Source organism: Neoarius graeffei, chromosome 19 (assembly GCF_027579695.1).
Source record: "Neoarius graeffei isolate fNeoGra1 chromosome 19, fNeoGra1.pri, whole genome shotgun sequence".
Lineage (NCBI taxonomy): Eukaryota > Metazoa > Chordata > Actinopteri > Siluriformes > Ariidae > Neoarius > Neoarius graeffei.
Genome location: NC_083587.1, coordinates 68,135,873 through 68,200,566, shown reverse-complemented (window position 1 = coordinate 68,200,566; position 64,694 = coordinate 68,135,873). Strand labels below are relative to the sequence as shown.

Here is a 64,694-nt window from a genome sequence, read left to right as displayed (position 1 = left end):
CCACTGACTGGACCTGGCTAGGAGTGTCATCTCAGGGAAATAAGGGAGGCTGGTAGCCAAGTATGCACTGAAATGGGGTTAGCTGTGTAGCAGAGTGTCTCAGGGAGTTTTGTGCATATTCGGCCCATGGGAGATAATGTACCCAATCTCCCTGGTTGCACATGCAAAAAATTCTGAGGAAGCAGCCGATTTCTTGGTTAGCCCTCTCAACTTGCCCATTGGACTGGGGGTGGTAGCCGGAGGTAAGGCTTACTGATACCCTGAGTCTATCCATGAAACTTGTCCAGAAACAAGAAATGAATTGGGAGCCCCGGTCACTGACAATGTCTTCTGGAATACCGTAGTATCTAAACACATGCTGGAAGAGGAGCTCAGCTGTTTGTGATGCAGTGGGGATGCCTGGTAGAGGGATGAGCTTGAGACCTTTTGAGAAATGGTCTATGGTTACCATGATGGTTGTATTGCCTTCAGACAAGGGGAGGTCAGTGATGAAGTCAATGGTGATATGTGACCATGGTCTTTGAAGTGTGGGAAGAGGACATAACTTGCCAGCGGGAGGAGTTCTGGGAACTTTGGCCTGAGCACATGTGGAACAAGAGGCGATGTACTGGTTAATGTCAGTCAGCATATTTTCCCACCAATACTTGTTTCTGAGCATTAGGTGTGTACACTGGCTGCCCAGATGACCCGTGGCAGGAGATGAGTGAGTCCATGTAATGGGACGACCTTGAAATGGTTTTGGAACATAGAGCAGGCTGGGTGGTAGATTGTCAGGGAATGTAGATGGTTGAGAATGTCTTATCTCTCTGTCTAGGTCACATGTGATGCACTGTACAAAGCATTGGGATGGAAGAACAGGGTGACTGATGGACTCTTGGTGTGTGGAACTGAAACTTCGAGAAAGTGCATCAGCCTTAGTGTTCTTGGAATCAGGGTGAAATGAAATGGTGAACTTAAATCTGGTGAAAAATAGGGCCCACCTAGCTTGGTGAGGGTTCAGCCTCTTGACTGACTTGAGGTACTCGAGATTTTTGTGATTAGTGAGGATAATGAAGGGGTGAGTGTCTCTAGCCAGTATCTCCATTCTTCTAGGGCTAATTTTATGGCCAGCAGTTCTCTGTTGCCAACATCATAATTCTTCTCAGCAGAGGAGAGCTTCTTGGAGAAGAAAGCTATGGGATGGAGCTTTTGTTTCTCACCAAAGCGTTGGGATAGGATCATCCCTACTCCAGTGTCCAACACATCCACTTCTACAGTGAAAGATTTTGTAGGGTCTGGATGCTGTAGGACTGGAGCAATGGTAAAGGACTTCTTGAGACACTGGAATGCCTCTTCTGCCTGGGGATTCAACTGGAGGCATCTGGGTCCTTTCTTAAGTAACGTGGTTAGGGGAGTTGCAATGGCAGTGAAGCCCCTAATGAAATGACAGTAGAAATTGGTGAAACTGAGGAAGCACTGAAGTTCCCTGATGGAGGTAAGAGTTGGCCAGGAGGTTATTGCGGATACCTTAGAGGAGTCCATGCTGACTCCTTTGGTGCTAATGATGTACCCCAAGAAGGAGATGCGATTCTGATGGAACTCACATTTCTTGGCCTTGACATAGAGGTGATTTTCAAGAAGATGTTGTAGTATTGCTCTGACATGCTCTTGGTGATTCTTCTCATCAGGAGAGTAGATTAGGGTGTCATCAATGTATGCGATGGCCTACTTACCCAGCATGTCCCATAGAACGTCATTAATAAGACATTGGAACACACTGGGCACTGAAGAAAGACCATATGGCATTACCCGGTATTCAAAATGGCCAGCAGTAGTGCTAAAGGCAGTCTTCCACCCATCACCTTCTTTGATCCGGATCAGGTTGTAAGCACTTTGCAGATCAAGTTTTGAGAAGATTTTGGCCAATCTCAACTGTTCTAGGGCCGCAGGAACCAGAGGAAGAGGATATGGATACTTAACAGAAACTTGGTTTAGACCACGATAATAGATACAAGGCTGAAGTCCACCTCCTCTCTTCTCAACGAAGAAGAAGCCCGCAGAAACTGGAGACTTAGACAGTCGGATGTAACCCTGCTTAAGCAGCTCCTGAATGTATTCCTCCATGGCAGCATGTGCCTTCTGGGACAAGGGATATATGTGTCCACGAGGTGGTGACATACCCGGCAGTAGATCTATGGCGCAGCCATATGGTCGATGTGGTGGTAATCCACACGCCTTTCCCTTGCTGAAGACCTCCAGTAGGTCCATGTAAAACTCTGGAACTTTGTCCAGGGAGTCTGGTTGAGGGCTCTCTATGTGGAGGCGAGATTGATTTGTGGGCATGAAATGCAGTTTTGAAAGCAGGTGGAAGACCATTGGAGGATTTCTTTGTTTTGCCATGATATCAGTGGGTTGTGAAGTTGAAGCCAGAGGTAGCCAAGGATGAGATCGTGATTGGCTGTGGTGGTGACATAAAGTGAGATGTGCTCTGAATGCAGAATTCCCACCTGAATGTGAATAGGTGCAGTCTGTGTGGTGACTAGGCCATCTCCTATAGGTCCTCCATCAATGGTCCTGATGTTGAGCACGCTTTGCAGAAGGGTTGTTGGCAGGTTGAATTTCTGCACAACCGCGAGGCTGATAAAGTTTCCTTCTGCCCCTGAATCAATGAAAGCACAGAAGGTGTGCGTGGCATCTGTGAGCCTTAATAATACAGGAACCTTAAAGGATTTAGAGTTAAATTTTCTCACCGGACTCGCTGTGCATGTAGACTCCTCTGCTGGCACCTTACGAGGAGGATGAACGGGACAGTTATTCAGTCACTGTTCTGAATTTCCACAGTAAAAACATAATCTCTCCCCTCTTCTCCTCTCATGCTCAGAACAAGAGAGCCTGGTATGTGAAACCTCCATGGGCGTGCTGTCATCTGAAGTAGGGTGAGGTTTTGTGCTTTCCCGAACAGAGGGTCTGTGAGTCAGCAGATGATCCAGTCAAATAACTAGATCGATCAGCGAGTTCAAAGTGAGCTGTTGATCATGACAGGCGAGTTCATTCAGAACTGCGGGGCATAGACCTTGGCGAAAAAAGCTTTCAAGGCAGGTTCGTTCCATCTACTAACTGCCACTATTGTTCTGAAATCGAGAGCATATTCTACACTACAGGAACCTTGCAAAATGGTTATCAGACTCTCTGATTTCAATTCCTTCTGGTTCGTGGTTATAATGGTGCTTGAAAGTTTGTGAACCCTTTAGAATTTTCTATATTTCTGCATAAATATGACCTAAAACATCATCAGATTTTCACACAAGTCCTAAAAGTAGATAAAGAGAACCCAGTTAAACAAATGAGACAAAAATATTATACTTGGTCATTTATTTATTGAGGAAAATCATCCAATATTACATATCTGTGAGTGGCAAAAGTATCCTTTTTTTAACTTTTTTTCTACAAATAAATTTCCAGTATCCTCTTCATTTTTATTGTACTGTCGCTTTCATTTTTGTACTTTTCACTTTCACTTTCCTTTTTCCGTTTTTTTCCCCCGGTTTTTTCTCTTTCTTTTCTCGGAAGAACGCCGAGACCGGAAGCTTTCTTTTTCTCTCCTCCTGTGTAAAGTCCACAAGCGGAGGCCATCTGATCTGCTTTAATATCAACAGATCTTCATTTAAGGTACGTGAATCTTTTCATCATGGCACACCTTCAGCCTGTTCAGTGTGCTGAGTGCAGGATGTTTAGTCATTCTTCCTCCGTCACTAGCGATAGCTCTATTAGCTTTACTTGTGATAAGTGCAGATTAGTTAGCTCTCTGACGGAGAAGATTGCGGTGCTAGAAGTGCGTGTCCAGGCTGTAGAGCAGGTTAGTGAGCGTGAGAACAGTGTAGTTTCTGTTAGGGAAAGTCTGGACGCCCTAGGTGGAGTTAGTAATCCCCTAACTCCGGCATTAGAGCCCTTACAGCAGGGCGAATGGGTGACGGCTCGGCGGCATAAGCGTAGAGCCAAAGCTACCGCTGAGGCTCGCCCACGGGAGCACCACTCCTCTCCGCGTCACGTGTCAAACAGGTTTGCTCTCCTTAGTGATGCACCCACTGAGAAACCTGAAAGAGCTCTGGTTATAGGGGACTCTATCATACGGCACGTGAAATTAGCTCAGCCTTTAGGGGCACCAGCGGCTTTAGTCAGGTGTATACCGGGAGCCAGGGCGCCGGACATAGCAGGTAATCTTAGGGTCCTAGGCAAGCACAGGTTCTCAAAGATAGTTATCCATGTAGGAGCTAATGATATACGCCTTCGTCAGTCTGAGGTTACTAAGAGTAACTTTGTAGAGGTGTTTAAATTAGCGAAGGCGATGTCCGATGCTGTAGTATGCTCTGGCTCCATCCCAATGCGGCGTGGCGATGTAGCTTACAGCAGGTTATGGTCGCTGAACTGCTGGCTGTCCAGGTGGTGCTCTGAAAACAGTGTGGGCTTTATAGATAATTGGGCTAATTTTGAGGGCACTGCTGGCCTGTTAGGGCGGGACGGTATCCATCCCACTCGGGAAGGTGCTGCTCTCATTTCCTGCAGCATAGGTCATAGTCTCAAAACAGGCCTAGTTAATTTCTTACAATCCAGAGCCAAGGCCAGGGAGCAGACGAACAGGCTAAACCGACTGTCTGCTAGCTGCACAGAGTCGTCACTCAAGGCCCACTACATCGAGACTGTGTCTGTTCCCCGAGCTCAACAAAAAGGTAGAAATTTTCAGAGAGTTTGTTCTAGTAACCTAATCAAGATAAAATTAGATCATACTGACTGTACAGCTGCTGCCAGCACCTTTGATCTAAAGGTGGGGCTATTAAATATTAGATCTCTTACATCTAAAGCGCTAATGGTTAATGAACTCATTACTGATCAGGAGTTTAATGTACTGTGTTTAACAGAAACATGGATTAAGCCAAATGAATATATAGCATTAAATGAAGCGAGTCCTCCTAGATACAGTTATATACACCAGCCTCGTCTAACTGGCAGAGGAGGAGGCGTCGCGGTTATTTATAATGATTATCTGGGTGTAACACACAAACCTGGTTATAAATTTAATACATTTGAAGTTCTTCATACTCATATAATGTATGTAGCCTCGAAAAATAAGTCTACCCAGTTAATTCCATTGCTTATTATTTACAGGCCCCCGGGGCCATATTCTGAGTTTCTTTCTGAATTTGCAGATTTTATCTCAGATCTGGTTATTTCCTTAGACAAAGCTTTAGTTGTCGGAGATTTTAATATTCATTTCGATAACCCAGAAGACCCTTTAAAAACAGCGTTTGTGTCCATCTTAGATTCAGTCGGGATTAAGCAGAATGTCATAGGACCGACCCATAATGGTGGTCACACCCTTGATCTAATACTAACATTCAGATTAAACGTAGACAATACAGTCATACTTCCACAGTCTGAAGTTATCTCAGATCATTGTCTCATCTCATTCAAAATATGTCTGAGTAATAATATATGCACCTCACCACGCTACTGTATTAAACGTACTTTCACGTCAACTACTGCACAGAGCTTTATAAATGATCTCCCAGAGCTGTCAACTTTGATTGGGTCACTGTCAGACCCTGCAGAACTTGATCAGGCAACTGAATGCTTAGAGTCAACATTCCGCCATACTTTAGATAATGTAGCTCCTCTAAAAAGGAAAATGGTCAGAGACAAAAAATTAGCACCCTGGTATAATGATGACACTCGCACATTAAAACAGACCACTCGAAAATTGGAACGTAAATAGCGTCAAACAAAATTGGTAGTGTTCAAATTAGCTTGGAAGGAGAGCTTCCTGAAGTATAGAAAAGCTCTTAGTGCTGCGAGATCAACATATTTCTCCTCCCTAATAGAAGATAACAAAAATAATCCTAGATTCCTATTTAATACTGTAGCAAAATTAACCAGGAATAAGTCCACTATAGACACATGCACACCTGCAGTATGTAGTAGCAACGACTTCATGAATTTTTTTAATGACAAAATTGAGAATATCCGACAAAAAATTCAAACTACTAATTTAAGGTTAGACAATGAAAGTGACCTTGTAGTTAACAATATAACTGTATCAGATCATCAGTTAGAATGTTTTACTCCCCTAAAAGAAACTGAATTACTTTCATTAATCTCTACATCAAAAGCCTCAACTTGCGTACTAGATCCCTTACCGACACATCTATTCAAACAGATAATGCCTGGAGTAATTGAACCGCTTCTAAAAATAATAAATTCTTCTCTTATGATTGGCTATGTACCCAAATCCTTTAAACTAGCAGTTATCAAACCCCTGATTAAAAAACCTGACCTTGATCCCTGTCAGCTGTCCAATTATCGGCCAATATCAAACCTCCCCTTTATCTCCAAGATCCTTGAAAAAGCTGTGGCGCAGCAGTTATGCTCATATTTACATAGGAATAACATCCATGAAATGCATCAGTCAGGATTTAGACCTCATCATAGCACAGAGACAGCACTGGTTAAAGTAGTAAACGACCTACTGTTGGCGTCTGATCAGGGCTGTGTCTCGCTACTTGTGTTGCTTGACCTTAGTGCAGCATTTGATACCACTGATCATTCCATTCTTCTGGATAGACTAGAAAATGTTGTGGGAGTTAAGGGAATGGCCCTCTCCTGGCTCAGGTCTTATCTAACTGATCGTTATCAGTATGTTGATATAAATGGTGATATTTCTAGATGTACCGAGGTAAAGTTTGGTGTTCCACAAGGTTCTGTCTTGGGTCCACTGCTTTTTTCTCTCTATATGTTACCTCTGGGCGATATTATTCGTAAACATTGTATTAGTTTCCACTGTTATGCTGATGACACACAGTTGTATGTCTGTGCAAAACCTGATGAGAGACACCAGCTTAATAGAATTGAGGAATGTGTTAAGGACATTAGACACGGGCGGCACGGTGGTGTAGTGGTTAGCGCTGTCGCCTCACAGCAAGAAGGGCCTGGGTTCGAGCCCCGGGGCCGGCGAGGGCCTTTCTGTGCGGAGTTTGCATGTTCTCCCCGTGTCCGCGTGGGTTTCCTCCGGGTGCTCCGGTTTCCCCCACAGTCCAAAGACATGCAGGTTAGGTTAACTGGTGACTCTAAATTGACCGTAGGTGTGAATGTGAGTGTGAATGGTTGTCTGTGTCTATGTGTTGGCCCTGTGATGACCTGGCGACTTGTCCAGGGTGTACCCCGCCTTTCGCCCATAGTCAGCTGGGATAGGCTCCAGCTTGCCTGCAACCCTGTAGAAGGATAAAGCGGCTAGAGATGATGAGATGAGACATTAGACACTGGATGCTTATTAATTTCCTTCTGCTTAACTCTGACAAGACTGAAGTACTTGTGCTAGGACCACATACAGCTAGAAGTAAGTTTTCTGATTACACAGTAACTCTGGATGGCCTTTCTGTTTCTTCACGTGCAGCAGTAAAAGACCTCGGAGTGATTATTGACCCCAGTCTTTCATTCGAAACTCACATTGATAACATCACCCGGATAGCTTTCTTTCATCTCAGAAATATTGCAAAGATAAGAAATTTAATGTCATTGCATGATGCAGAAAAATTAGTCCATGCTTTCGTTACCTCCAGGTTGGATTATTGTAATGCCTTACTGTCTGGATGTTCCAATAAGTGCATAAACAAGCTCCAGTTAGTTCAAAATGCAGCAGCAAGAGTCCTTACTAGAACTAGAAAATATGACCACATCACGCCTGTCTTATCCACACTGCATTGGCTCCCAATCAAATTTCGTATTGATTATAAAATACTACTATTGACCTTTAAAGCACTAAATGGTCTCGCACCACAGTACCTGAGTGAACTTCTGCTCCTCTATGACCCGCCATGCCTACTTAGATCAAAAGGTGCAGGCTATCTGCTGGTACCTCGTATAGTGAAGGCTACATCAGGGGGCAGAGCCTTTTCTTACAAAGCCCCACAGTTATGGAACAGCCTTCCAAGTAATGTTCGGGAATCAGACACAGTCTCAGCATTTAAGTCTAGGCTGAAAACATATCTGTTTAGTCAAGCCTTTTGTTAATGGTGTTTATGAGGTAAAGGAGTAGATCTGGAGGGTCCTCAGACATAGAGTGTTTTGGTAAACTGGGATGTATGGATGCTGTCAGTCCCCACTCTCTTGCTCACTCGAGTTTGTTGACGGTGTAGTGGCTGCTGCTTTATGTCCCGGGGCTCCCTCATGCCTGTGTTACCTTCTGGCTCTCTCCTTTTAGTTATGCTGTCATAGTTAGTTGCCGGAGTCCCTGCTTGTACTCGGTGCAATATGTATACTGTTCCTACTTATTCAGGTGACATTGGGCATACCTAACCACCTGTGTTTTCTTTCCCTCCCCCCCCCCAAATCTGTCCCTCTGAGTTACATGGAGTCAACAGGAAATCTTTTGGTGGAGACGGTGGTGACCTCGACTGGCTATCGTAGCCTGCAGGGAATCGGCCGTCAGACATTCTGTCGCATGTCCCAGACCCGGTGAAATGTAACTGAATTGTCTTGGCCAGCCCTAAGGGTCCCATCTGCATCTCATCATTGCTGAGGAGTGTGCTCCAATTACCCAATCAAGTATCCAGCCAGAGCAGGTCATGATATATTTTACCATATTAACATGCCATTGTGTGTTATGCCTGATGTAAAGACTCTCGTCTCTGCGAGCCTACCACACAGATTTAATACTTGTCATTTTTAGGGCATACCTAACAACGTGTTTTCTTTCTCTCTCTCTTCCCCCCCCCATCTGTCCCTCTGAGTTACATGTTGATCCTGGGATTGAGATGCTGGCCTCTTCTGCCCCTCGGACCTGCTTGATCCATCCTGGTGCCCTGTGTCGGGTCGGAGTTTTATCGCCCCACTCCTGTGAAGGACGGCCCCATGAGGACAGTTGAGGGTTATACCTGTTAAAACTGTTAATATTATAGTCAGGCTGTCTGTTGTTGCCCAAATGAGGATGGGTTCCCTTTTGAGTCTGGTTCCTCTCGAGGTTTCTTCCTCATGTCGTCTGAGGGAGTTTTTCCTTGCCACCGTCGCCACAGGCTTGCTCATTGGCGATAGATTAGGGATAAAATTAGCTCATGTTTTAAGTCGTTCAAATTCTGTAAAGCTGCTTTGCGACAATGTTTATTGTTAAAAGTGCTGTACAAATAAACTTGATTGATTGATTGATTGATTGAAAAGTATGTGAACCTTTGCTTTCAGTATCTGGTGTGACCCCCTTGTACAGCAATAACTGCAACTAAACGTTTCCGGTAACTGTTGATCAGTCCTGCACACCGGCTTGGAGGAATTTTAGCCCATTCCTCCGTACAGAACAGCTTCAACTCTGGGATGTTGGTGGGTTTCCTCACATGAACTGCTCGCTTCAGGTCCTTCCACAACATTTCAATTGGATTAAGGTCAGGACGTTGACTTAGCCATTCCAAAACATTAACTTTATTCTTCTTTATCCATTTTTGGGAGAACGACTTGTGTGTTTAAGGTCGTTGTCTTACTGCATGACACACTTTCTCTTGAGATTCAGTTCATGGACAGATGTCCTGACATTTTCCTTTAGAATTTGCTGGTATAATTCAGAATTCATTGTTCCATCAATGATGGCAAGCCATCCTGGCCCAGGTGCTGCAAAACAGGCCCAAACCATGATACTACCACCACCATGTTTCACAGATGGGATAAGGTTCTTATGCTGGAATGCAGTGTTTTCCTTTCTCCAAACATAACGCTTCTCATTTAAACCAAAAAGTTCTATTTTGGTCTCATCCATCCACAAAACATTTTTCCAATAACCTTCTGGCTTGTTCATGTGATCATTAGCAAACTGCAGACAAGCAGCAATATTCTTTTTGGAGAACAGTGGCTTTCTCCTTGCAACCCTGCCATGCACACCATTGTTGTTCAGTGTTCTCTTGATGATGGACTCATGAACATTAACATTAACCAATGTGAGAGAGGCCTTCAGTTGCTTAGAAGTTACCCTGGGGTCCTTTGTGACCTCGCCGACTATTACATGCCTTGCTCTTGGAGTGATCCTTGTTGGTCGACCACTCCTGGGGAGGGTAACAGTGGTCTTGAATTTCCTCCATTTGTACACAATCTGTCTGGCTGTGGATTGGTGGAGTCCAAACTCTTTAGAGATGGTTTTGTAACCTTTTCCAGCCTGATGAGCATCAACAACGCTTTTTCTGAGGTCCTCAGAAATCTCCTTTGTTCATGCCATGATACACTTCCACAAACATGTGTTGTGAAGATCAGACTTTGATAGATCCCTGTTCTTTAAATAAAAAGGGTGCCCACTCACACCTGATTGTCATCCCATTGATTGGAAACACCTGACTCTAATTTCACCTTCAAATTAACTGCTAATCCTAGAGGTTCACATACTTTTGCCACTCACAGATATGTAATATTGGATGATTTTCCTCAATAAATAAATGACCAAGTATAATATTTTTGTCTCATTTGTTTAACTGGGTTCTCTTTATCTACTTTTAGGACTTGTGTGAAAATCTGATGATGTTTTAGGTCATATTTATGCAGAAATATAGAAAATTCTAAAGGGTTCACAAACTTTCAAGCACCACTGTAAAAACCCTTTGAAACATGGAGAGGAATTTCTCCTAGGAAGTTGTCTGATCTTGTTGCTTGTCCCAAATCACATTGGCCCAGTGCGGCGCTTTGCCCGTGAGAAAAGTAATAAGCTTAGCAATCTTGTGCTTGTCAGAAAGGGTAGGCATGGTAGCGAAATACATTGAGCACTGGAGGAAGAAACCTTTGCTCTCGGTGGGGTCTCCATCGAATTTCCCTGGAGGCGGAAGTTGTAGCGCAGAGCTGGGAAGGGACTCGGGGCACGGTAGGAGGGCATGCGACATGATGATTGCTAGCTGCGACATACGGGTGTTGAGGTCCGCTAGCATCTGTTGATGTTCTCTTAATAGGCATCCCTGAGCATTCAAAGCCGTCTGCTTTCCTCTGCTACATCTATAACGGTGAAGTATCCTGTCAGAATGCAGGCACTTACTGATGTATATGCAGAGGAGAGCGGGGAAGTAGACGGTCAACAAAGCCAATACAGAAGCCAGAAGTGAGGCCAGGAAACAAGCATAGGTTGAGCAATCGGCAAACAATGTGGAATAGGCGAGACAGGAGTCGAAGTAGAATAACACAAGCAAAAGTCAGAAAACAGAGAGACAAACAGAAGAATGCAAGGCTTGGTAATGTACTGGGCAAACAGAATGATACTTTGCACTGGAGTGGAGTGTGAGAGTGGCTTAAGTAGTTGGGGTGCTGATTAGAGGAATGCGTGACAGCTGTAATTAGTACTCAGGTTACAGAGGGTGCTGTGGTTCTTGGGGTTTGTAGTTCTGAGTGTCCATGTTTGTAGTTTGTGTGCTTTCAGTGGATTTACTGACACCCACCCACACAAGACCACATAAAATAGAACAGTACCCAAAACATACAACACACAACATACAGCTACAAAAATAAATAAATAAATAAATAAATAAATAAATAAATAAAGTGCATATTGCATTTGTTTTTATTGCACTATTGAGGTAGATAACTAATGATAGATAATAAATAATATGGAACAGTCAACAAGGAGTAGGGTTAGTGCATGCTAGCATTCAGCAGGATTATGGCTCTAGGGCTAAAACTGTTCTTGAGTCTGTTAGTCCTGGACCTGATGCACCTGTAGCACCTCCCAGAGGGCAGCAGGTCAAACAAATGATGGCTTGGGTGAAAACTGTCCTTAACAATATTTCTTGCTCAGGTGAGGCAGCGAGAGTTGTAGATGTCGTCCAAGGTGGGGAGAGGGTGGCCGACAAGTTTCTGCACTGTCTTAACCACTCTCTGCAGCCTCTTCCTGTCTGCTTCAGTGCAGCTGGCATACCACACAGAGACACTGTACATCAGCAGGCTCTCAGTACAGGATCTGTAGAAAGTCTCGAGCAGCTTACTATCCAGGTTGTTCTTCCTGAGCACCCTCAGGAAGTGTAGTCGCTGCTGGGCCTTCTTGATAACTGCCATGGTATTTGCAGACCAGGAGAGGTCTGCAGAGATGAGGGTGCCGAGATACCTGAAGGTGTTGACCCTCTCTACACAGTCGCCGTTGATGTAGAGGGGGGTGAGGTCAGTTTGTCTTGAAGTCAACAATGATTTCTTTAGTTTTTGAGGTGTTCAGTAATGGATTGTTTGTTGAGCACCACTCTGTCAGCCTCAGGACCTTGTTCCTGTAGTTCACCTCATCACCTCCTGAGATCAGCCCAACCACAGTGGTGTTGTCAGCAAATTTAATGATGGTGTTTCCAGGGTAGCCAGAGGTACCGTCATGTGTGTAAAGAGAATGGAATAGGGGGCTCAACACACAGCCCTGGGGAGAACCAGTGCTGAGTGTGCAGGAGGAGGAAAAATGAAGGCCGAGTTTCACTGTCTGGGGGTGATATACTGTAGATGTGGTATATTTCAACCAATTTGGGTTAAAACCTCCATAAAATAATTCTTTATCTGTTTCAGATCTGAGTTCTGGTAACATCACTAATCCCCTGTGTGTGTAATAAACACTGTGTGTGTATCAAGGTGGTGTGATGAAACAGAGCTATTTGTCAATGATTACAATTTCTGTTTATTCAAAAAATAAGGTCATACTTTTTAATCTGTTTATAGGTACAAACCCCATTTCCAGAAAAGTTCGGATGTTTTCCAAAATGCAGTTAAAAAAAAAAATCTGTGATTTGTTAATTCACATGAACCTTTACTTACCTGACAAAAGTACAGAGAAAAGATTTTCAATCATTTTACTGGCCAACTTATTTGTATTTTTTAAATATAAACAAAGGTAGAGTTTGATTCCTGTAACACACTCAATAAAAGCTGGGACAGAGACAAAATAAGACTGAAAAGTTTACCGGATATTCAAGCAGGGGCGTCAGAAGCATTTTTAATGTGGGGGGGACACACTGGTGGGGGGTCTGGGGGGTCCTCCCCCAGAAAATTTGTAATTAATTAGATGCCATTTCCTGCATTCTGGTGTATTTTTAACAGGTTGTTAAACACCTAATTTTACCTACAAAAGTCACTTAATTCAATGACTATTTTAGAGACTCAACAATAAGTCCTCATTCAACGAGTCCATATATTCATCAGCCTGTTTTTAAACCCACTGCTCTGCCGAAGATAATGAGATGAACGTGACACAATTTATCACCAACAATGACTTTATGGGTGCATTTTACTTTTTATTTTGTGTTTCCTTTTTTATTTAGTTTTAGATGCAACAACATGCCACTGGGCCAAGCAATAGTGACACTCAACTGTACGTTTAAAAATAAGAATATTCATAATTTCACACAATGAACAGGCATGACATGGCATCATGCAAACTTCATAACACAAAATCACACTGTGTCAAGCAACGGTGATGCATAAAAAATAACTTCACACAATGAACAGGTGCAATTTTGTTCACCACCAACAGTGACTTTAGTGGGTGCATTTTACTTTTTTCCGATTTAGTGATACTCATAACAAAAATGACATGGCATCATGCAGTCTTCATAACGCACAATCACATTGTGTCAAGCAATGACACATAAAAGAGAACTTCACACAATGAACAAGTGCAGTTTTGTCAACCTACATGCAATGGTGGTACTACAGTAACATTTACAGATCAGTATAACAAATAGATTTATAGATAGAACTCCTTCTTACATTGGTGCCACCACAATTTCTACCACTTCATAACTTTTATCCCCCTTTCCTTCACAGTCCACTTGGAATAACATCCATCTCTCTCCATCGCTTTCCTTTCTGCTATTCCTTCCCCATACACTGATTTCCCATGTTACTTTCCAGAAAACTGCCAAAGACCAGACAAAACAAGTTCTTCAAATCACAACAGGGAATCAGTAAATATCATCAGAGCAGACTTGACCTCATTCTTGGCATTACAGTAAGGTCGGCCTACTGGGTTTGAATTAAATGATAGCTAACATTAAGCTCGCTGATACATCTCCTAACATTGACTAGCCAGCTAACTGCACTAACATTTCCATTGGGACAAAAAAAAAAACCAAACTGTCCTGTGGGGAAATTTTGACTGACTTTCCGTTTCTTTGTAAAGAATGTCCTTATGTCCATTGTGTCTGGGGAGGAGCAAATACTGCAAACAATTCATCATCAATCAAGAATACCCCATTAGGCTAAGCTTATTTAACTGTTTAGTTGAATATTAATTTAACGTGTCCTAGGGTTAATTTTGAGGGCAGATAACAAAAGAATAAGGTTTTAGCAAAAGCTAGACTTTGTGAGGTGGCAATGGGGCTGACGTCACCTCCTCTACTTTCCAGCAGTTGCACCAACATTTCTCTGCTTGCACTGAGATTCACTTCACTTGCGTGCAGTGAGTTGTTGTAAGTAATGCCCGGAAAACCCGGAGTGGATTTTCAGTGGTATGTGTATTCTCTTATCGATCAAGTGGAATGGATTATTTCACAAAGCAATAGAAACAGCGCTGGGTGAACTCATATTTTATGTTAAATGTGGGGGGGTCCAAATGAAGAATTATGAAATGTGAAGGGGACATGTCCCCTTCACATTCAATGGTGGCGACGCCCATGTATTCAAGTCACACCATTCTGGAAGATTCCACAATAAGCAGGTTAATTGGTATCATGATTGGGTTTAAAAGGAGCAGCACCAAAGGCTCAGTGTTTGCAAGTGAGGATGGGCGTAGCTCACTGCTTTGTGCTAAAATTTGTGAGAGAATTGTTCGTCAATTCAAGAAGAACATTTCTCAATGCAAGATTTTAGGACTTTCAAAATCTACAGTCCATAATATTGTGAAAAGATTCAGGGAATTCAGAGACATCTCAGTGTGTAAAGGGTGAGGTGGGAAACCACTGTTGAATGGGCGTGACCTTCGAGCCCTCATGCAGCACTGCCTGAGAAACCGTCATGCTAATGTGACAAATATAGCCACATGGGCTCGGGAGGACTTCAGAAAATCGTCGCCACTTAACAAAGTCCATTGCTACATCCAGAAATGCAACCTGAAACTGTATTACACAAGGAGAAAGCCATTCATCAGTTCCAAGTAGAAATGCAGCCAATTTGTCTGGGCTGGAACTCATCTCAGATGGACTGAAAGACAGTGGAAACATGTGCTGTGGTCAGATGAGTCACATTTCAGCTCGTTTTCAGGAAAACTGGATGTCGAGTTCTCAGTGCCAAACGTGAACACAACCATCCAGTTTGTTATCAGAGAAAGGTGTAGAAGCAGCATCTGTGATAGTATGGGGGGAATCAGTGTTCATGGCATGGGTGAGTTACATGTGTGTGAAGGTACCATTGACACAGAGGCGTATATTGGGATTTTAGAGACATATGTTGCTATGAAGGTGACGTCTTTTCCCAGGAACTCCATGCTGATTTGAGCAGGACAATGCCACGCCTCATTCTGCATGGGCTACAACAGCATGGCTTTGTAGACACAGAGTGAGTGTGCTTAACTGGCCTGCTGCCAGCCCACACCTGTCTCCTATTGAGAATGTATGGTGCATCATGAAGAGGAGAATCAGACAATGGAGACCACGGACTGTTGAGAAGCTGAAGTCTTGTATCAAGCAAGAATGGACAAAAATTCCAACTGAAAAACTGCGACAATTTGTATCCTCAGATCCCATATGATTAAAAAGTGTTATTAAAGGAAAGGTGATGTAATACAACAGTAATAATGCCTCTGTCCCAACTTTTTTTCAGTGTTGCAGGCATTGAATTCTAACTTTGTTTATATTTACAAAATAAAAATAATTTGGTCAGTAAAACTATTTAATTTTTTTGTACTTTTGTCAGTTAAATAAAGGTTCATGTGAATTAACAAATCACAGATTTTTGTTTTTTATTGCATTTTGGAAAATATCTCAACTTTTCTGGAAATTGTGTTTGTAATAATAATAACAATAATAATAATAATAATAATAATAATAATAATAATAATAGGCTCAACACCTCGAAGACCAAGGAGCTGGGAGGACTTTGGGAGGTCCAGACCAAGGTCACGACCAGTTCTGATCGAGGGAGTCGAGGCGGAGGCTGTGGATTCCTACAAGTACCTTGGGCTGTGGCTGGACAGCAAGCTGGACTGGACTTGCAACACCAACCACTTGTACAAGAAGGTACAGAGCAGGTTATACTTCCTGAGGAGGCTGCGGTCCTTTAACATCTGCAGGAAACTCCTGTGGATGTTCTATCAGTCCGTGGTCACCAGTGTCCTGTTTTACACCATGGTGTGCTGGGGGGGGGGGGGGGGGGGGGGGGGGGGAGCACATCCAAGAAGGACACATCCAGACTGGACAAACTGATCAGGCGGGCCGGCTCTGTGGTCAGCATGAAGCTGGACTCTCTGGTGATGGTGGCAGAGAAGAGGACTATGGACAAACTACTGAACATCATGGACAATGCTAGTCACCCTCTGCACACCATCATCAGCAACCAGAGGAGCCTGTTCAGTGACAGAATGCTCCTTCCCAAGTGCAGGACTAACAGACTTAAAAACTCCTTTGTCCCTCACGCCATCAGACTGTACAACTCCTCTCTGGGGGGGAGGAGGGGTACACTGTAAAAAATGATTTGTTGTTTTAACTTAAAAAAGTTAGTGCAAGGGTTGCCTTAAGGGCTGCCTTAAATTTTTGAGTTCACTGAAATTAATATAGTAAGTTCACAACAATTTAACTGTGAATTCCAGTGAACTCAAAATTTTAAGGCAGCCCTTGCACTAACTTTTTTAAGTTAAAACAACAAATTTTTTTTTTACAGTGTAACAGGAGGACAGAGGATGGGAAGAAGCAGTAGCCTAGCCTGACAAAAAAGCAATACTGGTCAATGTGCAGTATAAATGTGTAATACCTCTCCTGCTAGATTTTTTTCATATTTTATTTTTTATATGTTAATACTTAATTTATCTAGAAGTTTTCTCTATTTTCTATTTTCTGTTCTGTAATGATGCTGCTGGAATTTTAATTTCCCTGAGGGAACCCTCCCAAAGGGATCAATAAAGTTCTATCTATCTATCTATCTATCTATCTATCTATCTATCTATCTATCTATCTATCTATCTATCTATCTATCTATCTATCTATCTATCTATCTAATAACAGTGATATATAAAATATAGGCAGCATGGTGGTGTAGTGGTTAGCGCTGTCGCCTCACAGCAAGAAGGTCCTGGGTTCGAGCCCCAGGGCCGGCGAGGGCCTTTCTGTGTGGAGTTTGCATGTTCTCTCCGTGTCCGCGTGGGTTTCCTCCGGGTGCTCCGGTTTCCCCCACAGTCCAAAGACATGCAGGTTAGGTTAACTGGTGACTCTAAATTGACCGTAGGTGTGAATGTGAGTGTGAATGGTTGTCTGTGTCTATGTGTCAGCCCTGTGATGACCTGGCGACTTGTCCAGGGTGTACCCCGCCTTTCGCCCGTAGTCAGCTGGGATAGGCTCCAGCTTGCCTGCGACCCTGTAGAAGGATAAAGCGGCTAGAGATAATGAGATGAGATGAGATGTTAATACTTAATTTATCTAGAAGTTTTCTCTATTTTCTATTTTCTGTTCTGTAATGATGCTGCTGGAATTTTAATTTCCCTGAGGGAACCCTCCCAAAGGGATCAATAAAGTTCTATCTATCTATCTATCTATCTATCTATCTATCTATCTATCTATCTATCTATCTATCTATCTATCTATCTATCTATCTATCTAATAACAGTGATATATAAAATATAGGCAGCATGGTGGTGTAGTGGTTATCACTGTTGCCTCACAGCAAGAAGGTCCGGGTTCGAGCCCCGTGGCCGGCAAGGGCCTTTCTGTGCGGAGTTTGCATGTTCTCCCCGTGTCCGCGTGGGTTTCCTCCGGGTGCTCCGGTTTCCCCCACAGTCCAAAGACATGCAGGTTAGGTTAACTGGTGACTCTAAATTGAGCGTAGGTGTGAATGTGAGTGTGAATGGTTGTCTGTGTCTATGTGTCAGCCCTGTGATGACCTGGCGACTTGTCCAGGGTGAACCCCGCCTTTCACCCGTAGTCAGCTGGGATAGGCTCCAACTTGCCTGCGTGCTCCTGGAGCTGTAAAGGGTGTCTGCTCTCATATTAATTATTTAATTATTTTTGTTTGTCTCATTTTGTCGGACTGTAATCTCGTTGAAAGTTGCACATTTTTGAAAAAACAAAACAAGATTAGTTTAGTTTAGTTTAGTTTAGTTTAGTTTAGTTTAGTTTAGTTTAGTTTAGTTTAGTTTAGTTTAGATTTTATTGCCATTTGCACAAATACAGTGCAGTACAGGTACACTGGAATTCTTGAGCGTTTTCCACGAGTCAGCTTCAAAGACATTATTTAAAAAAAAGGGGGGGTGTTACAAAAATACGAAACATACATTCTAAAATAAAAAAGAATAATTAAAACCCACACTATAATACACAATTATAACAATAACAAATAAACAGTGAGAGTACTAGATAGAGCACAAATAAACAGATTCTAAAGGAAAGAAGTGCTGTAAGACGACCTGAAGCTTTCAGAAGTGCATTATTTCTGTGCTCAGCTCAGACTGTTCATGAGTGACACTGAGTGAGTGAAGAAACTCACAGCTGAACTGAACCCAGTGTTCTGTGGCAGGACTTCCAGTGTCCAATAAAATCAAATGAGCCACAAAAAAAAAAAAGCACTGAGTGTATAAACACTAACCCGGGTCACGTGATCATGTGACTACCTGGTGATCAGGATCATAGCAACGCGATAAACATGAGCAAGAGGGAAACTGCTCTCACTAAGTTTCGCTTTCCCTCCGCCTGAGGCTCACAGTTTCGGTTTCCTGATCAGGAAATAAAGCGCAGCCTGTCGGCCGCGATCCAAATTTCTTCATTCTGACTGAGGAGCAGAGAGACTTCACCCAGAGGGTGTTGGGTTCGAGACGCACAACTCCAGCAGAACTTCAGTCCTACAAGTTCTTCTGCGCATTTATTCACGACTAAAGGGAGTTAAGGTAAGAGATTCAAAAATTCATTTAATAATGAATGACTTTTCCTTTCTTTCTTTTTATATACAGGCTGTTGATTTGGTGACATATTGCAGAGATCCACTGCTGAAAAAGAGACCAGTAATAATAATAATAATAATAATAATAATAATAATAATAATAACCTACAGGCTTGCTCATTGGGGATAGATTAGGGATAAAATTAGCTCATAAGTCATTCAAATTCTGTAAAGCTGCTTTGCGACAATGTTTATTGTTAAAAGCGCGATACAAATAAACTTGAAACTTGTAATCCTGTGAGCAGAGCCGGCCCGTGGCATAGGCAATATGCAAATGCTAAGGGCGCTGCGTCCATCCAGGGGCGCAGAAACGGGGGGAGAAAAATTATGACTTCCACTATTCTGAAAACGAGTCAGCATTATCAGGGCCGGCTCTATGTCTTTGGCTGCCCTAGGCGAGACTGAGTTTTGGCGGCCCCCCCCCCCCCCCCCCCAGGAAAAACCCTCTAATAACATCTAAATAACACTTTAATCTAATCACTCTATTCTATTACTATTAAACAATGTACGGTGCATGGACAATAAACAAGAAGTCATTTTTATCTTTTTCATTATTGTTATTATTGTTATCATTATTCACATAAAGTGTCACAAAGTAAAATGACCACACAAATTCAATACATATCTCCATATAATGGGCAAAAACTCTTCCGCACCCTGTTCAAAATGTAGTGCATGGACAATAAACAAGAAATTATTTTTAGTTTCTTTTTTGCTATTAAAAGTTAAGTCATCTCTGAAGAATTGACAAATTAAATGAATAAAAAATTCTACAATTCTAAATTGTGCAAACTTAAGCACCCTGTTACGACATCAATGGGCTGTATTTTCAAACAAAAGTGCTATTATGGGTGCTTTGTTATTGAAGTAACATTATAATGGGACTCGTCTGGTCTTCCTAATGGCAAATTCCTTGATAATATCATCAAATGATATTTCTCTTGAGATCTCTTGGTTGATGCTCATCAGAGCAAGCCCATTCAGACGTTCTTGACTCATTGTTGACCTTAAGTATGTCTTCAGCAGTTTTAATTTTGAAAAGCTTCTTTCAGCAGAAGCTACTGTCACAGGTAGTGTAACAGCAGAGGTAAGGAGCGCGTATTTCTACATCCCCAGCCGCATCAGAGGTGTTGTAAAAAAGGTTTTCAACCTTTCATGAGCCAGGGTGCACTTTTTTCAATGAAAAAATCTCAAGGCACATCACCAATAGAAAATGTTGACTGAAACTAAAACGCTGTTGCCAATATTTATAATATACAGTCATTCTATAATTTTCCACGGTATACTAGTGTTCCGCGGTACTAGAGTTCGGCAGCACAGTGGTTGAAAACACTGTACACCACTGATGCACTTGGTAACATCTCCATTCAATAACTCCATCCCTCCTTTTTGGTGGGTTTTTGGTCGCCCTTGGCGCCCCTGGGCACACTTTGCACTCTCGGCAATTGCCTAGGTCGCCTATAGCAATCGCCGGCGCTGGTAAAGAGAACACATCTAAGTGCTTGTTTCGTTTCCCTGCAGTCTTGACGCACTGAGATTGTTTCTTGTTTTCAACGCGTTTATTATATTTTCCTCCAGGAAGCTCTTCGCAACATGATTTGTACGGAGGAAGAAACACGTAGAAGAACAATAGGTTGCAGTGCAGCAGCACTGCATCCTAATTAGAATGTAGAGCTATTAGTTCTGTGTGAAGACTATGCATTAGAGAGAGTGTGTGAGAATGTATTATTTGTGTGTATGTGTGTGTGTGTGTGTGTGTGAGTGAGTGAGAGAGAGAGTTACTCGAACAAGCCCGTTTAGTCAGCCCTGCACAGGGCTGCCTGTGACAACGTAGTTTTGAATGTTTCTCGAAATGCTAACTAAAATGTAATAGGCAATGACAATGAAACGTTTCCCCTTGGAAAGTTGGCATGACACCGCTGAACAGTCTGCCACTGCACTGACAATATTTTCTCACCTTCCCTCCTTCTCTTTCCCTGCTCTTCTGTTGGCTGTCCAAACCTTAATTTAGTTTGTTGCAACTTTTTCATTTTGCACTCGGGTAAAGCTCTATAATGCTATGTGACTATTAGCCTACGTTAGGTTAGGTAGGGGGGTGGCACGGTGGTGTAGTGGTTAGCGCTGTCACCTCACAGCAAGAAGGTCCCGGGTTCGAGCCCCGGGGCCGGCGAGGGCCTTTCTGTGTGGAGTTTGCATGTTCTCCCCGTGTCCGCGTGGGTTTCCTCCGGGTGCTCCGGTTTCCCCCACAGTCCAAAGACATGCAGGTTAGGTTAACTGGTGACTCTAAATTGACCGTAGGTGTGAATGTGAGTGTGAATGGTTGTCTGTGTCTATGTGTCAGCCCTATGATGACCTGGCGACTTGTCCAGGGTGAACCCCGCCTTTCGCCCGTAGTCAGCTGGGATAGGCTCCAGCTTGCCTGCGACCCTGTAGAGCAGGATAAAGCGGCTAGAGATAATGAGATGAGATGAGGTTAGGTAGGCATATGTGATAGAGCGTAGACTACACCCTGCCTGTTTTATCCAAAACCCAACTTCCCCGGCCGACACTAGTATAGGCTACGTCGCGTGACGCTGCGTTAGACACGGCAACGATAGAGATAGAGGCTGAGAGATTTCAGATGACATTAGACAAATGTGAATTGTATTGGGGGGAAATACAGATGACATGCGGATGCTGCGTTTTACATTGATCACTGCTCGAATTCAGCATAGTCCAATTTGAAGTTTCTGAAAAAAATACAGAGAACATGACCTCGGTGTCCTCAATGGTAGTTACGGCCATGCTGTGAGGACCTGGCAACTTCTCCAGGGTGAACCCCGCCTCTCACCCATAGTCAGCTGGGATAGGATCCAGCTTGCCTACAACCCTGTAGAACAGGATAAGCAGCTATAGATAATGGATGGATGGAATAATAATTCTGCTTTTGCATAATACGTGTATATTTCTTCATGCATAGCCTAGAAATATTGAAGATCCATATCTGTCTGTAGATGTTATAATGATCTATCGATCTGTTTACATCTTAAAAGTGGTTCGATCTGAAATGGACACATCTAATTTCTGGTATAAAATAACCCACAGTTTATGAATTTTTGTCTACTAGGTTCTATTCAAGGTGGCACGGTGGTGTAGTGGTTAGCACTGTCGCGTCATAGTGAAAAGGTTCTAGGTTTGAACCTCTTAGCTGACAGGTGCATTTCTGTGTGGGTTTCTTCCAGGTGCTCCAGTTTCCTCCAACAGTCCAAAGACATGCCGTTAGGTTACCTGTCTACTCTAAATTGTCCATATAGGTGTGAATAGTTGAGAGGAGAAAACCTCACTAATAATCCAGTAGAAGGCAACGGGAAACCACGACTGTAACTTCCATAGAAACTTTGTAGCCATGTCGCTGCAGCGAGAAGCAAAATAGAGAGAGGGTTCTGTTCATGTCAGAAGATATAACAACAGAGAAAAGCAAATTTACAAACTGCTTTTAAAATGTTGTCAATGAGTCAAGACATGTGTGGTATCTGAATTTTGTTTCCTGGAGCTACAAAGCTAATGTAGCTAACAAATCATGCAATCCTTGACCAGGGACAGACTGGGACCAAAAAACAGCCCTGGACTTTCACCCCAAATAGGCCCACTATACTATAGTATACTATACTATAGTGCTATAGTAAAGTGCTATAGTGGTATATTGTCTGTCATATCTGTGAAGAATCTCAGTCATCCAGGTACATAGTAATCTGTGGTTGGTTGAAGAGAGCAACTGGACTTGCTTGAAGATTCTTGAAAACGTTTCGCCTCTCATCCTAAAGGCTTCCTCAGTTCTGTCTGACTAATAGGGAGTATCCAGTATTTATCCTCTCATGGATCATCATAGAATCCGAATCAGAATGCTGATGGCTGCATTGTAGGTGGCTGATAAAAGATCGTTCCAGGTTGACAAAAATGAACGATCCTCTCTGGCTAAGATGTCTGCCAGTTTTCTGGAAGTCCTCTCATACTCCCGCACCAGTCGAAGGGATCTCATCCCAAAGTGCATAGAAACATATCTGTGAAGAATCTCAGTCATCCAGGTACATAGTAATCTGTGGTTGGTTGAAGCGAGCAACTGGACTTGCTTGAAGATTCTTGAAAACGTTTCGCCTCTCATCCTAAAGGCTTCCTCAGTTCTGTCTGACTAATATGGAGTATCCAGTATTTATCCTCTCATGGATCATCATAGAATCCGAATCTATCCGAATCTATCTTTAGGATGAGAGGCAAAACGTTTTCAAGAATCTTCAAGCAAGTCCAGTTGCTCTCTTCAACCAACCACAGATTATATTGTCTGTCATAACAAAACCCACACAGATGAACTATTTATGATTGTTTATTCAAGAACTCAAGAACCTCTAATATTCAAGAATGACTAAACATCATTTGCATCTCCTAAGCAAAAATGAACATAGACATTGTCTTTTATACTGCTATTTTACAGTCACTTCTATGCTTGCATTTTAAAGAGAAAAAAATCTGTATCACTGATATTTGTAACTGACTTTGTCAACAATAATTACACTGAGCAGTCATTCTGAATGTTGGCTATGAAAGGTTGGTACAATTAGTGCTGAGGGAGAAGAAGTTTCCTCAGAAGGTCACTGTTTTCTGCCATTCTGTCAATGATACAGTCACTATCCAGGGACATGAGGATGTCTTTTTCAGTAGCCATTAACATGAAGGCCTCAAGGTATTATTTGGAATGACAGCATTTAAACCTGTACTTATACCTCAAAATTCTATTTTTAAAAACCAGCCAAAACTTTGGATAAACATAGCATTTGATACCTAGGCTACAGACAAGAAGAATGAAACAGATTTGGAGGTTTTTCCTAAATCCCAATTACATTTTTAGCCTTTTAGGTCTATTCTGTGTAAAAATTAGCCTGCTTGACACATTTTATAGTTTTAATATTATGCTGATTTTTTGGTAGGTAAGCCTGGCAAACAGATCTAAAATTAGGCTATTAACAAATTGCACAATGCAATGCTGCTGTGATGAGTTATGATACCATTCAACCAATCATCCTTCAAACAACATTTGTAGCCTATTCCACAGACATTCCACCACGCACCACGAAAGAGAAGACAAAGATAAATAGTGCCAAAATGGAAAACACTTCTCCCCCTCAAACTTTGGGTTAATGATCGGCTAGAGCTTTGGTTCTCTTGAACATAAAGAGCCTAATCTGCATGAATTATGCAGAGGTGAACATATGAAATCGCAGCCATTTTTGCTTGCCTATCTATTTATAATTGGCTTGCTTGATAGTTACGTGTTTGTTTTGACAGCAATAAACCACGTATTTCTCATCATCACACCGCAAATCCAGTCAATAGAAGATTGGCCTACTATGAGAGGGGTCTATGAGTGGCCTTTACGTAACCTGTTTTATGTTATGGTTTTATGTCGTTGTCACTTACCGGTACCTCCTCCTCCTCCGGTGAAATTCCCTCAGCTGCCTGCCCCTCATCATGACTATCATCATCAGCATGTGGTTGGTCAGGTTGGATGCCCACCTGGTTCTCGGTCTTGTTCAGTGATAACGTGACATGAACGTTACTGCTGCTGCTTGCAGTTGCACTGCTGCCAAAAACCTCTGTGAGCTTTCTACATTTTGAAGCATCTTCTTCAAGTGACTTCACTTTCTTTTGTTTTAACTTTTCCCATCCACCTTTCTCCTTACGTTTTCTGCTTGCCATCTTTCTGTTGACAGACACTAACATTACTCTTCTTTGTTGGCTTTTAGGCCTATGGAATAATGATTGACGGATAAATTATCATCTTAGCGCCACCTGTTGTTAGTTGATAGACTGAAAATTTTGGTTATTGAACAGGGCCGACGGCTGTAGACCGGACAGCCGTTCTGGACTTTTCCAGAACGCACAGATTGCCAGTCCGCCCCATCCTTGACCAATGACCAAATCTTCATATCCTTACTTTTCATTTATACATAAATTATTTTGCAAAATAGAACCAATATATTGTTTTAACATATTTAGGTTATCAGCGCCACCATAACTTTCAACTTTTTGCTTTAGTTCCAGAGGCTCCAACTTAGGAAATTGCAAAGAGGGAGACTCTCCCTCTCTGTGAGTAGCTCAGAGGGAGACAAGTTTGAGCGCTGTAGGCGCGAAGGCGAGTTTTATATATATATATATATATATATATATATATATATATATATATATATATATATATATATATATATATGAATGATTCACCACATTTCATGTCAATTTCGTGTCAATAAATCTTATTAATAGTAACAGATCTAGATAAATCCAGTGACTATAGACCAAACTTTAATATGTCTAAAGTCAACGTTAATGTCAAGCATGACTATTATAAATTGCCAACAGTAGACCCTCTGATGATAATGTTCTTCTATTAATATTCTATTTCTAAGTCTAAGTTAGTAAAAGTCAGACAAAAAAAGTCAGACAAGTTCTTTAGAATCTAACGTCTGGTCTGGTGATTTAACCCTGTCAGATATAGGGTCATCTTGCTGCCATCCAAAACAGTCCGCCATTCTTCCCTGGCGACCATTGGGACGGGCGGTCCGAACTTTATCTTGGGAATTTTCTGATATTTTTCTTTCGTAGTTTGGCTTTCGCCATTTCCACCAATGGAACTTCATTTCATTATCTCATTCAGGAGAACATAAAGTTAAAGACGAGCAGGCGATAAATGCAGATGAAATGCAGACGCAAATAAACAAACAAAATGATTGTGTCACGGGTTTTCTTGTTCTCTTGCGCGTATCATTAATAGCGCCATCTGTATGCTTTATCAGTAACTGCTAAGACATTGGGTGGGCTCAAGTGTGTACCCCGCGGCGTACCGAATTCCGCTCGATTCATATGCACGCTTGATCTGCGCGCGCATGCCTCCGGCATTCACTACAATCCCCCCGTTACGCCGATCGGTGTACCAACTGGGGAATCAGCATATACCACAGGGTACACACTCGAGTCCACCCATACAATGTCAGACACATGAAAAGCGGAACGTCAACTATTAATTTTCGTCAACATAAACGTATCAAGTTATATATTTTTTAAACTAATCGTGTGTAGTAAGGGCGGGCGAGAGATTTTTATGTTGTCAGCAGGAGGTCGGGAGGATTTTCTAAATGTTCTCTAAAGCGGGAGAGCTCCCGCCCACGGCGGGAGAGTTGGAGACTCTGTAGTTCTGCTGCTGAACTTTGGGATTTCACGAGAGAGCTGGTAAACATTGCAACTTCCTGTCCAGGCCTCGCATTTACTTTCTCTTTCTCTCAGAAACTTTCTTCTGCCATTATTCATGAACTGCATCATAAACTGTATTGAGCATCACTTAAAACGTACTGAACAAAGTCCAGAGTTTATTTTCAGATTCAAAAATTAACCATAAAAGGAGTTAATGTTCATACTTTAAAATGTCCATAATAGTACAATGTTCAAATCAACCTACTGTACAATTTTATTTTATATTTCAAGGACCCAACTGTGCTGACTATGGGAGTCCACGGACTTCACAGCTACATCGAGAGCAACAGTGATTTTCTGACGACATGCTGCTTTCGAGAAAGAAAACTCATCATCGATGGATCCAATTTGTACTACTGTCTTTACTTCAAGTCTCACTTGGATCAAGCACACGGTGGAGATTACGATGGCTTTGAGAAGATAGTCACACAGTTTTTCAGAAATCTCAGAATTTGCCATATTGAGCCGTATGTGGTGCTCGATGGAGGGACTGATATCAGTGACAAAAAATTTCACACCCTGAAGACAAGATGCCAAGAAAGAATCAGAAGTGCGAACACCTTGTCCAGGGGACGCTCAGGACAGATTTTACCCATTCTCATCAAAAACGTGTTCAAACAGATCCTCCAGAAACTCAGAATTCCCTTTATTCAGTGCCTGGCAGAGGCGGATTGGGAAGCAGCCGCATTGGCCAGCGAGTGGAACTGCCCTGTTCTGTCCAACGACAGCGATTTCTACATCTTCAACATCAAGAGTGGATTTTTGCCCATCACTCATTTCCAGTGGAGGAAAGTGAGTCTGCTGAAACGCAGTGCAAAAAAATTCATCCCTGCCAAATCATACCGCGTTCTAAATCTCTGTGCTGCTTTTAACCGCATGAATAAGTATAATCTTCCACTTTTTGCCGTCATCCTGGGCAACGACTACACCAACCTGGACAAGAGTGCATTTCCAAACTTCTCAACGTTCTCAACTAGACCTGGAGGAGCTGCCAAGATCGATGGTTTACTCATGTGGTTATCACGTTTCCCCAATCCTAAAGAAGCCATCGCTGCTCTCCTCAGCCCCCTGGGGAAGAACAGGAAATCAGCCAGCCTTCGAAAAGCAATATATCAGGGGATGGAAGAGTACAGACTCAATCCCAGCTCCATCGCCCAGTTCTTCATAAGTGGAGAACCTCAGACTAGGCCTCTGGGCCTTTTACAGAACCTGCCGGACTGGACTCTGAAACCTGTGGCAGAAGGCAACCTGACCTCCTTCATCATTGACATCCTGACACTGCAGAGGGTCATGCTGAACTTCCAGGTGGAGGATTATGGGCTGAGCAGCAGCAACGAGACGTCTCAGCTGATCCGACAGGTGATGTACGGCGTACTGCTGTGTACCAGGTGGCAGAAAGTTGGTGAACGCGGCACGTCTTCTGGAGAGAAACAGCAATACAACGTGGAGGAATACGATAGGCAGGGAATGACACTGACCAGCTCCATGGTTCCAGCTGTTCTACCCAGATGTGTAGCACCACACCTTCACCTGGACTCACTGTGGGAGGTAGAGCTGAGGATTTATCTTGACTTTACTGTTAATCATTATGATTGAACTAAACTGGTTAAATTTTATATGTTCATAGCTTATGGGAAAATAACACTTTATTTCACAAATCACATACTGTGAGTTTCCCAAGGAGACCCACATGGTTCTCTTTTAGGCCCTTTTTTATTATTTACTGTTTACATGCTAATGCTTGGTTCTGTGATTTGGCTTTCCATTTCTTTTGTATATTGATGACACTCAGTCCTTCACTGATGCCTATCATGAAATGGGTGGCTGTAAAATTTACCAGTGCTGGTGGACTCAAAGAGTACTTTTAGAAAGATTAGTGAAATTTAGTGAACTAGAGATGATGTTACAGCTTGTAACTTTGATGTTATTTGAGACCACCACAGATAATTCCACAATAAAATAACTTTCTTTAATCTGCTGAATACTGCATGCCAACATTCCTCTGTTTCACTGAACGATCAGAAAGCCAAGTTCAGGATTTCACTTTTTAAAAAACATACCTCATTACATGTATAAAGCACTAAAACTGTGCTTACTTTCCAAAACTTCTCAATTTCTACTGCTGTATTATTTAGAATTATTAGCGTAATACCTCTGTTGACCTTCTCTTGTAGGCACCTGAGAAGCTCCGCCTGCAGGTCCTGTTGGATGCTCTGTGTGTGTCTCCGGTGTTTAATTCACTCGTCATCCCTGCAAATCTGCAACTAGCCGTGTACGTCACAGCTTTCTGGCTAAATCACGCGCAACCCGAGCCAAAAGCGGAAATGTTCTGGGCTTTACTCATCGGCCTGGTCTACGGACATCTGTGCAAAGAACATCAGACTGCGATAGGTAAAGATCAGACTGCAATAACGGATGTAAAGATCAGAATCAGTTTAGTTAAAGATCAGAGAGAGGTAATGATTCTCAGATGGAGTCAACTCAAGTCAGCTTTATTTCTACAGTGCTGCACAGTGAAATTGAATCTACACTCCCCAGCCACTTTAATAGGAACATGTTGTTGATTTTAAGATCCCTGTTCTTGGCTGTAGGAGTGGATCCCAATGTGGCCTTCTCTCTCTGTTTCATGCTGAGATGCTTTTCTGCTCAGCACGGTTGTAAAGAGGGATTATATGAGTTATTATATCCTTCCTGGCAAAAAAGCTCGAACCACCTTGAATCTGTCCATTTTCTGATCTCTGACCATCTCTTATCAACAAGGCATTTGTTTCCACCCACAGAACTGTTGCTCACTCACTCAAAAACTGTTTTTTGTTTTTGGCACCATTCTGTGTAAACTCTAGAGACTGTTGTGTGTGAAAACCCCAGGAGGAGATCAGCAGCAGTTTCTGAAATACTCAAACCAAAAATATTCATCTGGTTCAAACCAACACCCGTACCACAGTGAAAGAAAGAAAGTCACACTTCACTGTGAGATCACAATTTTTCTCATTCTGATGTTTGAACATTGTGAACATTAACTGAAGCTCTTGATTTATATCTGTGTGATTTGATGCATTAAGATTAGAGATTAGATTAGGCTGATTAGACAACCGCAGAAAACGGCAAGTGTAGATGTACAGGTGTTCCTAATAAAGTGGCTGTCGAGTGTATACATAGAATAGCTCAAACTGAGGTAGTTAAAGGTCAGACTGAGACAGGTCAAGAAAAAACTCACAGATGGAAGCTATAGATGCATAATTTGAAGTGCTCATGACAACACGATGTGCAGTGTGAAGACCATGAAATGTTATGAAATCGAATATCACACAAACACAAAAGGAATTATTAGTGGAGCTCCCAGCAGAGCACCATACCTAAAAAAAATGGTAAACCCATCGAGTCAATTTTTTTGTGGTTTGCCCGTGTACGTGTACCACCAGTCATACACACCACCTAGTGGTCAGTGTTAGTAATTACCAGCCATACACACCACCTAGTGGTCAGTGTTAGTGATTACCAGTCATACACACCGCCTAGGCACGGTGGTGTAGTGGTTAGCGCTGTCGCCTCACAGCAAGAAGGTCTGGGTTCGAGCCCCGTGGCCGGCGAGGGTCTTTCTGTGCGGAGTTTGCATGTTCTCCCTGTGTCCATGTGGGTTTCCTCCGGGTGCTCCGGTTTCCCCTACAGTCCAAAGACATGCAAGTTAGGTTAACTGGTGACTCTAAATTGACTGTAGGTGTGAATGGTTGTCTGTGTCTATGTGTCAGCCCTGTGATGACCTGGCGACTTGTCCAGGGTGTACCCCGCCTTTCGCCCATAGACAGCTGGGATAGGCTCCAGCTTGCCTGCAACCCTGTAGAACAGGATAAAGCGGCTACAGATAATGAGATGAGATGAGACACACCGCCTAGGGTGGCATGGTGGTGTAGTGGTTAGCGCTGTCGCCTCACAGTGAGAAGGTCCGGGTTCGAGCCCCGTGGCCGGCGAGGGCCTTTCTGTGCGGAGTTTGCATGTTCTCCCCGTGTCCGTGTGGGTTTCCTCTAAATTGACCGTGAGTGTGAATGGTTGTCTGTGTCTATGTGTCAGCCCTGTGATGACCTGGCGACTTGTCCAGGGTGTACCCCGCCTTTTGCCTGTAGTCAGCTGGGATAGGATCCAGCTCGCCTGCAACTCTGTAGAACAGGATAAAGCGGCAAGAGATAATGAGATAAGATGAGATGAGATGAGATGAGACACCCCCCCCAGTGGCCAGTGTTAGTAATTACCAGTCATACACACTGCCTCGTGGCCAGTGTTAGTAATTACCAGTCATACACACTGCCTCGTGGCCAGTGTTAGTAATTACCAGTCATACACACTGCCTAGGGTAGCATGGTGGTGTAGTGGTTAGCGCTGTCACCTCACAGCAAGAAGTCCGGGTTCGAGCCCCGTGGTCGGCGAGGGCCTTTCTGTGCGGAGTTTGCATGTTGTCCATGTGGGTTTCCTCTGGGTGCTCCGGTTTCCCCCACAGTCCAAAGACATGCAGGTTAGGTTAACTGGTGACTGTAAATTGACCGTAGGTGTGAGTGTGACTGGTTGTCTGTGTCAGCCTTGTGATGACCTGGCGACTTGTCCAGGGTGTACCCTGTCTTTCACCCGTAGTCAGCTGGGATAGGCTCCAGCTTGCCTGCGACCCTGTTGAACAGGATGAAGTGGCTAGAAATGATGAGATGAGATGAGACACACTGCCTAGTGGCCAGTGCTAGCCAGTAAAGAAATAAAACAAAAGAGACTGGCTATGATATAAGAAAATTCTACAACCCAGAAACAGATGGGAGCTCTGCTTTTAGGCAGTGCCTAAATCTATATATTATTATTATTATTATTATTATTATTATGAATAAATTGTCAGAATTGTGACTTGTTATTTGAGCATGTGGTTGATATCGTCAGTTCTCTTTTATATAGAGGCAGGCACGGTGATTTTGAGGCTTAAGAACCTGCAGGATCGTAACAGTGGGAAGACCATGGACCTGGAGTTGGCTCACGCTTACTCTCAGTGGCAGTGCTGTTTGAATAACAGCTTCAATCTGAACCAGCTGCTGAATCATCCAGTGCCGGAACCCGAGTTAGCATGGTACGTTCACTCCTCATTTCTTATCTCTACTGCAGCATGATGCAAATTTATGTTAGCATTATGATAATCATTAACTAGTTAAACAACATTTAACAGCTTGAACTGTCTGAATGGAATCATAAACTGAAAGATGAGTTTGAGTCCATAACTGAAAGGGAAAAAAAATAAAAAAACCTGAATGAGTGAAGATACAAGTGCAGAGAAGGAAAAGAAGTTTTGTAGCATGTATTGTCTGGAGATGTTAAGCCTTACTGTTTTAGCTCTGTCTTTGAATTCCATCATGCTCAGCTTGTAGTCATGAAAGCTCACCCATGGAGATGATCACGACTGAAAAATCAATCATGTGGTGTAATTGTAAATGAATCAACACTGGGCATGTCAGATAATGTTGATTGACAGCTGAGTAAAGTGGTGAAAATAAGATAAGATTGTGATGTGCGTGCATGCATGTGTGCGTGCGAGTGTGAGACTTGCAACAAGCAGCTTATTAGCCATTGAGACTGGCCACTTGTAGCAAGACTCTGACGTGGGTGGAGCACAGAAGCACGACAGGCAGTTGTTTGCGACTTGATTATTTTATTGATGCTTTTCAGCACACAACTCAGACTCTCTCTCACACACATACACACACAGGCTAGTAGCAAGCCCTCGGCGCCGACCTCCCCTTCTCACTTTCCTTTTATCAGGCGCGGTCACTGGAGGAGACACACAAACACACGTTAATTGACAACAGGTGTAGTGACATGACCTTCCCTGACTCCGCCCTCCATTCACAGACTGACTCTCAGCCATGCCCCTGCTGCCACATACCCCCACTGCCCGACTCAGGCCCGGGAGCCGTCCGGCCTAAAGCCGACTCCCCCACCTTGATGGGAGAGGAAGTCTGCCACCGCCATCTGTGCCCCCGGCCTGTGGGACGCTCCTCCCCCTCCCCCTCCTGGGACAGAACGGCCCTCAGCCCTCTGTCCGATGCGTCTGTCTGCAAAATAAAGAGGAGAGAAAAGTCAGGGGAGTGTAACAGTGGCCCCCCACACAGTGCAGCCTTTACCTTCAAGAAAGCCTGTTGGCATTGCTCTGTCCACTGGACCGGATCTGGTGCTCCCTTTTTAGTGAGATCAGTCAGCGGGCTGGTGACGTCTGAATAATTAGGTATGAACCTCCGATAGTAGCCAGCCAGCCCCAGGAACTGTCTCACCCTCTTTTTGGTCTTGGGCCTTGGGCAGGCCGCAATTGCTGCCGTCTTATTAATTTGGGGATGCACCTTGTAGGTATCATGCCGCCATCTTGTGTCAGAACTACAATTCCCAGGCAACTTCCGTGTGACCTACGTCACACGTGGGCGGGATCATCTACGTCAGTCCGCCATGCACATATAAGTCCAGGCGGAAGCTCTGCCATTTTGTCTCTCGCGTCTGGCTTCCGATGGATCTGGACGTATAAAGAGGCGCTCTCCACCCAAAAGACGTCTTCTTTCTTGCAAGATCCATCACTCAGTGCGATTTTCTTACCCTTGGCAAAGGTAAACTCTAGAGTCGCGCGATCTTTAAACTCAACCTGAGTTACAACCGGTTTACTTGCATTAGAAGTGACGTCACGACTGCAGCCCAGGCAGTTAAAAGTTAAGAAGCGATTGAATCCTTTTTAACTCAAAAGCGCTGTGCATCTTATTCTGATCAGAGACTTTTCCTCACGAACGCTGAGGTTCGGACCAAGAATCCTCTGCTTTCCATGGGAACCACCCAAGTGCTCCGCTGGACCCGAAAGTTTTCTACGCCTCCATCACGAGCGGCTCACGTGCTCCCACGGCGAGGCCTGAAACTACACCGGCGAATAGTTCTTCATATCTTGCTAAAGGCAGGATTAAGTAAGATTTTGGCATTTGGGCATAATTAGGATAGTCTTAGGAATTTGCTTTTATTTGAAATAGTGTGAATTTAAACCCCGGTTTATCTGTTACACTGTTAGACATGCAGCGTGTTGATTTATTTTGGTTCTATGTTCTCTCAATTGTTTAATAGATAGGTTGTGCATGCTTTTCTCTCTGGCTAACACTTTAATTTTCTTATTATACATCTTGATCTCAAGATTTCAGTGGATTCAGTATGGTTATGAGCTAGTGGGTTAGCTACAGCTTCCCTTTGTCTGCTTAGCAACACAAAGCTAATCAAGGCCCACCATATGCTCAGCAGGCCATCAGGCCTGATAAACCACACCTCAGCTAGAAATCCACAAGCTAGCTTTTAGTTAGCTACGGCTAATACCCTTGTCTTTAGCAACACGTGCTCAGTAGGCCTCACCAGGCCTAACAAACACACTTTAGCTAGGCCATAGGGCCCTTTTTCAAACACACTAGCAAAACAAGGCTAATCTAGGCCTCCACCACGTGTAGTTAGCTACACGAGGCTAAACACATGGTCAAGTCCTACACACACACACACACACAAGTAAAGATTAGCAACAGAGCTAACCTATTGTTCTACTTGGATAACATTCCTTTGTTTTAGCTAGCAACAAGCTAGGCCGTACACACACCACACATAAACACACGTATATACACCTCACTGCTTGTATATATTGATTATCCATTTTTATCTTTGTATAATAAATTCTGGACCGACCCATCTGTCTTGGGTACCAGGACCACTGGGCTGCTCCAGTCACTGTGGGACTCCTCGATTATGTTCATTTCAAGCATGGCTTCAAGTTTGCCCCGGACCTTTTTTTTATGTTCGGGCAGACGGTAAGGGCGGCTACGCACTACCACCCCTGGGGGCATCTCAATGTGGTGTTCTATGAGGTGGGTGCGGCCGGGCAGGGGCGAAAACACATCGGAAAATTCTTTCTGCAACGGGGCTACCTCCATGAGCTGGGACGGGGAGAGGTGGTTTCCACAGGGGACCGGAGCGGTGGGCGATGTCAATTTTCTTTTTTGAACCTCTGGCCCCAGCTCTACCTTCTCCGGAATTACTGACACCAATGCCACAGGGACCTCCTCATTCCAATGTTTTAATAGATTGAGGTGGTACACTTGCAATGCCCCACCCCTGTCCATTTGCCTCACCTCATAGTCAATGTCCCCGACTCTCCGTGTGACCTCGAAGGGCCCTTGCCACTTGGCGACCAATTTGGAGCTCGACGTGGGCAGTAATACGAGTACTTTGTCTCCCGGTGTGAACTCCCTAAGGCGCGTGCCCCTGTTGTACAGTCGGGCTTGACGTTCTTGCGCCTGCCGCAAATTCTCCTGGGTTAAGTGTGTGAGTGTGTGGAGTTTGGCGTGCAGATCGAGAACGTATTGAATTTAATTTTTACTAGGTGAAGGTCCCTCCTCCCAATTTTCACGTAGCACATCCAGAATGCCATGCAGCTTATGCCCATATAACAATTAGAATGGTGAAAAACCTGTGGAGGCTTGCGGGACCTCTCATACTGCAAATAATAGGGGATTGAGCCACTTATCCCAATTACATGCATCTTTGCTTATGAACTTCCAAATTATATTTTTGAGAGTTTGATTGAACTGTTCTACTAAGCCATCCGTTTGTGGGTGATAGACGCTGGTGTGGATAGGCTTAATCCCCAGCAACCCATACCACTCGCGCAGTGTGCGTGACATGAATGTAGTGCCTTGGTCTGTCAGAATTTCTTTCGGAATCCCGACCTGGGAGATAAAGCGGAAGAGTGCTTCTGCTATACTGCGTTCAGAGATATTGTGGAGAGGCACTGCTTCTGGATATCGTGTTGCATAGTCCACCAGAACTAAAATAAAGCGATATCCCCGTGCTGACCGATCTAATGGCCCAACGAGATCCATCCCAATTCTTTCAAACGGGGTCTCGATGAAAGGGAGAGGGCGCAAAGGCACTTTTGGAGTGGCTGCAGGATTTACTAATTGGCATTCGCGGCACACCGCACACCACCGACGGACATCCCCGCGAATCCCTGGCCAATAGAACCAGGCCATTATTCGGGCTAGTGTCTTATCCTGCCCCAAGTGTCCGGCCATGGGATTAAAGTGAGCCGCTTGGAATATGAATTCCCAGCGGCTCTTTTGAATTAACAGCTGTATTACTTTTTCACCAGTTTGAATGTCCTGCATCACTCGGTATAGCCTATCCTTAATAATAGCAAAGTAGGGGAAGGCCGGCATTGCATTTGGCTGGAGAATTTGACCATCGATTACTCTCATTTGGTCAAATGCATGCCACAGAGTCCCGTCTCACGACTGCTCTAACGGGAAATCCCCAAGGGAATCCCCGAGAGAGGAAGGAGGGGCGGGGCTCTCCTCATGCCGCATATTGCCCTGACGCAGTGCTGACATAGATGGCTCTGTGACAGCTTCTCCCGCCAATGCTACTCCGGGGCTTTCCCTAGCTGAATTACAGCAGGACCCACTCTTTACTATGTATGTCATTAATTCCTTAAACCCCGGCCAATCAGTCCCCAAAATTAGGGAGTGGGTGAGACAAGGGTTAACCGCCACCTTTACACTATATTTTTTCCCTCAAAATAGAATGTGGACAGACACTAAAGGGTAGTTGTGAACATCCCTGTGCACACACAACACCTTCACCATTCGTGATCTCCCCAATGCTTCACCTTGCACCAGGCTTTGGTGGATTGAGGTCTGGTTACAGCCAGAATCCACCAAAGCCTGACACGTATCCCCTTGAACACTTACCGGTATTCGATACACTCCGGCCCAATCGAGGGCGGTTTCTGCCGCGTCAGGAACCCGGACCACCGCGCCCACCTCCATCGTGGAGCACTGATGTTGGAGATGTCCCGGCTCCCCGCAGTGCCAGCACACCAGCCCAGGCTCTCCTTCTGCACCGGTGTTATGGACATCACTCACCTGAGGGGGAGGAGACACAGACAAGGAAAGGGGAAACGGGAGGACACTGCGGGTGCACCGGGCCGGCTGGGGGGGAGCCAGCGCCCACCTCCGTGGTGGGGGAATGGGGCGAGGATGGGAAGAAGAGGGAGAGAGAGGAGAGAGAGGAGAAGAGGAGACACGCCATCCTGCCGTCGGAACAGCCACCATGTGGTCCTCTGCCAGCTCGATTGCCTGGTCCAGCGATGCCGGGTGATGGCACTGGACCCACTCCACCCTTCCTTCCGAAAGTCACGCGACCAGGTCGATCACTGGGTTGCTGCCCAAATGCGAACGGCCGGCCGACCTCCTCCAAGTGCAGTGAGCAGAAGCACTGCCATTGTTGCTCTGGGGAGCGGCCGACACACTGGAGGATGGCTCTTCGGAGGTCCGTGTACATGAGCCGGTTGTCAGCAGGGAGCTGCAGTGTGGCCAGTTGTGCCTCGCCCGTCAGCAGAGGGAGGAGGCACGCCATGCGCTGGTCCACTGGCCAACCCCACGCCTCTGCTGCCTGCTCAAAGAGCGCAAGGAAAGCTTCTGGGTTGTCGTGCGGACCCATCTTAGTTAGGGTGAGGTGGGGAGGGTCCACTCCGGTGGTGGTTGTGGGCCCCGCCGATGCGAGCAGGTGCCGGAACGCCTGGTGGTCCTCCTGGTGGGCCAGCACCAAGGCTTTGAACCGTTGTTCTTGCTCCTTTCGGAGGGCAACCAGTGCTTGGTGCTGGTTCTGCTGGGCTGTGGCGAGGGCATGGATCAGGTCCTTAAATGGCGAGGACTCCATGGGGCTGTTCCCTTCTGCACTCGTCCCGGGTTTCGGCACCACTGTAGCAAGATTCTGACATGGGTGGAGCACAGAAGCACGGCAGGCGGTTGTATGCAACTTGATTATTTTATTGCTGCTTTTCAGCACACAACTCAGACTCTCTCTCACACACATACACACACAGGCTAGTAGCAAGCCCTCGGCGCCGATCTCCCCTTCTCACTCTCCTTTTATCGGGCACGGTCACTGGAGGAGACACACAAACACACGTTAACTGACAACAGGTGTAGTGCCATGACCACTCACCTTCCCTGACTCCACCCTCCATTCATAGACTGACGCTCGGCCACATCCCTGCTGCCACACCACTTTATTAGGAACACCCGTTAGGTACACCCACTGTTTTCTGCAGTTCTCTAATCAGCCAATCGCTTGATGCATCAAATCACACAGATACAAATCATAAGCTTCAGTTAATGTTCACAATGTTCAAACATCAGAATGGGAAAAATTGTGATCTCACAGTGAAGTGTGACTTTCTTTCTTTCACTGTGGTACGGGTGTTGATTTGAGCCAGATGAATATTTTTGGTTTGAGTATTTCAGAAACTGCTGCTGATCTCCTCCTGGGGTTTTCACACACAACAGTCTCTAGAGTTTACACAGAATGGCGCCAAAAACAAAAAACAGTTGAGTGAGTGACAGTTCTGTGGGTGGAAACAAATGCCTTGTTGATATGAGAGCTCAGAGAAAAATGGACAGATTAAAGGCGGTTAGAGCTTTTTTTCCCAGGAAGGATATAGTAACTCATATAATCACTCTTTACAAACGTGGTGAGCAGAAAAGCATCTCAGCATGCAACAGCAGAAGAACACATTGGGTTAAAATCAACAACAAGTTCCTATTAAAGTGGCCGGGGCGTGTGTACGTGTAAATAAAGTTAATAATATGAGTATCCATTTATCAGCGAGTGTAGCATGTGTCCCTGATTAGAGGTTGCTGATGGTTAAGAGAAATTCTTCATCCTGAAGGTAAAGACACAGTGCCTGACGCACAGAGAGATAACGATGAACCTGATAACAATGTTAATAAGTGTCATGTGATACGTAGCTCCACCGTGATTCAGGTTTGGCAGTGTGTAAACTCTCCATCACACCCCCGCTGTGTGTGTGTGTTTTTCAGGTTGTACAGCGGCTCTCTGGTGCACGCCATCGCTCACGAGCTGATGAGGGGCATCGAACCTGAGACTCTTCTCACTGGAGCCTCGTTAGCCGTGGAGCTTTACCAAAATCTCCAGGCCGCAGTGGAGCACGAGCTGGACAACGACTTCATTGTGAGGATGAGGACGAGGGCAGGGCCGAGGGAGCGCAGAGCGTGCAGCGATCCAGCAGACGAACTGAGCAAAATGTTCAAGCACCTGATGGATGATGAAGAGGATGATGATGACGGGGACAAGGTCTACGAGGAAACCTGCAACATGCGTATAAGACATGTAAGCCGAGCTCACACAGAGGATCCAAGAGCCAAGAAGTACGAACTTGTGAAGTGGTGTTAGAGATGCCTGAATCAGGACAGGAAACCAATTTGTTTTTAATTTATTGCCGCTTTGCTGTCAGACACCGTGATTAGACACTTTAGTCACTTTAATCATTTGCACTTTTTTTTAAAAAAAGGAAATTATTCCCTGCACATCACTTGTCTTCTGAATTTAATAAATTGTCTGTTTTAATGGTGAAGCATCTCATGACTTGTGTTTACTCCAAAAGGGGGCGCTCTTTCTCAGGTGTGCCTCAGCATGTGTATGGAGCGCTAAAACACATTGCCATGGCGATACATCAATATCAGAAATATTTACTCTGCCACAGCAGTGTATTGCTAAAAAAACCCCAAAGCATTCATCTTAATTTCCTTCTTTTTTTTTTGCGTTAACACGTTTTTGTTGTCCGTCTGTGATCACGACCCAGTTTCTCCAGTGACATTTCTACAAGACAGAAATATTAACCAGTCTCCTTTATTCAAATTGTTTCACTTTAATTTAATGAGACTCAACCCTGAAACGTTTTAAGACTAATCCCAAATCATTTCAGTTTGGAACTGAAAAGATCTGAGTAGAATTTTAGTCATAATTTATCTTTTTGGGGTTTCTTAAGCTGTTTTTGAATTGCTTTTAAAGTATTTAAAGAAACAAAAGATGAACAAAAACACAGATGTTTTAATGTTGATTTTTTTTTTTGCTCAATATTAAAACGGATAACTTAATTAGCAACCCCAAAAACAGATCACATGATAAGTAATGTAAATATTTATTTTTGTAAATGATCAGGGTTCTGACCCGTGTTTATTGTGACTCGTTCATGTTCTGATCACATGGTACAGTGTTAGTTCTGGTGATAAACTGGAAGTGATTTGAACAAAGTACATTCAAATGTTGTAATTAGCGTTGATATTACATTAGACGCTCTTATCCAGAGTGACACAACACATCCAGAGCAGCCTGGGGAGCAGTAGGGGGTTATGTCCCTTGCTCAAAGGCACTTCAGTCATTTCTGCATGTCCAGAGAATTGAACCAGCAACCTTTTGGTCCCAAAGCCACTTCTCTAACCATTAAGCCATGACATCCTGTATATAAATGCCAATGAAAAACATCATGCTTTAGTGTTTATTTAATCCCTGATTACAATTCCACAAAACTCAAATTACATCACATGACTAATCGTTGATCATTTCCGGAACAACTTCCTGACAAAAAAACCTCAGCTTTTTACGGTGTGCCAAAGAAGTATAAACTCCTGTGTCCTGAAAATGTCAGAAAATGTAAAGTTACAGCTTCACCTCTGACACTGGAGACTCCTTCCATAAATATTAATTAAATTAACATCCACCATAAACACTGACTGTTCATTCAGTAACAGCATTAATATAAACCTTGTGATTTGAATCACAGCTGCGCGACTCTCAGAGCTGCTGTTACAGAAAATTAATCCACACCTTCTGACCAATCAGATGAGAGAATAGAAGAGAGGCGTGGTATCAGGCGTTCATCACTGTGGGTTTAATTGAGATTATTCAGATTATTATTAACAGAAATGAGTGAATACATGTGTTAGTGACTGTGTTCATTAATTAATGCTGAACTTAATAGCATCAGTTCAATGAAGATAAATGTAATGCATTATGAACAGAAGTAGAAATAATTAGGAATTAAGATTATGTTGAAATGAGATTATTTTACTCTGTTGTAGGGTTTTATCTTTCATGCTGCGGTGTTTCCGTGTTTTTTTTCCTGTTTTTAACGGTATAAAATAACTGCATTTATATTTTACTAATGATGAATTTCACAATTAAATCATTGTTAAAAAACACAGCAACAACAAAGCAATAGCTTGTCAAATGTAAAAGAAAAAATCTGATGCAATATGTTTGATGCTTGTGGTAAAGATTTGGTTTGAGGTTTTTCCTTTAATGTGTGGGACTCATGGGCGGAGTTCATCATTTAAGCTCTTACAATACAAACTTTAATAAACACATATTTATAATACATTGTTGTTGGGTTTTTTTTTCGCCATCTAACTTCAGGAATGTTCTCAGTCTTTATCCTGGCCTGAGGAATCTGCTGTAGATTTTTGCTACTGAATGCTGACCAGCATGTGAAGGAGACGTCCTGAAACATCCAGACACCAAATCCAGATAAAACAACCAACATTTTATTGTTTATTAACACTGACTTTAGCTGTGGACTTCAAAGTTTTGTCCAGAAAATATGTGATTTATTGAAGCAACATATCATCGATCAGTGCCGCTGCCTCTGACAGGACCAGCTCCAGCACTTCCTGCTAACTCCGTCCATGCTGGAAGAAGAAAGGGTGATTTCATTCAGAATTATGTGACATCTTAAATTGTGTGAATGTTTCTTGAATTCTGGTTCATGAGAAGAGACACAACCGTCACCTACAGACTCTGACAGCACTGACTAGCCAGTTAAAATAATAATAATAATAATAATATCAGAGTTGGCGGCACGGTGGTGTAGTGGTTAGCGCTGTCGCCTCACAGCAAGAAGGTCCTGGGTTCGAGCCCCGGGGCCGGCGAGGGCCTTTCTGTGTGGAGTTTGCATGTTCTCCCCGTGTCCGCGTGGGTTTCCTCCGGGTGCTCTGGTTTCCCCCACAGTCCAAAGACATGCAGGTTAGGTTAACTGGTGACTCTAAATTGACCGTAGGTGTGAATGTGAGTGTGAATGGTTGTCTGTGTCTATGTGTCAGCCCTGTGATGACCTGGCGACTTGTCCAGGGTGTACCCCGCCTTTCACCCATAGTCAGCTGGGATAGGATCCAGCTCGCCTGCGACCCTGTAGAAGGATAAAGCGGCTAGAGATAATGAGATGAGATGAGATATCAGAGTTACAAATATGGTTCTTCACCTGATATACAGTAAAAGCTAAATATACATACGCTACTAAAGTTAAAGCTGTACTGCCTTTCAGATTTTTCAAGTGTTGGTCATAAAAAGAATTTTCCCTGACACCCAGTTATTTTTGTTTAGTGACCGAAAGCTACTGAATTCAAATCACAGACTTCCAATTTTATTAGCTTTTTTAAAAATAGAACAATTAATGAATTTATCTCCATGTGGCCATAAATTCTCTGCTATTTTTTCCTGCTTCACCATGACCCAATACAAGATACTATCATGCATTGTGTGGTGGGCTTTCCCTGTTCATGCAAGGCATTGTGGGATACAAATTGGAAACAGGAGAGAAAAATGGAGGACGTGAGTGTGCAAATGAAACGTGAAAGAGTGACTACAGTAACAGAAAACAAGAAGAAAAGACATTATGTTATATACAAAGGAAAGGAAAAGCAGGACCAAACTAATAAATATGGGCGCTCAGCGAACACCTCGGTGTGATCAGCTGTTCGTTTAGCGACAGAATGATGGAACTGTCAGTGCACGCTCAAAGGGAAACCTGTAGATGGCAGTAATGCAACACTGTGGATGCCAGCTGCTGTAAAACCCAAAAGGAGAAAGTAAACCTGCGCATGCGCACACGGACTTCCTCTGTCTGCTTGACTGCACCAAGCGAGTGATTTATTTGCTTTAATCCCCTCAAATTAAATAACTTCCCAACCACAGAATGGCCTGATATTTTGTGAGATATTACAGAAATAAACAGATATCACAATGACCACATTTCAGATGGAACTAAATTTCACCGATTTTATGAAATCAAAAGGCCGACTAGTTTTAAAGATCCTAAATACAAATTGTTAAACTTATAATACTAAATCTTAGTGATATATGAAAAATAAGTCAAATTGGAAGCTTGAGCAATACCATGATACTCAAAGATGAAAAATTCTGAGACAAATTGAAGGAATTAAACGATATGTTAACCTAATTGATCAACAAAAAGTGTAAATGTAACAGCAAGAGTATAAGGAAAAAAAGGACTGTGTAGCAATAAACAAATTAATAATAATAATAATAATAATAGTCATGCTTCCGGCGGCACGGTGGTGTAGTGGTTAGCGCTGTCGCCTCACAACAAGAAGGTCCGGGTTCGAGCCCCGTGGCCGACGAGGGCCTTTCTGTGCGGAGTTTGCATGTTCTCCCCGTGTCCACATGGGTTTCCTCTGGGTGCTCCGGTTTCCCCCACAGTCCAAAGACATGCAGGTTAGGTTAACTGGTGACTCTAAATTGACCGTAGGTGTGAGTGTGAATGGTTGTCTGTGTCTATGTGTCAGCCCTGTGATGACCTGGCAACTTGTCCAGGGTGTACCCCGCCTTTCGCCTGTAGTCAGCTGGGATAGGCTCCAGCTTGCCTGCGACCCTGTAGAACAGGATAAAGCAGCTAGAGATAATGAAATTAGATGAGTCATGCTTCCAGGCTCACCCTCTGTCTGTCTCAACCCTCAGGATTCCATTTCCCATAATCCTCCTCACACACCAGTCACTACCACGTGCACTCCGTCAGCCTATCCGGAACCATTTTGTAGGAGTCGTTCACCTGAGTTCTGATCATCATCACCTGTGCCTTTTTGTTTATGTCTGTATTTATACCCCTTTGTCTGTCTTGTCCTTTGCACAGTATTGTCTTTACTTCCCATAAGCCTACTGAGTGTTATTGTACTGATTGTGTCTGTGCATGATCCTTTTTGCCTTCCAGTTTTTCCCGTTTTGCCTAGCCCTTGTGTTTAGATTGCCCATCTCTCCTGATTCCCGGTTCTTCGTCTCTTGCCTGTTTTCTGACCACGATTTGTCTAGCCCTTGTTACTGTTTTGGATTTCTCGGTATTGACCTGGCCTGGCTTTTGTACATTGTTCTTGATTACCCTTCTCTCATTAAAACCTTGAGTTCATTTATAATTCACAAGCATCTGGTCTGTAACAGCCATGTTATAATAATAATAATAATAATAATAATAATGAAAGCACTAAGATACTAACAGGAATTATACTGATAAAGTGAAACTAGATTACTAGCAGTTAAATGTCTGCATAATCAAATGTTTAAAATATTATTTGTTCTTGAAAAGTAACTGTAGAGCTCTCTGAGGTGTGGGTGGAGCACAGAGGAAGGCAGGACAAAGCTTCAGGTACAAATCGGCTTTTATTGCCAGACTTTTCAGTGTAACAATACCGTTTTATTCTATTCAATACACACACGCTGTGTTCTTGTCCCGGGAAGACCTCTCCTCTGCTCTCCCTCTGCCTCCTTAAATAGGGCGCGGTACTAGGAAGACACACAAACACAGGTTAATTACCGTCAGGTGTAGTGATTCTGCCACTCACCTTCCCTGGCTCCGCCCTCCTGTCACAGACCGGCGCTTGACCACGCCCCCGCTGCCACATACCCCCACCGCCCGACTCAGGCCGGGCGCCCGTCCGGCCCGCAGCCGACTCCCCCCCCCTTGACGGGAGAGGAAGTCCGCCACGACCATCTGCGCCCCCGGCCTGTGGACCACCTTGAAATTGAAGGGTTGGAGTGCCAGATACCAACGGGTGATCCGCGCGTTGGCATCTTTCATGCGGTGGAGCCACTGGAGGGGCGCGTGGTCCGAACAGAGGGTGAAAGGGCGCCCCAGCAGGTAGTAACGGAGGGCGAGGACCGCCCATTTGATCGCCAGGCATTCCTTCTCAATAGTGCTGTAGCGCCCCTCACGCATCGACAGCTTCCTGCTTAGGTACAGGATGGGGCGGTCCTCCCCCTCCACCTCCTGGGACAACACCGCCCCCAGCCCTCTGTCCGACGCGTCGGTCTGCAACACAAAAGGGAGAGAGAAGTCAGGGGAGTGTAATAGTGGCCCCCCACACAGTGCAGCCTTTACCTCAGAGAAAGCCCGCTGGCACTGCTCCGTCCACTGGACCGGATCTGGCGCCACCTTTTTAGTGAGGACAGTCAGCGGGCTGGTGACGTCCAAATAATTAGGTATAAACCTACGATAGTAGCCAGCCGGCCCCAGGAACTGTCTCACCCCCTTTTTAGTCTTGGGCCTCGGGCAGGCCACAATCATTGCTGTCTTATTAATTTGGGGATGCACCTGCCCGTTACCCAAGTGGAAGCCCAGATACCGTCCTTCCACCCGCCCAATCGCACACTTCTTCGGGTTGGCAGTGAGACCTGCCCGCCTCAGCGACCTAAGGACGGCCCTCAGGTGTTGCAGGTGCCGCTGCCAGTCATTACTATAAATGATAATGTCATCAAGATATGCGGCCGCATAGGTGGCGTGGGGCCGGAGGACCCTGTCCATCAGCCGCTGAAACGTAGCGGGCACCCCAAACAGCCTAAAAGGAAGTGTGACAAATTGGTGTCAGCCGAATGGTGTGGAAAAGGCCGTTTTCTCTCGGGATAATGGAGTCAAGGGGATCTGCCAATATCCCTTCGTCAAATCCAGTGTCGAGTAAAAGCGAGCCGTGCCTAGTCGATCGAGCAGCTCATCAATACGAGGCATTGGGTACGCGTCGAATTTAGACACCGCGTTGACTTTTCTATAGTCCACACAGAACCGGACCGACCCGTCGGCCTTGGGTACCAAGACCACCGGGCTGCTCCAGTCACTGTGGGACTCCTCGACGATGCCCATTTCAAGCATGGTCTGAAGCTCTTCCCGAACCACCTTTTTTTTGTGTTCGGGTAGCCTGTAAGGGCGGCTACGCACTACCACCCCCGGGGGCGTCTCTATGTGGTGTTCTATGAGGTTAGTACGACCGGGCAGGGGCGAGAACACATCCGAAAACTTGGCCTGCAACTGGGCGACCTCCGTGAGTTGGGTCGGGGACAGGTGGTCTCCACAGGGGACCGGAGAGGTACGTGATGCCAATGTCCCTTTTTGAACCTCCGGCCCCAGCTCCGCCTTCTCCGGAACTACCGACACCAACGCCACGGGGACCTCCTCATTCCAGAGTTTAAGCAGATTGAGGTGGTAGATCTGTAGCACCCCCTCCCTGTCCGTTCGCCTTACCTCATAGTCGACGTCCCCGACTCTCCGTGTGACCTCAAAGGGTCCTTGCCACTTGGCGATTAATTTGGAGCTCGACGTGGGCAACAGTACGAGTACCTTATCTCCCGGAGTGAACTCTCTAAGGCACGTGCCCTTGTTGTACAGGCGGGCTTGCCGTTCCTGGGCCTGCCGCAAATTCTCCTGAGTTAGGTGGGTGAGCATGTGGAGTTTTGCGCACAGGTCCATAATGTACTGAATTTCGTTTTTACTCTGTGAAGGTCCCTCCTCCCAATTTTCTCGCAGCACATCTAAAATGCCGCGCGGCTTACGCCCGTATAGCAATTCAAACAGGGAGAACCCCGTGGAGGCTTGGGGGACCTCTCGCACTGCAAATAACAAGGGTTCGAGCCATTTATCCCAGTTACGTGCGTCCTCACTTACGAATTTTTTAATTATATTCTTGAGGGTGCGATTGAACCGTTCAACTAAACCGTCCGTTTGTGGGTGATAATCGCTGGTGCGGATCGGCTTAACCTAGTAGCCCATACAGTTCGCTCAGTGTTCGTGACATAAACGAGGTGCCTTGGTCAGTCAGAATCTCTTTCAGGATTCCAACCCGGGAGATGACGTGGAAGAGGGCCTCCGCAATACTGCGTGCTGAGATATTGCGAAGAGGCACCGCTTCCGGGTATCGCGTTGCATAGTCCACCAGAACCAATATAAAGCGGTACCCTCGTGTTGACCAATCTAATGGCCCGACGAGATCCATCCCAATTCTTTCAAACGGGGTCTCGATTAATGGTAGGGGGTGCAAAGGCGCTTTTGGAATGGCCGCTGGATTTACTAACTGGCATTCGCGGCACGCCGTACACCACTTACGGACATCGCCGCGAATCCCCGGCCAATAGAATCGGGCCATTATCCGGGCTAGTGTTTTATCCTGCCCTAGGTGTCCAGCCATGGGATTAAAGTGAGCCACCTGAAATGCCAATTCCCGGTGGCTCTTTGGAATTAACAGCTGTGTGACTCGCTCTTTCGTCTGAGTGTCCTGCGTCACTCGGTATAATCTATCCTTCAAAATAGAAAAATAGGGGAAGGACGGAGTGGCGTTCGGCTGGAGCGTTTGACCATCGATTACTCTCACTTGGTCAAACGCATGTCGCAGAGTCTCGTCTCGCGATTGTTCTAATGGGAAATCCACAAGGGATTCCCCAACAGAAAGAGGAGGAGCCGGCGGCTCCTCACTCTGTCGCGGAGATGATGTAGATGGCTCTGCGACAGCAGCTCCAGCCAAAGCGACACCAGGACCTCCCCCTGTCAAATGTCAGGACCCACTCTTTACTAGGCACGTCATTAAACCCCAAAATCCCGGCCAATCAGTCCCCAAAATTAAAGAGTGGGTAAGGCAAGGATTAACCGCCACCTTCACTGTAGATTTTTCCCCTCTGAAAAATATGTGGACCGACACCAAAGGGTAGCTGTGAACATCCCCGTGCACACACAACACCTTCACTCCCTGTGCTCCCCCCAATGCCTCGTCTTGCACCAGGCTTGGGCGGATCGAGGTCTGATTGCAACCAGAATCCACCAACGCCTGATATGTAGCCCCTTGGATACTCACCAGTATGCAATACACTCCGGCCCGATCGAGGGCAGCTTCTGGCGCGTCGGGGATCCGTACCACCACGCCCACCTCCATTGCTGCGCACTGTTGTTACAGGTGGCCCCGCAGCGCCAGCAAACCGGCCCGGGCTTTCCCTCTGCACCTGTGCTCTGGGGCTCACTCACCTGAGGGGGGGGAGAGACAGACACAGAAGGGAGAAATGGGAGGGCACCACGGGTGCGGCGGGCCGGCTGGGGTGGAGCCGGCCCCCGCCTCTGTGGTGGGGGAATGGGGCGAGGACAGGATACAGAAGGGAGGGGAGAAAGAGAGAGAGAAGAGGAGAGAAGAGAAGACGTCGTCGGCCGTCCTGCCACCGGAACAGCCGCCAAATGATCCTCCGCCAGTCCTACTGCTTGATCCAGCGACGCCGGGTGGTGACACTGGACCCACTCTGCGGTTCCGGCTGGTAAGCGGGCGATGAACTGCTCCAGCACCACCTGATCGATGATTCCCTCGGCGTCGCGATCGTCGGCCCTCAGCCACCGCCAGCAGGCATCCCGGAGCTGCTGGCCGAACGCGAATGGCCGGCCGACTTCCCCCAACTGCAGCGCACAGAAGCACTGGCGCTGTTGTTCTGATGTGCGCCCCACGCGCTGGAGGATGGCCCGGCAAAGGTCCGCGTAGGCCAGCCGGCGGTCGGCGGGGAGCTGTAGCATGGCCAGCTGCGCCTCTCCCATCAGGAGGGGGAGGAGGCGCGCCGCGCGCTGCTCCATCGGCCACCCCGAGGCTTCAGCGACCTGTTCGAACAATGTGAGGAACGCCTCAGGGTCGTCCTGCGGGCCCATCTTGGTCACGGTGAGGGGAGACAGGCCCGCGGCCGGGGCGCTGGTGGACCCCGCGGACGCGAGGAGATGCCGGAACGCCTCACAATCTTCCTGCAGGGCCAGCACCAAGGCTTCGAAGCGCCACTCTTGCTCCTTTCGGAGCGTGATGAGCGCCTGGTGCTGGCTTTGCTGAGCCGTGGCGAGGGCGTGGACCAGGTCCGTGAACGGGGAGGATTCCATGGGGCTGCTGGGTTGGTGCTCCACCTTTCTCCCGGGTTTCAGCACCACTGTAGAGCTCTCTGAGGTGTGGGTGGAGCACAGAGGATGGCAGGACAAAGCTTCAGGTACAAATCGGCTTTTATTGCCAGACTTTTCAGTGTAACAATACCGTTTTATTCTATTCAATACACATACACGCTGTGTTCTTGTCCCGGGAAGAGCTCGCCTCTGCTCTCCCTCTGCCTCCTTAAATAGGGCGCGGTACTGGGAAGACACACAAACACAGGTTAATTACCGTCAGGTGTAGTGATTCTGCCACTCACCTTCCCTGGCTCCGCCCTCCTATCACAGACCGGTGCTTGACCACGCCCCCGCTGCCACAGTAACATTTAGAAGTTTAATGATACAGCTTTTCTAATGCCACTTACTTATGTAGACGCAGCTAGTTAAATCTGTACAGACAGACGGCTCAGAACAGCCCGACTTCAGCACACAGTTTCCAGCCAACTTCAGAAAGACAACCTGAAGACTGGAGACCAGGGCTTTAAGCTGTGATACGTGAAAGGTGGGGTGAACACGTTGCATGGTGAGTGGTAAAGCCAGTCTGACGGAACATGGATTGATTACCTTGCTGATGAGGAAATGTCCTAGGTACCTGGTAGCCAGCTTGCGGGAGACGGTTCTGAATGGCAGGTGGCATGTGGAGAGCATGACTTGTTGCCCCACCTGGTAGTGGCATTTGTCAGCCTGCCTCTTGGATGCTAGGGTGGAGGAAATGAGTCTTCTCCGGGTCATTGCCCACGTCCTCCTGCAGCGGCATATGAAGATCTGGGCTGAGGGTATGGTGACCTCCTCCTCCTGGCTGGGGAACAGTGGTGGTTGGTACCCTAGTGAGCATTGGAATGGAGAGAGACCTGTGGCAGAAGAAGGGAGAGTGTTATGTGTGTATTCGATCCAAGGTAGCTACTTGCTCCAAGAACTGGCATCCCTGGATGCCATGCACCTGAGTGCAACCTCCAAAGCCTGGTTAGTCCATTCTGCCTGGCCATTGGTCTGTGGGTGGAAGCCTGAGGAGAGACTACAGGTGGCCCCGATGAGTTTGCAGAAGGCTCCCCAGAACTGTGCAGTGAACTGAGGACCCCGGTCAGAAACAATGTCGGTAGGCGGAAAACGTGGTGGATGAGTAGTTCTGCGGTCTCTTTGGCTGAGGGGAGCTTGGGCAGAGGAATGAAATGGACAGTCTTGGAAAAATGGTCAATGACAGTGAGGATGCATGTGTTGCCACCTGAGTTGGGGAGTCCTGTGATGAAGTCCAGGGCAATGTGAGACCAGGGTCAATGAGGAATCGGGAGGGGTCTTAGCAAGCTGGCAGGGGGTTGATTGGCTGTCTTGTTCCAGGCACATGTGTCGCAGGCTGCCACAAACTCCTGGATGTCTTCCTTGATGGATGGCCACCAGAAGCGCTGTTGGACGAGCGCCAGGGTTCGAGCAGCTCCTGGGTGACAAGCCAACTTCGAGCCATGACCCCACTGCAGCACCTGGGTTCACACAGAACAGGGAACAAACAGATGGTTAGGTGGTATGTTGCTTGAGTTACCTTCACCAGGGTCCTGCTCCAGGGCCTTCTGCATGAGCATCTCAACCTCTAGAATGGCGGCTCCCACCAGGCAGCATGGAGGAAGGATGGTCTTGGGTGGCTTGGACTCCTCTTGGTGGGAAGAGAACATCCTGAACAGGGTGTCGGGTTTGCCGTTCTTGAAGCCTGGGTGGTAGGAGAGTGTGAAGTTGAACAGGGAGAAGAAGAGGCCAACAGGTTTGACGGGAATTGAGACATTTGGCAGACTTGAGGTACTCCAGGTTTTTATGGTCAGTCCAGACTAGGAAGGGGAGAGCCGATCCTTCGAGCCAATGCCTCCACTCCTCCAAGGCTAGCTTGATGGCCAACAACTCTCTGTCGCTGATGTCATAATTACGTTCAGCAGGGGACAGCCAGCAAGAGAAGAAGGAGCAGGGGTGGACCTTGTTATCGCTGGCCCTCTGGGAGAGAATGGCTTTGACCCCGGACTCAGAAGTGTCGACCTCCACTATGAACTGTTTGGTCAGGTCGGGTATGATGAGAATGGGTGCTGTGGTGAACTTGCACTTAAGCATGGAGAAGGCTTTCTCTGCTTCCTCCCCTCATTTGAATGAGGTCTTAATTGAAGTCAAGGCAGTGAGAGGTCCAGCCACCGTGCTGAAGTCGCGGATGAAGTGCCTGTAGAAATTAGCGAATCCCAGGAAACGCTGAAGCTCTCATCATGAGGATGGGGTAGGCCAGTCTGCGACTGCCTCAAGCTTGAGGGGGTCCATCTGGATCCTTGCCGGGGAGATGATGAGCCCCAGAGACAAGACAGAGCTCTGGTGGAATTCACTCTTTTCCGCCTTGACAAACAGCTTGTTTTCTAGCAGGCGCTGGAGGAATTGCCAGACATGGCCCTGATGTTCCTCCAGGGAGCAAGAGAAGATTAGGATGTCATCCAGGTACACGAAAATGAAAATGTTAAGAAAGTCCCTTAGGCCGTCGTTGACAAGTGCCTGGAAGACTGCGGGTGCATTGGTCAGGCCGAAAGGGACCACAAGGTACTCATAGTGGCCAGTAGTGGTGTTAAAGGCCGTCTTCCACTCATCCCCCTCCCTGATCCTGACGAGATGGTAGGCATTGCATAAGTCCAACTTGGCGAATATCTTGGCTCCCTGGAGTAGTTCAAAGGCCGTAGTCATGAGTGGTAGGGGGTAGCGGTTCTTGACTGTGATGGCATTGAGACCTTGATAATCAATGCAGGGGCGGAGCAACTTGTCCTTCTTTTCCACCAAGAAAAATCCCACCCCTGCTGGGGAGGAGGAAGGGTGGATGATCCCAGCTGCCAGAGACTTGGAGATGTACTTCTCCATGGCTTGCCTTTCAATGGGAGAGAGTAGAGTCGCCCTTTGGGTGGTGCTGTCCCGGGCAAGAGGTTGATTCCACAGTCATAGGGTCTGTGAGGAGGGAGGGACACTGCTTGGGTCTTGCTGAAAACAAGTCTTAAGTCCAGGTATTCCAGAGGCACATGAGAGAGGTCTGGAAACTCACTGGCTGAAGGCTGCGGTGGTTTGGCGGGAGGCAGAGTGGAGTTCAGGCAGGAAGCTAGGCAGGAATGGCTCCAGCCTAGGATGGTATTATCGGCCCAGTTTAGGTGGGGATTGTGCTGCGTTAACCAGGGTAATCCTAGGATGATCGGTACGTGGGGGTGTTCATGACGTGGAGTTGGATGGTTTCAGAGTGGTTGCCGGAAATCCTCAGGGTGAGCGGGGCAGTAAGGTGGGTGATGGTGGTCAAGCCAGTGCCATTGAGTGTCAGGACTGTGAGAGGGACGTCAAGGGCGAGTAGCAGAATTCCCAGACACTTGGCAGTGGCGGAGCAGATCAGGTTCCTATCCACCCCTGAGTCAATGAGGGCCTGGAGATGGTGATGATGGTTGTCATGGATGATGATGACAGGGAGTAACAGTCGATCAGCGGGGGGCTGGTTCAGAGTGTTGCCCACCAGGGCCCCTCAATTCACTGGTGGTCTTGTTCCCTTTAGTGGGCAGGCTTAGCAGATGTGTCCTCGCTGACAGCAGTAGAAACAGGCCCCTGTGCTCTGTCGGCACTGTCGTTCCTCCACTGACACCCGTACCCGGTCTACCTGCATGGGTCCGATGGACGAGGCAGGAGGTGGAGAGGAGGTGAAGCTGGGGCGGGTCTTCTCTCTCCTCTGTTGCTGGAACTGGGTGTCGATACAGTTGGCGAGGTCCATGAGACTGAAAAGGTCCGACGGCAGTTCCCGCGATACTAGTGAGTTGGACAGGGTGGCGAGGTTCTGGGTGATCTGCTGGAGGTCTTGTTGATGGGTCCCAAGGAGAGTCCCTTGCTGCTGGATGGCCGTTCTCAGACAGGTGAGTTCCACTGGATCCATGTTGGCCAGAACGTACTGTTAGGGGTGGTGAGATTAGGATCCAGAAGCAGAACACACAGGCAGTAATCCGATAAATAATGAGATTTAATCCAGGGAAAGGGTGTGGCAAAAAGGTAAACAAACAAATGGCAAAAATAGGCCAGGTAAAAAGAGACAAAAAACTTGACAAAAACATGAGACAAACAAGGACAAAAATGCTAGAGCAAAAAAAACATAAACAAGAAAAAACCCTAAGTGCAAAAACCATGAACTAGAAAAATAGCTTGAGCAAAAACCATGAAATGCAATAAAGGCACAGAAATGGCTAGAATAGCAAAATGAGACATTCTGGCAAAGTCAGGGTCTGAGAACGGCTTATTTATACACAGCAGAGAGAACCAGGAAGTGAAATGCAGGCTAGATGGAATTCCCGTCCCGGATGCGTATTGGCGCTGACCTGGGAGCAGGCCCGTTTCAAGCTATTTGGGGGCCCTAGGCAAAGGGGGATCTGGGGCCCATAATTATCCCCCCTCGATGAAAGGCCTTATGGCCGCCTACACAGCAAATTCCTCAGTGTTGAATTAACACTTTCAGAGCAGCAGGGGTTCCTCGCAGAAAGTTCGGGTTTCTTAGCTGAATTACTGCATTAATATCCGACCAAGGTCACAAATGTAGCCTATTAATGTAAAAAAGAGCTTTCTTGTGAGCCATCCCCTGTCCTGCTCCATTCATGCTCACGACACACTAGCTACTTCTGATGAAAGCCATGCAGCTCGCTGAAACTAACTCTGACTATGACATTTTGATAAACACAATAAGTTAATGTGGGAGAAGTTGACAGTCTTTCACCTATTTGTGTGGCACATATTAGAATTTTTAGCCAGTCCTTGCAAGTTTGTAAGCCTGTTGTGCATGACAACGTTTACATCACTGTTATAAACACTGTCTACAAGATAACTACCATTAACGTAAGCTAGCTACCAAATTTGCTTGTCGACCTGCTTGGTATTAATGAGTGTGTACATTCTCACTTACCAGTGTCTTGTTTTTTTCTGTCTTCCTCTTCCCTTTTCTTCTTTCTCTTCTGGCTCCCTGAGGGGTAATTTCGCTTCATATTTGATTTTGGTTTTTTTTGCCGCGGAGCTCTGCAACCACTTGACTGGACGGAGATGGGCATTGAGGGGTTGACAACAGACTGTCATTGCAATTTTTGGCCAAAGCATGTAGGGAGGCGCTGTTGTGCATTAGGGGGCCCCCCTTGGAACTAGGGTATTTCAACAAGTGTCATTAGGCGCTGCGCTGCCGCGCTCAAAAAGTTGTCATTGCTATTGAATACATAAGCAGTCGTTCAGCAGCGGGGGCCCTTCAAGGGCTGGGGCCCTAGGCAATTGCCAAGTCTGCCTACCTTGTTGCAACGGGTCTGCCTGGGAGATAAGTAACCTGAGATAATGAGATGAGATGAGATAAATTATTTCCCATCACAGACAATAAGATAGGTGTCCCATCCCGTCCCATATGTTCCGTCCCATATGTCATGGGTCAGTCCCGTATCGCAGGGAGGTCACTGCCTGAGCGAAAATATGTCACGTCCTGCTCCGTGTCACGGGTTTTAGTAACAACCATTTAAAGTGGATTTAACTGTGTTCTTTCATGACAGATTATTTTATTTTATAGATTATTTAATTTTTTTAGGGTGGCACGGTGGTGTAGTGGTTAGCACTGTTGCCTCACAGCAAGAAGGTCCGGGTTCGAGCCCTGTGGCCGGAGAGGGCCTTTCTGTGTGGAGTTTGCATGTTCTCCCCGTGTCCACGTGGGTTTCCTCCGGGTGCTCCGGTTTCCCCCACAGTCCAAAGACATGCAGGTTAGGATAATTGGTGGCTCTAAATTGACCGTAGGTGTGAATGTGAGTGTGAATGGTTGTTTGTCTCTATGTGCAGCCCTGTGATGACCTGGCGCCTTGTCCAGGGTGTACCCCGCCTCTCACCCATAGTCAGCTGGGATAGGATCCAGCTTGCCTGCGACCCTGTAGAACAGGATAAGCGGTACAGATAATGGATGGATGGATTTTATCTTTTTAGATTATTTTACTGAAATTATTCATAATTCAGCGTGAAATTGTCCAATAAATGTGCAAAGTGTCAAAGCAATTTCCTACTTCATGGGTGCAGCCATCTTAGAAGACTTCATGCCAATGGCGGCCTCTGATTGGCCAAATGGATATGCCTGGTTTTGAAAAAAATTGGTGATGGTGCTTTGTGCGTTTTGGAATGAAAGGCCATAATGCAGTGTGTAAATCAATGGCAGATATCATGTTTTGGTGAAAACTGAATATGGTATGAGTCAGATATGATAATTGCTGATGGTTTGGTGGCAGGAGTTTCAATTTTTCAAATTTGGTATTTATCGCGTTTTGGAACCAAACTCTTCACATACAAGCTATATACAGAAGCGATATCCACCCTAGGAATACTGATCTATTTACCAGAAAGAATCTAAAATGGCAAGGAAATAACCAAGAAGAAGCGATTTTTGTTGAACTGCTCATTAAGGCTTAATTAGTCCATAACTTCATTAATAATTGTAATGAAGCAAATCTGAGTCGAAGTTATATGCACCCTAGGTACCCCTACCCTCATGCCAGAAAGAATCAAAATCAGTGAAGAATTGAGGGAGAAGAAGAGATTTGTGTGGAAACTGCTCATTAGGGATTGATTAATTACTCCATATCTTCATTCCATCCAGCCATTATCTGTAGCTGCTTGTCCTGTGCAAGGTCGCAGTCAAGCTGGAGCCTATCCCAGCTGACTATGGGCGAAAGGCGGGGTTCACCCTGAACAAGTCGCCAGGTCATCACAGGGCTGACACATAGACATAGACAACCATTCACACTCACATTCACACCTACGCTCAATTTAGAGTCACCAGTCAACCTAACCTGCATGTCTTTGGACTGTGGGGGAAACCGGAGCACCCGGAGGAAACCCACGCGGACACGGGGAGAACATGCAAACTCAGCACAGAAAGGCCCCCATCGGCCATTGGGCTTGAACCCAGAACCTTCTTGTTGTGAGGCAACAGTGTTAACCACTACACCACCGTGCCAGCCCCCATATTGTCATTATTAATTGCAATTATGAAAATTTGAGTAGAAGCTATGTGCACCCCGGGCAGACCTACCTTCCTGCCAAAGAGAAAAAAAAATCAGTAAAGAATTGAGGGAGAAGAAGCGATTTTCATGAAATGTGGATGACGACAGACAGGCGACAGACAATACATGATGGTATAAACTCATCACCTGTCGGCCAGATGAGATAATAAAAAATGAAAGGGTTTTTATAAAGTTTTTATTTGTCATATTTATATCACAACACCTTCACTTATTCATGTATCACAGCTTGCTAGGACGCAAACAACAAATCAACCCCAACCCTTCCTTTCACACATCCAGAAAAGTTCCAGACTGAACCAAACTGCATCTGTGCTTTCATGCCACAACATCTTACATGTTTCACCTGCTCCACAACCTCAGACAGCCATCTACTAAACCAAGTGTTCAGAGCAGAATACATATATGTTATTTCCCAGCTGGGAGGTCCGTACGGTGAAATACCGTGACCGAGGTCTTGAAAGTACTGAGCAAGGCCCTCTGGGCCGAGGTCAGCATTCAAGGCCGAGGTCATGGTATTTCACCATACGGACCGACCTTAAGCTGGTAAATAATATATTTATTTTTTTCTTTACCAAATTCTAACAGAAAACGAGAGCGCCCGAAAGGGAAAACTGAGCTGAGCCACCATTTTGAATCCTCATTCACGGCTGTAATGCAAATGGCTTCCTCCTCGGTATACAATTTCACTTCCATGGCAGGAAAAAAAAATACATTTTGCCGCCTATGTAGTCCCCTATTTATACAAATAGGAGTCATTCAGGATTCAGCCATGCTTTTGCTTGGTGTAAGGAGCAGTTACAGGGGTTTTTAGCTTTCTCCTGAAATGTTTTCTTTTATTTCTTCTTCCTCAGGGTAGTAAAACTCGCTTTTGCTGTGAATACTGTCGTTATCGCTATCCATGCTGTAAAATTAATGCTATTCTCCTGAGAAATGCTGGCAAAAATTTATATGATTTTTGATAATCTTACACTGCAAAACCCGATAAGGTCACTGAGCTCAAAAATTTTATTGAAACCGATTACGTAAAAATTTTTGAGGTAAGTAACTTAAATTTTTTAAGGTAAGATTTCTTAAAAATTACACTATAGTTACACTTAATTGTAATTTTTAAGAAATCTTACCTTAAAAAATTGAAGTTACTTACCTCAAAAATTTTTACGTAATCGGTTTCAATAAAATTTTTGAGCTCAGTGACCTTATCGGGTTTTGCAGTGGATGGATGGATAGATAGATAGATAGATAGATAGATAGATAGATAGATAGATAGATAGATAGATAGATAGATAGATAGATAGATAGATAGATAGATAGATAACTTTATTCATCCCCAAAGGGAAATTAGATTGTCATAGCAGTCCGGTAAATTTGAATACAATAAAAAATACAATAAAATAAAATAAAATACTGAGGTCAAGAGAATAAAAAAATAAGATATAAACAAGATATACACATACCTTAAATAATATACAATAAATATGTACATAGAATGTGCAATAGGATGCGAATATTGCAAAAATATGATATATAATATCAATACGGATAATATTCCCATGTCACTTGTCCCATAATAAACACTAAGTATACGTTATACTATATTATATGTGGTGCAGAGGGTGACAGGTAGAATTAGTCCAGATGTGTGATCATGGCTCTAACAGAGGTAGATGAGTTGTAAAGTCTGATTGCTGTGGGTAGGAATGATTTCCTGTATCCTGTATTTCCTGTATTATAAATAAATCTTATAAAAAAAGATAAATGTTGACAAAAAATGCTACTATGCTTGTTGTTGTTGTGAACGAGTGAGTCGCCAGAGGTCCGTAACCGGGGTCCGTAACTGGGGTCTGTACCATAGGATACGGACCCGCTCACCAGCCAATCAGAGCGCAGGATTTGGACTGTGAAAAAAATAAAATAATTTATTTTAATCAGAGAGGGCCATAAAACTCAAAACATGTGTTTTTATCAGCTGTGTGCTTGTTGACCCCTGAAGGGTCATCCAAAGACCTGGTTCCCTGGTTCGCTAGGCTCTGTCCTCACTGTAGAAAGGACGCACTGAGCTCTGGAACGGTGCTGGTTCAGTCTCCTCCACGGACAGTTTAACATCATCATCTGCACAGAGAGATCAGAGATTCTCTGAACACTTCTCACTGCACACATAGGCCACGGAAATATATACAATTTGTTCAGGCAATGGCTTTTAATTATAGTTTTAAACTGTTTTTCAGAAACATGTGAAGCATAAAGTTAGCCACAATCCATCACCCCTTATTTAATACCTGGGGGAAAAAAAGTGGAAAACTTTTATGGTTTATTTAAGGATCTTGGTTACTTATCATTTACTGTATAATTCACTAAATTATTATTATTATTATTATTATTATTATTATTATTATTATTATTATTATTATTATTATTATTATTATTCTGTAAGATGTGGAGAGTAAATCTGCTTCCCACAGCAGTTATTACAGTGTTATACACTCTGCATGGTTATACACACTGTTTATAACACTCCAGCTGTGTTACTCTGTATTTTCATTATTTAAAATAAATCGTCAGTGTTGAGGGACAAACCAGGATGGTTGAAAACGTTTCTGAGTCTCTGCCAAGCCCAAGATGCAAGTCTGTGGATCGCAGAGCAAACACCTGACCAACAACCACCTGAAATATAAAATTCATCACATCTGAGGAATAAAATCTATAATTTATCGACAGTTCAGTGTAAATGAACTTCTTTTTTAAATCCATCGTGACACACTACATGATCACAAAATTATAACCACTAAATTCACAAGTAAACCAAATGCTAATGCTAATGCTATGCGAAAACACTAAAGACATGACGCAGGTAAAATTCGAACACTTGTTTACAGAGTGCAGCGCTCCCCGCCTTAAAACAAATAACATTCACCATTGTTTTCATCTCCCTCAGTGTGGATGGTGAAACATCTCAACATTTCTCCCCAAATAAGATTTACTCTTTTCCTGTTTGGAATCATTACAGTTTAGGTGTTATTCCTTAAAATGGCAACGGCACGATGACAAAAACAGCTTGAGATGCGAACACGGAAATGATGCAGCAGTCCATGACCACATTCGTGTGTCCAAATTATTTCTGGGAGCTGTGTTTTTCCAGAAACAGTTTCCCAAATACTGAAAAAAACCATGAAAACTGTAAGTAATAATAAATTAAGTAATAATAAAATCATTAATGTATCTACAGCTAAATGGAGACGTTTCCATCCCCAATGTTTTTAAAGGCTAGTGGGGGGAGAGGAGGGGGTTTAATTATCCTTTATCACTCAAGTACAAAAGATTAAAATCCAAAATTTTGAAAGCAGAAGATGAAACGAAAAGAAAAGAAAGTGAATTCTACAACAAGAGAACAACGCAATAAACTGTAAAACATTAAAAAGTCATGAAATCAACATCAAAAATATTTGAAAAGTGGAAAAGATGAATATTTTTAAACTATTAATATTTGAACATGCGTTTTTTTGTTTGTGTTTTTTACCGTTTTTGTTCTGTCTGTGATCCTGAACCTGATTAAATGTCGTGTTGCTATAAATTACATTCAGCTTCATTTGGTGCTTCAGTTGTATATAAACACGGAGGACTGTTACTGACTAAAAGGAATATTGGCTGATTTACTCCAAAATGGCGACGTCCACACAGCAGCTTCCACGCTACGACACTACAGCTATAAATAAGACCACACCGCCTCACGCTGGTTTCTGTTTTATTCCTATTAAAACACTCGGTGTGTGCAGATCAGGATTATTGTTGTGGAACACAGTGACACCCGACAGCTCAATCACAACATACGAGTGACTCAGCATGCTAATGGCTAACAGTGGATAAAAACAATAAATAAAGGCCCTGCTCGCTCCCGGTGCAGTAAAATAATCAATAATCAAACAGATCAATCTTCAAACAGCTCCAATTATTTGGATTTTTTGCAAATTGCAAGGAAATATAATAATAATAATAATAATAATAATAATAATAATAATAATAATAATAATGTGATCTACATGATGACCTAACTATGGTCCTGAGTATTACGCATGCTTCACAGTAAAATGAGAGAAATAAACTAAAGTAACCCCAGTCTAAACACAAAGAAACTTTACCACTACTGTCGTCTTCTTCCTCGGAGTCGATGTAATTAGGTCTTGCCATATTGTTTGAGAGATTTGAAAATAATAACGGCTCGGTGAAAGTAACTGCCAGACACGTGCACTTGCGTCAGCCATACAGGAAGTTACACTACAATTTTGGTAGCACGTGATCCATATGACGTAGACTGATCAAAGTCTTAATAACCATCTAAAAACACACTAAAATGACATTAATAACTATCAGTTAGTGAACAATAATTTTGTGGTAACTTACCGGTGAGAAATTTTCATCATGTTGGTATCAGGGCATGGCTGAGATCCGAGACTTTTACCCTCTCTGTCTCTCTTTTACTTCTGTTTTCTCTAAACGTCATCTTTGTGTTGAATGTTGATCTTTAGAGTCTTTTTTTAATTTCACTGAACTAACTGTGAAACGAATCAGATGGTAAATCAGGATTTGCAAATCCTCTAAATAGTGTTTAAAAAATTAAGTATGGGTCCTGTTGAGAGAATAGACAAGAGAATGTTGAATCAAAAGCGTCACCCAAAGAAAGTCTCCTCACAGCAGATTAAAATAGGAAAAAATAAAGGACAAAAATTATGTGAAATTCTGAAAAAATACAGAGAACATCCAAACTGCATCTGAAAGCAATGAAAGCCAGTGTCAGAAGAAAAAAAAACCAGTACATGTTAAGCATGTAAAGCAGGTACAGCATGTCACGTGTGGTTTATCTGTCATCACTTCTCACTGGAAGACGTCTTCAAGAATTTCAAGTAAGTCCAGTTGCCTTCTTTTAGCACCTACGGTTTTCACGTCAGATGTATTTGATTGTGTATGGTGATTACATGGGTGTACTTGTGTTTGATTGTACTTGTATGTGTGTGTGTGTGTGTGTGTGTGTGTGTGTGTGTGTGTGTGTGAGATTCGTGTACACACTGATGAGACTGAGGCCCTGTCCACACGGCAACGGATTCAGGTGACTCCGATACAATTGCTTATCGTTTAGGCCTGGCGTCCACACGGCACCGGCGTTTTGGGTGCCCAAAACGCAATCTTTTTGAGAACGGGTTCCAGAGTGGAAAGATCTGGCAACGTTGCCGTTGTGAAGTCGTCTGGATGAGTAGAACGGATTTGTTTACAATGACGTCACAACCACATGACTGTGAGTGCTTCACGCTGGGTAGAAGTGTAACGAACTCGATGCGAGTTGTCAACAAATCCTATAAGTTGGTTCATGAAACTCGCTTACAAAATATTTTCACTGTGAATATTTATTGTGTAATGGTGCAAAGTGAGAGAGAGAGAGAGAGAGAGAGAGAGTGAGAGAATAGCCCTTAAGGCAGAGTCAATCCCGCCAGCAAAAATAGGGAAAAAAAGGAGCCATCTCACCTCTTCAGATGATGGTTGAAGTCCTACAATACATTCCTCAAAAAGGGCGTAGAAGAGCAAATTAATCCATCAACGTGTAGCATTCAATTTATTCCGGACCATTAAAGACTCCGCCTTCCACATAGAATCATACGTCATCCTCGCCGCCATATTGGATAGGTCAAAGCGGAGAATAAAGATTCATGTGCTGCGTTTAACTGTACCAATAGGTTTACCGTCCAAACGAGATCACATGGGATTACCTTTCACAGGTGAGAAACAACAAATTAATCCATCAACGTGTAGCATTCAATTTATTCCGGACCATTAAAGACGCCTCCCTCCTCGTAGAATCATAGGTCATCCTCGCCGCCATATTGGATAGGTCAAAGCGGAGAATAAAGATTAGCTGCGTTTAACTGTACCAACAGGTTTGCCGTCCAAACGAGATCACATGGGATTACCTTTCACAGGTGAGACTGGAAAAATACTTTTCATTGTATTTGGTCATTATAATGTAATTTTAAAAACAGATTTTCCTGACTTTGTGGCTAATATGAAGTCTCGCGCATAATAGTTTATGTGCATGCGTCCTTACTTCTTCTATTGTTCTGGTGTCTCCGAAGGGACCGTCTTACAGCGCCCCTAGAGGTGTGGCTTGTGTATTGCATCGTTTTCAGCAAGCATTGCGTTGCCATATGGACCTGATATTTTACTGATCGTTGTCCATTTGGACGCGATATATTTTTAAATAACATCTCGTTGCCGTTGTTGTGTGGATGTAGCCTGAGATCTTTCCAGAGAAGCTCGAAGCTCACTGACACACAGAGAAAGAGAAATGCTTCCTAATGTAAATGAATTCATGTGAAGAACTGAACTATCACATGAACACAGAAATGTTTTAATCCCACGCTGATTAATCTGCTCAGGACTTTGTTGAAATATTCCACACTTTAAATCACATTTTCTACCTCATGGCCTCGATCAGCTGTGGATCAGTCACATTACATTTTCATTGTTTGCTTGCTTTCATTTTGGAAGAAGAACAGGTTTACATTTATGGAAAATCTTTATAAATCAGTTCCTCTTTCGATTCTTTCGATTCTGTCTCCTTCTGCTGGACGAGTGTCTGAACAACAACAACAACAACAACAACATTACCATACAGTACGATCTGTGTCTGAATCTACTGGATATTATAAATCAAATATTTGGTGTTGGGCCACTCGTCATCTAAAACAGGGAATCAGTTCTTACATCAGCATAAAGAACATTTTATAAGATTAATGATGATAAAACATGAAGATTTTAGCTATAAGAAGTACAGTCATGCTGCACAATTTGTCAGTTTAGAAAAAAAACAGTGAGTCATTTGGGAGTCAAAAGAGTCGATTCTTTTATGATCTGACACACTGAAAATCTACCTCTTTCAGAGGTTTATCAATTTGTGCTTGATACTGGGCTTCTTCTTTTTTTCAACCTCTTGTCCTACCATGTTTATCTTTCTTCTATTCTCTTTTCTGCATCCCTGAGAGCCTCTGTCACTTCTTTATAACAATCTATTATTGCTCCTGAGCACTGCTGTTCTTTCTTTTCCTGATTTGAAGTGTGTTGTCGTCTTTCTGTCTGTTTTATCACTTCCTGTTCTTTTCTCTCCTACTTCAATTTACCCCTTCATCTGTATGTCTCTGTGGCAATGGGGGCGTGGCCAAGCATTGGTTTGTAGAATGGAGGGCAGGGCCAGGGAAGGTGAGTGGCAAAGTCAGTACACCTGTTGTTGATTAAAGGAATACTCCGGAGTGAAATGCTTTTTAGGGCTATTTTCGCATGATTGGGAGTGCATACGTTGAGTTGGTAGCACAATCACGTCAATCGCTTGTGTTTTGAGAAAGTTGTTTTTTTGTGATTTAAACCGAAAGCGCTAACACGGCAGTGCGAGGGGGATGTCATTTCGCCGATACAAAACGCTGTTTTTAAAACCATTGCCAAGGTCCAAACAACATTACAGTTCAGTGGAAGTGAGTACAGGGTTCCTACACACAAACCGAAGTGTCCCTGGCTCTGTAAGTGTACGGACAGATCGTCTAGAAGACTGAATACAAAACATGTACCTTCCCGAAAGTAGTTGTTCTCCAAAAGCCATCTTCAGGGGACAGTTCATAAAAGTCGAGTGCCGAGTGCAGAGCTAAATCCTCTGGAAATACACAATTTCGTAGCATCACATGACCTCCCATTCAAAATTCCAACCCGCTGGGAGTATAATGTTGTTGCATGCAGTTTCCTTTTAATTTCGAACTAAACACTAGACTGTGTTTCCATAAAATTCTACGAAATTGTGCATTTCCAGAGGATTTAGCTCTGCACTCGGCACTCGACTTTTACAGACTGTCCCCTGAAGATGGCATCTGGAGAACAACTACTTTCGGGAAGGTACATGTTTTGTATTCAGTCTTCTAGATGATCTGTCCGTACACTTACAGAGCCAGGGACACTTCGGTTTGTGTGTAGGAACCCTGTACTCACTTCCACTGAACTGTAATGTTGTTTGGACCTGGGCAATGGTTTTAAAAACAGCGTTTTGTATCGGCGAAATGACATCCCCCTCGCACTGCCGTGTTAGCGCTTTCGGTTTAAATCACAAAAAAACAACTTTCTCAAAACACAACCGATTGACGTGATTGTGCTACCAACTCAACGTATGCACTCCCAATCATGCAAAAATAGCCCTAAAAAGCATTTCACTCCGGAGTATTCCTTTAATGGTGTGTGTGTGTGTGTGTGTGTGTGTGTGTGTGTGTGTGTGTGTGTGTGTGTGTGTGTGTGTGTGTGTGTGTGTTAAGACAAACTGAAATGCAAAAGTCAGAAACCCGCAAAATAAAGTCTGTTTTCACTTCATTTCCCGCCTGCCGAGCTTCAGTAATCCACCCACGTCAGGGACGTCCTACAGTGTCCCTCTACCTTCACCAGGGTGAATTGTCCTTCTGCCACTACTGAAAATTGACTCTCTCAACACGGGGTGGGCACTGACCCTGTTAAGATGTGTCTTCCCAGCTTCCTCGAGAGGTGGGGCACTGTCCTTTTCAAACGTGGATCTCATTTTCTTTAGATTTTTCTCTTCATCTTTTTTCAGTGTCTTACGTACTTCCTTTACAATTTTCAAAAAGTCTTCCTTTTTAACAGGTTGAGTAGTTCTTTCTCTTCTTCCCTCTTTTTAGTCTTTTTTTCACTCTTGTCTTTTGGCTTGCAATTTTTAATCAAAGTGTCCATCTCCTCACACAAACCCACCTCAAATGAACCATCTTGCAGCCTTCATGTTTTCATTTTCTTAGTTCTTTTGGCTCATTTTTCTGAGATCTTTTTAATTCAACTTTAGCTATAGGATTTCTCAAGCACACCGTCTGCGTTGGGGTATCAGCCATTTCCCGTCCCTGTATTCTTAATTGCCCTCTTGCTAAATGATCAGCCGACGCTAAGTCCTCGTTAGGCAACATTTTAGCTTTTATCTTTCTCAATGTTAGACCCGTTCTCATGAATTCTTCCCCAGTTCTTGTTCTTTTACCTGTCAGCCACGGAACTCTTCTTAACACGACAGAAATCTCTACCATGATTATTTAATTTTTTCCCGTTGACACCTTCACTACCTGGAAATCCCTGTTCAACAAGAAAACAAGAAGCCTTTATTTACAACATGTCCACTCAAGCACGTCTCCTCTGCATTTAACCCATCTGAAGCAGTGAACACACACATAAGTGAGCAATGAGCGCACACATACAGTGGTGCTTGGAAGTTTGTGAACCCTTTAGAATTTTCTATATTTCCGCATAAATATGACCTAAAACATCATCAGATTTTCACACAAGTCCTAAAAGTAGATAAAGAGAACCCAGTTAAACAAATGAGACAAAAA

General features: G+C 44.5%; 1 protein-coding gene and 1 long non-coding RNA gene across 2 annotated transcripts; one reads left to right on the top strand and one right to left on the bottom strand.

Moving 5' to 3' along the window:
* Nucleotides 1-26,599: 26,599 nt before the first annotated feature.
* Nucleotides 26,600-38,646, top strand: LOC132868040 (protein asteroid homolog 1-like). Its single transcript, XM_060901015.1, has 4 exons — nucleotides 26,600-27,912; nucleotides 28,539-28,797; nucleotides 31,294-31,462; nucleotides 38,274-38,646. Exons 1-4 carry the CDS (start codon nucleotides 26,614-26,616, stop codon nucleotides 38,644-38,646), a joined length of 2,100 nt encoding a protein of 699 aa, XP_060756998.1. The 5' UTR covers nucleotides 26,600-26,613.
* A 17,952-nt stretch (nucleotides 38,647-56,598) lies between these two features.
* Nucleotides 56,599-60,072, bottom strand: LOC132868039 (uncharacterized). Its single transcript, XR_009650797.1, has 4 exons — nucleotides 59,692-60,072; nucleotides 57,871-57,957; nucleotides 57,301-57,405; nucleotides 56,599-57,191 (listed from the first exon to the last, which is right to left on the bottom strand). It is a non-coding gene; the product is annotated as an uncharacterized LOC132868039 (long non-coding RNA).
* Nucleotides 60,073-64,694: the final 4,622 nt, after the last annotated feature.

Bases quoted from the DNA above. Each gene is read 5' to 3' on its own strand.
- LOC132868040 (XM_060901015.1), top strand. From the start codon at position 26,614: ATGGGAGTCCACGGACTTCACAGCTACATCGAGAGCAACAGTGATTTT. The intron at 27,913-28,538 runs GTAGAGCTGAGG...CTTCTCTTGTAG, and splicing joins ACCTGGACTCACTGTGGGAG to GCACCTGAGAAGCTCCGCCT. The intron at 28,798-31,293 runs GTTTAGTTAAAG...TCTTTTATATAG, and splicing joins GGATGTAAAGATCAGAATCA to AGGCAGGCACGGTGATTTTG.